The 60948-nt window shown below is 40.2% G+C and overlaps 1 protein-coding gene and 1 pseudogene across 3 annotated transcripts; one reads left to right on the top strand and one right to left on the bottom strand.

The window, feature by feature from the left end:
- Positions 1-899: 899 nt before the first annotated feature.
- Positions 900-43210, top strand: TM2D1 (TM2 domain containing 1). 3 transcript variants are annotated; one of them, XR_013520138.1, is made up of 8 exons: positions 900-1089; positions 2577-2646; positions 16083-16191; positions 24229-24320; positions 26043-26119; positions 30459-30532; positions 40454-40583; positions 42901-43210. XR_013520138.1 is itself a non-coding variant. In XM_054236328.2 (7 exons), exons 1-6 carry the CDS (start codon positions 922-924, stop codon positions 40562-40564), a joined length of 624 nt encoding a protein of 207 aa, XP_054092303.1. In that variant the 5' UTR covers positions 900-921; the 3' UTR covers positions 40565-40583; positions 42901-43210. The 3 variants fall into 3 exon arrangements, 2 of the variants coding, with proteins under 2 accessions (XP_054092303.1, XP_054092304.1); XM_054236328.2 differs by lacking the exon at positions 26043-26119; XM_054236329.2 differs by lacking the exons at positions 26043-26119; positions 40454-40583; positions 42901-43210 and adding an exon at positions 33253-33477.
- LOC118155218 (NADH dehydrogenase [ubiquinone] iron-sulfur protein 5 pseudogene) lies at positions 22513-22870 on the bottom strand (annotated as a pseudogene).
- Positions 43211-60948: the final 17738 nt, after the last annotated feature.

Here is a 60948-nt window from a genome sequence, read left to right as displayed (position 1 = left end):
TACTCAAAGTTTGAGAAACACCAAAGTTAGTGCTTAAGTATGGATGAAGAAGCACCACTCAAATTCAAATTTTCATATTGTTAGACAAAAAAGATTAAACTTAAAAATTTTTTCTCACTATTAAACTTCCCCATCACAGAACTTTTAGAATATATAGAAATTTAAAAACAACAACAGATGGAGGAAAAAATCTTAAACTTTCATTTAGTCATAGACTACTTGGTTTCCTCTCGTTACAGCCTCCACCCCCCAAATTATTCCCTACCGAAATTGTCAATTTTTTTTTTTAAGGTGTAATGTCTCTCAGAGTTTTTAAGTTCTGTTCGTGGCAGCTTTCCAAAATCCTTCTCTAAAGTATCAGGAGGACATATGTCAATTAGTAAGAGCACAAATCTGAAATCTGGCAAACATCAATTTCATTCCGACTCAGTCACTTAGTGACTAAGGTCAGTGTGTTTCAGCGTCTTTGAGCTTTGTTCCTTATCTGTAAACCCAAATCCTATCAGGGCTAACAGCGATTATGTCAGAAAAGCACTGATTCCAACGTCAGGCGCCGCGGGCACTTTGCGAGGACCGAGAAACCGCAGCAAAGAATGCGGGAATGAGTAGTGGGGTGAAGAAGATGAAGCACCTGATTGCCTAAACCAGTCGTTTCCCTCCTCCAGCACTCAAAAGATCAACCTTAGCTCCTTCCAAGGATTCGTGGGGAAAACTCGCCCCGAGGGACTGGGGACACGCATATTTTAAAAAGGTCTCCCAATGTGATTCCACGGGGTCATAGGGAAAAGAATACGTGAAGTGACGGAACTGGCCTCTATCCTTTGCGAGGTCCCTTTAAGAACCTCACTCTGTTGTCTTTCTCCCGCCCGCCCCTGGGCGGAGGCGGAAGCGGAAGTGGCGAAGGAAGTGCCTGTCTCCAAGATGGCGGCCGCCTGGCCCTCAGGTCCGTGTGCTCCGGAAGCCGTGATTATCAGACTCCTCGGTGTCCTGTGGTTCGTCTCAGTCACCACAGAACCCTGGGGGGCTGTTGCAACCTCTGCCGGGGGCGAGGAGTCGCTTAAGTGCGAGGACCTCAAAGTGGGACAATATCCTCTGTGGGGAACACCCCCACAGGAGGCGAGGTAGAGTTGGGGTCGCAGGTGGGTCGCTGCCCTCAGCACGGGTTAGGGCGGTAGTGAATGAAAACAATAACCTGCTCTGTGACTTCTGAAGACTGAGAGATCCCTGAAGGTGAACAGAGTTGTGGAGATGGAAGGGCCAGAGGCCAGCCTTTGTGATTTTTTATGATTTTGCTAGTCATTGGCGCTTCCTCTTCCGATCCAATTTTTTTTTTCTTTTTTACCGGTGTGCTTACTTGTTCAATAAAACATGTAGATCCTGAAGTATTCCAGGCCCCGTTCTAGACACAAGTAATACAAGGATTGATAGTTTCTACCTTGGAAATGTTTGCCAACTCTTCCCAGGGGGGAAGACAAGTAATTAATAATGATCTAGCCTATGTGTGTTACCCATTTATCGTTAACTTCATATATATTACCTCATGTCATCTTCAAACTTCATGAGATGCTGGACTGCCAGTGGACAGATTTCTGTTTTCTTTTTCCTTTTTTTTTTTTGAGACAGGGTCTCGCTCTGTCACCCACGCTGGGGTACAGTGCCGCCATCGCAGCTCGCTGCAACCTCTCTCTCCTGGGTTCAAGCAATTTTCCTGCCTCAGCCTCCTGAGTAGCTGGGACTACAGGCATGCGCCACCACACCTGGCTAATTTTTATGTTTTCTTTTCTTTTATTTTTATTTATTTTTTTGAGATGGCGTTTGCTCTTGTTGCCCAGCCTGGAGCCCAGTGCAGATCTTGGCTCACCGCAACCTCCCCCTCCCGGGTTCAAGTGCTTCTCCTATCTAAACCTCCCGGATAGCTGGGATTACAGGCATGAACCACCATGCCCGGCTAATTTTGTGTTTTTAGTAAAGATGGGGTTTCTTCATGTTGGTCAGGTTGGTCTTGAACTCCCGACCTCAGGTGATCCGCTGGCCTCAGCCTCCCAAAGTGCTGGAATTACAGGCATGAGCTGCTGTGCCCAGCTAGTTTTTGTATTTTTAGTAGAGACTGGGATTACGCCATGTTGGCCAGGCTGGTCTTGAACTCCTGGTCTCAAGTGATGTGCAACCCCCTTGGCATGAGCCACTGCTCTGGGCCTCAGTGGACAAATTAATATTGCGCTTTGTAACCTTTGGTGACTTATTTGAACTCTGTTTTCTCATGAGTGAAAACGTGGCAAATTATGGCACAAAGGTTTGTTGTAATGTTTATGTATTATATTATTTGTAGAGACAGACGTCTCATTATGTTGCCCAGGCTATTCTTCCCAAACTCCTGGGCTTCAATAATCCTCCTGCCTCAGGTATTATTTAGCAATACTGAAATGTATTTGTACATACGCTTATTGACTTGGACAACCTAGCAGCCTCTATGTACATGTGAATATCAATGTGAGTATATCATATGAATAGTAAAGGCATGATAATGTGTTGTGTTGGAATGTGGTCCATATTTCCTTAACTTTTTTTTTACATATATTTGTAAAGATCCAAAAATAAATGAAGCTACGCAAGAACCAGTTAACTGTACAAACTACACAGCTCATGGTAAGACTTCCAGAAACGTGTCTTTAAAAATAATTTTAAAAACGTTATTTCACAGGTCAATGTATGATCACTAAAGGCAATTAGTAAATGCATTTTTTTCTAAGTTATAACATTATTATTTAGTTTCCTGAGTAAGTTAAAAATGGAGAACCAGCTAGGGGGTGTCAGCATTTAATTAAAAAAAGAACCTTCTGAAATGGTGAAATTTCACCATATAAACAGTAATAGGGCTGGGGATGGATGTTCTCAGATTCAGTTAGACAAGTGTACTTATATTTTATATACTTTATTTTCCCCCAATGAATAAGCATATCATTTCCTCATATGAAAAGCCTTCCTTTTATTTTCCTTTAGCTCTCTACTTGCATCATCTGTGAATACTTACCTAATAGTTCTTGGCTAATACCATAATATCTTTATGCTTCCCAGCAACTTCATCACTTTCGTTTATATCACTTTGATAAATGTCATTTATGTTACTGTGCTTATATTACTTTGGTTTATATTTGTTTGATTTGGGGTGTGTGTTTGTGTGTGCATATTTAACATTCAGTTGGCACCAAAATGATTTTGTATATGTTTATAAACTTGTTATTAATAATTTTTAAGTAGATTCAACATTTTATTTCAGAAGAAACCTAACTGGAGGGCAGGAGGGCAGACTTCTTTTGGAGAAGAAATTCTTTTTAGTTGTATAATTTTCTTTAAAATCCCCATATCTACAAAAAACTTTCCAGCTAGAAAAATGCTTTTTTTTTTTTTTTTTTTGAGATGGCTGGCTACCTGCTTCCTATTTTGAAGTGAGATGCTTGAGTTATAATAGTATTGACAGATTTCTAGCATCTTTCATATGAATGATTGAAACAACTACTTGAGAACTCTTCTCTTTGTGTAAGTCTGTTCTCTGTGTTCTGAAAGCTGCAATATAAAAGACTTCAGAGTGTAAAACAGGCAAATCAAAGCATATTTATAAGTTAACTACAAAGGGAAGGATTACTTACAAAGCTCCTTTTAGTGGCTGGGCGCAGTGGCTTATGCCTGTAATCCCAGCACGTTGAGAGGTTGAGGCAGGTGGATCACAAGGTCAGGAGTTTGCACGTTGGGAGGTTGAGGCAGGTGAATCGCAAGGTCAGGAGTTTGGAGACCAGCCTGGCCAACATGGTGAAACCCTGTCTCTACTAAATAGACAAAAATTAGCCAGGCGCACGTGGGTGCCTGTGATCCCAGCTACTCAGGAGGCTGAGACAGGAGAATCACTTGAACCCAGGAGATAGAGGTTGCAGTGAGCTGAGATCATACCACTGCACTGCAGCCTGGGTGACAGAGCAAGACTTCATCCCTGTCTTGAGTGGGGGAAAAAAAATTTCTTTTAAATGTAATATATCTAAATAAAATAAAAGTGTGCATACTGAGCAATATCTCCTATATAAGGCCTATATTATCTTATTACTCTTCTTTCCAGGACAGGGTCTTATCATGTCACCCAGGCTGGAGAGCAGTGGCGCCATCTCAGCTTACTGCAACTTCTGCCTCCCAGGATCAAGTGATAATCCCACCTCAGCCTCTGGAGTAGCTGGGACTACAGGCATGCGCCACCATGCCCAGCTAATTTTCTTTCTTTCTTCTTCTTTTTTTTTTGTATTTTTGGTAGAGAAAAGGTTTCACCATATTGCCCAGGCTGGTCTCAAACTCCTGGGCTCAAGCAGTCTGCCTGCCTGGGCCTCCCAAAGTGCTGGGTTTATAGGGATGAGCCATCAGGACTGGCTCCCCAACCTTTTTTTGTTGTTGTTAATTGTAGAGATGAGGGTCTCCCTATATTGCCCATCCTGATCTTGAACTCCTTAGGTTCAGGCAGTCCTCTTGTTTGGTTTCCCAAAGTGGTGGGATGACAGGCATGAACCACTGTGCCCAGCTAATTAATTGCCTTTTTTAAAACACACAAAAGGTTGTGGGTTAGCTATGGTGAATCAATTCACCATAGCTATCAAATCAAGTCCTGATCAGAGAAAGATGTCAAAATAACTCTTGAAACACGCTTTTTGGTTCTAATACAGTTGTGAAAAGTGTGAGTTAAGTGATCTCTCTCTTTTTCCAGCCAAAATTATTTTTCCTTTTTTTTTTTTCACTGAGTATATGAAGAACTATTGCGAAATTCTCAAATTATGTTTCTTTTTCTTTTTTTTTTTTTTTTTTTGAGACAAGTCTCGCTCTGTTGCTCAGGCAGGAGTGCAGTGGTGTATTCTCAGCTCACTGCTACCTCTGCCTCCTGGGTTCAAGTGATTCTCCTGCCTCCGTCTCCCAAGTAGCTGGAATTACAGGCATGCACCACCACACCCAGCTAATTTTTGCAGTTTTATTAGAGACGGGATTTTGCCATGTTGGCCAGGCTGGTCTTGAAGTCCTGACCTCAGGTGATCCACCTGCCTCACCCTCCTAAAGTGCAGGTGTTAGCCACTGTGCCCAACCTAATTTTCTTTTTCTTTTTTTTTTGAGACAGGATCTTGCTTTGTCACCCAGGCTAGACTGCAGTGGCACCATCTTGGCTCACTGCAAACTCCACCTCCTGGGCTCAGGCGATCCTCCTACCTCAGTCTCCCGAGTAGCTCTGACTACAGGTACATGCCACTACGCCTGACTAATTTTTTGTATTTTCTTTTTGGGAGTGGGTAGAGGTGGTGTTACCCAGGCTGGTCTGGAACTTCTGGACTCAAGTGATCCACGTGCCTTGGCTTTCCAAAGTGCTGGGATTACAGGCATGAGCCACCACACCTGGCTGTTTAATTTTCATAAACTAATCTTTGGGTAGGGATGAATGTGAGCAGTGTTTTACAGAGGGGATTTTAGGGCTAGTGAGTAAAAATTGGGACAAAAGGCAATGGAAATTCAGCTATGACAATAAATTGATGTGATCTTAAAATGATTCCTGGTTAGCTCAATATCATTTAACAAGCACATTTGTTTGTTGAGAAAGTATTTATTTGTAATGAATAATTTAAAACTAAATTTACTTTAATTATTGAATTAAGACAATTTATATTACAAAATATTGTTTATTGATTGAGAATTTGTTCATTTATTTATATTTATTTATTAAGAAATTATTATGTGGCAAGCATCTGCTAGGTGTTGTAGGTGATATACAAAGGAAGACATAATCTCGGCCCTCAAGAAGTGTTCTGTCAGCCAGATGAGGTGGCTCAGGCATGTAATCCCAGCACTTTGGGAGACTGAGGCAGTTGGATCACCTGAGGTGGGGAGTTCAAGACCAGATTGGCCAACATGGTGAAATCCTGTCTCTACTAAAAATACAAAAATTAGGCAGGCATGGTGGCACACACCTGTAGTCCCAGCTACTCAGGAGGCTGAGTCAGGAGACTCACTTGAACCTGGGAGGCAGAGGTTGCAGTGAGCCAAGATTGCGCCACTTTCCTCCAGCCTGGGCAATAGAGCCAGACTCTATCTTAAAAAAAAAGAAGTGTTCTGTCTAGGTTATATACACATATATCAGCAAGTATTTTCAATTTTTCTATCACTGAAATGCAAAAAAATACTTAGATTTTACCTCCAGAAAATTTTGTTACGGTCCTTTGACAGAAGTCTTCTTTATTTTCTTAATTAGTATTAAAATATAGTATATTGGCTGGGCATGGTGGCTCACACCTATAATCCCAGCACTTTGGGAGGCTGAGGCGGGTGGATCACCTGAGGTCAGGAGTTGGAGACCAGCCTGACCAACATGCTGAAGCCCTGTTTCTAAAATTAAAAAAAAAATTATTATATTAAAAATATAGTATTTTTACAGAAAAGTGCTTGTAAGTATAATTCAAATGATCTTCACAAACAACACACCTGTAAATGCTTCCATATCGAGGAACAACATGATCAACATGCCAGAAGCCCTCTTCATAGTCTTTTATAGTCACTATTTTGCCTCAATGGGTAACCACTATTTATTCTAACTTCTGACTGTGAATTCGTGTTGCAAAGTATATATTTTTTATTTAAAAAAATTTTATTTTATTTTATTTATTTATTATTTATTATTTATTTATTTATTTTTTTTGAGACGGAGTTTCGCTCCTGTTACCCAGGCTAGAGTGCAGTGGCGCAATCTTGGCTCACCACAACCTCCGCCTCCTGGGTTCAGGCAATTCTCCTGCCTCAGCCTCCTGAGTGGCTGGGATTACAGGCACGCGCCACCATGCCCAGCTAATTTTTGTATTTTTAGTAGAGACGGGGTTTCACCATGTTGACCAGGATGGTCTCGATCTCCTGACCTCGTGATCCACCCGCCTCGGTCTCCCAAAGTGCTGGGATTACAGGCTTGAGCCACTGCGCCCGGCCAATTTTTTTATTTTTTATTTTTAAAGACAGGGTTTCACCATGTTGGCCAGGCTGGTCTTGAACTCCTGACCTCAGGTGATCTGCCCACCGCGGCCTCCCAAAGTGTTGAGATTACAGGCGTGAGCCACTGTGCCTGGCCAGCAAAGTGTATATTATTTTTTAACTTTTTATTTGGAGATAGTTTTAAACCTACAGAAAAGTTGAAGAATAAGAGTAGTACAAAGAACTCCTCCCATATACCTTTTACCCAGATTGACCAATTGTTAATATATTCTCTCTCTCAATTTGTTTGTGTATATACTTTTTTCTGCCCCTATGAATAATTTTGTGTTTTTCTTTCTTTTTTTTGACACGAAGTTTCACTCTTGTTGCCCAGGCTGGAGTGCAATGGTGCCATCTTGGCACACCGCAACCTCCACTTACCAGGATCCAGTGATTCTTCTGCCTCAGTCTCCTGAGTAGCAGGGATTACAGTCATGTGCCACCATACCGGCTAATTTTTTGTATTTTTAGTAGAGTCGGGGTTTCTCCATGTTGGTCAGGGTGGTGTCGAACTCCAACCTCAGGTGATCCACCTGCCTCAGCCTCCCAAAGTGCTGGGATTACTGGTGTGAGCCACTGTGCCTGGCTGGGACAGAGTCTTGCTCTGTCACCAGGCTGGAGTGCAGTGGTGATTTTAGCTCACTGCACCCTCCACCTCCCAGGTTCAAGCGATTCTCCTGCCTCAGCCTCCCGAGTAGCTGGGACTACAGGTGCGCACCACCGCACCCAACTAATTTTTATATTTTTAGTAAAGATGGGATTTCGCCATGTTGGCCAGGATGGTCTCGATTTCTTGACCTTGTGATCCACCTGCCTCAGCCTCCCAAAGTACTGGGATTATAGGCGTGAGCCACCGCACCCAGCTCACATTTAGTTTTATTGGTATATTTCCACAACTTTCTTTGTCTTTTATGGCATTGACTTACATGTTTGATGTGTTCCTCAGTGGGATTGTCTGATATTTCCTTATGATTAGACGTAGGATATACATACCACACTGGAAAATAACATAATTGGTGTAGTGTCCTTCCTGGCATCTCACATCTGGGGCACATGATAACTATCTCTTTCTCCTTGGTGATGTTAATTGTTGATCACTCAGCTTTTTCTACTGTATAGTTAGTAGTTTTTTCTTTGCAACTATAAATAATCTAAAGGGATACTCATTAAGGCCATGCAAATATCTCCCTACCACCCCCAGATTTGCATCCCATTAATGATTCTGGCCTGAACTATTCTTTTTTTATAGAATGGTCAACACTTTATTCCATAAAATGGAAAAATGTGTTCCCTGGAACTATTCTTTACTGTGATAGTTGCAAAATGATTATTTTCCAGCCGGGCGTGGTGGCTCAAGCCTGTAATCCCAGCACTTTGGGAGGCTGAGGCGGGTGGATCACGAGGTCAAGAGATCGAGACCATCCTGGTCAACATGGTGAAACCCCATCTCTACTAAAGATACAAAAATTAGCTGGGCATGGTGGCGTGTGCCTGCAGTCACAGCTACTCAGGAGGCTGAGGCAGGAGAATTGCCTGAACCCAGGAGGCAGAGGTTGCGGTGAGCCGAGATCGTGCCATTGCACTCCAGCCTGGGTAACGAGAGCTAAACTCCGTCTCAAAAAAAAAAAAAAAAAAAGATTATTTTCCAAATCTAGCACTCTCAGAGGAGAACTGTTTTAATGCTAAAAATATGGAGATTGAGTTGGCTCTTGCCAACTTTATTTTTCTCTCTCTCTGTTTCTCTCTTTCTCTTTTTTTTTTGGAGATAGGGTGTTACTCTGTCACGCATGCTGGAGTTCTGTTGCAGGATCTCTGCTCACTGTAACCTGTACCTCCCAGGCTTGAGTGATCCTCCCACCTCAGCCTCACCATGCCAGGCTAATTTTAGCGTTTTTTTTTTTGTAGAGATGGGGTTTTTCCATATTGCCCAGGCTGGTTTCTAACTCCTGAGCTCAAGCAGTCCACTTGCCTCGGCCTCCCAAACTGTTGGATTACAGTTGTGAGGCACTGCACTTGGCATTTTTTTGTTTTGTTTTTGGAGACAGTCTTGCTGCTCTGTAGCCCAGGCTACATGATGTGATCACGGCTCAGTGCAGCCTTCATCTTCGAGACTCAAGCAATCCCCTTGCCTTAGCCACCCAAGTTACTAGGATTACAGATGTAAACCACCAGTCCCAGATAAATATTTTTTGCAAAGTTGCCCAGGCTAGATTTAGTCCTTTGTTGTTATGAAACTTCATTGGTTACATTATTTCTGATTTACCTTTTGTTTTGTTTTGAGATGGTGTTGCTCTGTCACCCAGGCTAGAGTGCAGTGGTGTGATCTCAGCTCACTGCAACCTCCACCTCCCAGGTTCAAGTGATTCTCCTGCCTCAGCCTCCTGAATAGCTGGAATTACAGGTGCACACCACCATGCCCAGCTAATTTTTATATTTTTGGTAGAGACGGGGTTTCACCATGTTAGTCAGGCTGGTCTCAAACTCCTGACCTTGTGATTTGCCCGCCTTGGCCTTCCAAAGTGCTGAGATGACAGGCGTGAGCCACTGCGCCTAGCTGGTTTAGCATTTCTGTATTTAAAAAACATTGCTGCTTTCTACACCAGGTGGTGTGGTGGTGTGTGCCTGTAATCCTGGTCATTTGGTAGTCTGAGGCTGTAGGATGTCTTGAGCTCGAGTTGGAGGCTACAGTGAGCTATGATCATGCCACTTCACTACAGCCTGGGCAACAAAGTGAGATGCTATCTAAAAATCAACCAACCAAACAAAAAAAACCACATTGCTACTTTTTATAATGAATACTGTATGGTTATTGGTGTGAATTGATATTATCTAAATTCTAGATGTTGGTCAGAACCAAACCTATTTGCAAGAAAACTGCAAATTGAATGGTTTTCAGGCTTGTAGCATGTTGCTTAATTTTGTCTACTAGTTAACATTTATTGATAACTGGCTTATTTGATCTTGTCATGTTGATTTGTTTATTTTTGCTTATTGCTGAAATCAGTGTTTGCATGGGATAATTATGATATAATGGAAAGAGTATTGATTAAGAGTAATGAGTTTTAGTGTAGGATTTAGAGAGTATTACTTGCTCTTTAGTCAACTCATTTAATTTCTAGGAACCTCAGTTTTCCTGTTTGTGAAAGGAAAAAAAGGAAACATTATGAATTTGCTTACTTAACAAGTTCTATCTTACGAGGATGAAATGAAGTCATTGTAAGGTATGTCTAAACAAACTCTAAGGTTGTAGGCTTCTTTTGAATTGATTAATTTCATATCACAAACTCTTATATTAATTTTTTTTTTTGAGACGGCGTTTCGCTCTTGTTACCCAGGCCGGAGTGCAATGGCACAATCTCGGCTCACCGCAACCTCTGCCTCCTGGGTTCAAGCAATTCTGCTGCCTCAGCCTCCCGAGTAGCTGGGACTGCAGGCATGTACCACCATGCCCAGCTAAATTTTGTATTTTTAGTAGAGATGGGGTTTCACCGTGTTGACCAGGATGGTCTCCATCTCTTGACCTCGTGATCCACCTGCCTCGGCCTCCCAAAGTGCTGGGATTATAGGCGTGAGCCACCACGCCCGGCCCAATCTTATATTAATTTTATAGCCACTTACAATGTTCTGTTCATTTCTTTATTAGTCTTCTAAATATTGAAGTTCTCTGATTTCCTAGAGTGGGGAATCACACACATACACACACACACACATTTTGGAGTGTGAGGTGGGGTAGAGAGAGTCCCTGCTCTGTAGTCCAGGCTGTAGTGCAGAGGCAGGGTTATAGCTCACTGGAAGCCTGGATCTCGTAGGCTCAAGAAATCTTCCTGCCTCAGCCTCCCAAGTAGCTGGGACTACAAGCACATGCAACCATGCCTGGCGAATTTTTTTTTTTTCTTTAGAGACAGAGTGTCACTTTGTTGCTCAGGCTTGTCTTAAACTCCTGGGCTCACGAGATACTCCTGCCTCGGCCTCCCTAATTGCTGGGATGACAGGCAAGTCATTGCACCTGGCCCCTAAACACTTTTTGAATACTTTTTCTAACCAAACACCATGCTTTACACACCATGTGCTTTTTCTTTTTCTTTCTTTCTTTTTTTTTTTTTTTTTGAGACAGTCTTACTCTGTCACCCAACTTGAGCTCAGTGGTGCTATCTGGGCTCACTGTAACCACTGCCTCTCAGGGTCAAGCAATTCTTGTGACTCAGCCTCTCCAGTAGCTGGGACTACAGGTGTGGGTCATGACGCCTGGTTAATTTTTGTATTTTTAGAAGAGATGGGGTTTCACCATGTTGACCAGGCTGGTCTTGAATTCCTGGCATCAAGTGATCACCTGCCGTGGCCTTCCAAAGTACTGGGATTATAGACATGAGCCACCGTGCCTGGACTGTATGCTTTTTATATGTATATAACAGGAGTACAAAAGATATATCCCATGTCACAGATGGGAAACACGATTCAGAGGCGTTTTATTTTTCCTGAAGGAACATGCTAGTTAAGTGACAGAGTTAGGGCTTAAATCCAAATCTATCTAGTTCTAAAGTTCTGCTCTTTGGAGTTCTCTGTCATTTCAAACAAATCAGTCTGAGTTTCTCTCATTATTTTCTCATGTCTTCTGTCTATATATTTGGAGCAACATTGCATCTTTTTTTCATCAAGTATACATTTCATTCCTTGAAATAAGTAGCTCAAACGAATGTCAAAATTCTTGAATCATTGCTTCGTGGTTATCCCTTCACTGTGATACCTCTTTTTACTATAGTGTCTTTCCTGAGTATCTAATCCTGGAGTGTTGGGATTTTTTCTCTTTCATCTTTTTCATATTGTATACAAAGCAACTATTTGAAATGATTGAATATTGGAAACTAAAACTCTCAACATGTGGGATTTTAGACAATTTATGCTGTCTAGTTGAAAAATAGATGTGGTTGGTTGGGCATGGTGGCTCACAGCTTTGGGAGGCCAAAGTGGGTGGATTGCTTGAGCCCAGGAGTTCGAGACTGTGGCAAAAACCTGCCTCTACAAAAAATACAAAAATTAGCCAGGCTTGGTGGCACACACCTACTTGGGAGACTGAGGTGGGATGGTCTCTTAAGCCCAGGAGGTTGAGGCTGCAGTGAACTGTAATCATGCCACTAACCTGGGTGACGGTTGGACCTTGCCTCAAAAATAAAACAAAAGATAGGGCTTTTTCAGAGTTTTTTTGGGGGGGGGGACAGAGTCTTGATTTGTCACCCAGGCTGGCATGCAAGGGTATGATCTTAGCTCATTGCAACCTCCGCCTCCTGAGTTCATGATTCTCCTGCCTCAGCCTCCTTATTAGCTGGGATTACAGCACATGCCACCGTGCCCGGCCAATTTTTGTATTTTTAGTAGAGATGGAGTTTCACCGTGTTGGCCAGGTGAGTCTCAAACTCCTGACCTCGTGATCCACCTACCTTGGCCTCCCAAAGTGCTGGGATGAGCTACTGTGCCCGGTTAGGGCTCTTTAGTTTTTAATATTTTACAAGGCATTTTTGCAACTCACCTAGAAATATTTGGTTTTTAAAAGTTTTGCGCAGAAACCTGTCATCTCAAAAAAAATCAGTATATTTCTGTTAGGCAAGGTATATCGGAAAATAACTGCAACTGGAATCATAATTAGTATTTTGTATTGCAACTGTCTCTTTAAGACCTGATTTTAGATAATCTGCAGAAAGATCTCACAAGACTGTATGACAAGAAAATGACAGCTTCAGGCTGAGCAAGAGCAAGGTAATAAATACTTTTAGAGAAAAATGAACTGTAATCGTACACTTAATCTACTTAATGGCTTGAGGATATGAAATGATTTAAAGCTACTTTTTGGGGGAAAAAACCTGTGTTTACAGATATTCTTGAAGACTCCTCCTTTTTTTCTTCTTTTGAGATGGGGTTCTCGCTCTGCTACCCAGGCTGGAGTGCAGTGGCATAATTGTGGCTTATTGCAGCCCCTGTCTCCCAGGCTCAAGCAATTCTCCTGGCTCAGTCTCCTGAGTAGCTGGGACCACAGGCACACGTCACCACGCCTTGCTAATTTTTTGTATTTTTGGAAGAGATGAGTTTCACCATGTTGGCCAGACTGGTCTTAAACTCCTGGCCTCAAGCAGCCTGCCTGCTTGGGCCTCCCAAAGTGCTGGGATTACAGGCATGAGCCACCTGCACCCGGCCTAGACCCCACCCTGCCTAGATTCTCAACCTTTTTTTTTGAAATGGAGTCTCACTCTGTCACTGGGCTGTAGTGGAGTGGCACGATCTCCGCTCACTACAATCTCTGCCTCCCAGGTTCAAGTGATTCTCCTGCCTCAGCCTCCCAAATAGTTGGGATTACAGGTATGTGCCACCACATCCTGCTGATTTTTATATTTTTAGTAGAGATGGGGTTTTACCATGTTGGTCGGGCTAAGACCTCAAATGATCTGCCTGCCTTAGCCTCCTAAAGTGCTGTGATTACAGGTGTGACCCACCACGCCCAGCCAATTCTCAGCTTTTAAATGTGTACCCATTCCTAAAATTAATGTAAAATTGTTGAATTTTAGAGAAGAGTTCTTTCATATCTGTTCTCCAGTGGATCATGATGCCTGGCCAACAGGGTGAAATCCCGTCTCTACTGTCAAATTGCTGTGTTTTTAAATAGTTATAGCACTCTTTAGATTCCACTTTAAAGAGTGCTATAACATTTTAATTTTAATGACAGTATTAAATATACTGGAGGCCGGGTACAATGGCTCACACCTGTAATCCCAGCATTTTGGGAGACTGAGGTGGGTGAATTTCTTGAGGCCAGGAGTTCGAAACCAGCCTGGCCAACATGGTGAAACCCCTTCTCTACTAAAAATACAAAAATTAGTCGGGCATGGTGGCAGGTGCCTATAATCCCAGCTACTGCAGAGGCTGAGGCATGAGAATTGCTTGAACCTAGGAGACGGAGGTTGCAGGATTACATCCATGCAGTCCAGCCTATGTGATAGAGTGAGACTCAGTTTCAATAAATAAAGAAACAAACTGGAAATTACATGTTTTTGCAGCCATTTAAATTCATGATGAAAAATGTTAGGCCTGGTGAAGTGGCTCATGCCTGTAATCCTAGCACTTTGGGAGACTGAGGTGGGCAGATCCCAAGGTCAAGAGATCGAGATTATCCTGGCCAACAGGGTGAAATCCCGTCTCTACTAAAAATACAAGAATTAGCCCGGCATGGTGGTGAACACCTATAGTACCAGCTACCCAGGAGGCTGAGGCAGTAGAATCACTTGAACCTGGGGGGCGGAGGTTGCAATGAGGCACTGCACTTCAGCCTGGTGACAGAGCGAGACTCTGTCTCAAAAAAATAATTTTTTTTTTTAGATATCTGTTTAAATGTGTGAGGGCATATATAGCTTGTAAAAATTTAATTTATAGCAGGTGTGCAGAATGTTTTTGAAGATTACTGATCTAGAGCAGGGTTTCTCAGCCTCAGTGCTATTGCTGTTTTGTACTGGGTAATTCATTGTTGTGGGGAGGCTGTCTTGTGCACTGTAGGATGTTTTTGAGTATCCCTGGTCTCTACTCACTAGATGCCCTTAGCAGCTCCCCAGTGACAACCAAAAGTGTTTCCAGACCTTGCCAAATATCCTCTGGGGGGCAAAAAATGCCCCCAGTTTACTGATTTTACTGATTTAGGGCCAGTGACATCACAGTGCCTCACACGTAATCCCAGTACTTTGAGTGACTAAGGCAGGAAGATCACTTGAGGCCAGGAATTCCAGCCTGGCCAATATAGCAAACTCCCATGTCTTTAAAAAAAAAATTACTGATCTAAAACCATGTTGATCTCCTTTCAGTGACATAGAATTTATATCAGCATTTCAGACATTTGCTAACCTCAGTTTTGAGTGGTCTGCTATATAGCTAATCAAAAGCATGATCTAAGTTGGAAGATTTTCAAGAGATATAATCTAAGATATGTGATATTAATTCATTTGCGAAAGTCAAATTTTATCCCTGTGCCGAGGCAGGTAACCACATAGCTACATATCAATTGTCTGTTAAGTTCTGCAACATCTCTTTGTATTTTCCTTTTTTTTTTTTGAAATGGTCTCACTCTGTTGCCCAGGCTGGAGTGCAGTGGCATGATCATGGCTCACTGCAGCCTCAAGCTCCTGGGTCTGCCTCAGCCTTCTGATTACAGGTGAGCACTACCACACCCAACCAATTATTTTATTTTTTGTAAGGATGGAGTTTTGCCATGTTGCCCAGGCTGGTCTTGAATTCCTAATCTGCCCACCTCAGCCTCCCAAAGTGCTGGTATTACAGGCATGAGCCACTGCACTCGGCCCTTTAGTACTGTTTTTACCTATAAAGAATCCAAAATTCTGAAAGGAGCAATGTCCAGCTAGGTTGTTGTCATTCCAAAGGTCTTGTTCTTTATACTATGAGGCTATAAAGCTGTGAAGGCAGTGCTTGCCTGGGTCTGTAAGTGTTACTTCCTCTTATTATGTCATCTGGGTTATGAGGTAGGATCAAGATTGCTTAAGTTCTGAAATAATCTATATCAAACCCTAGAGGGAATCGAGAAACAAATACATTTAGAATCACTGAAAATAATTTGTGGCAGCAATTGTCTATAATAGTAGATATAAGCTAAAAATACAAACTCAGATTATGTTAAAATAATATAATAGATAAATTGCCCAATGAATTCCAACAAAAATTTGAGAGGCATTCTTAATTCTGGAGATGAAGTAAAGGTCAGTAACATTGTGCAGTTCTTCCCTTGTTACCTTTGTCAGAGGCAGGAGATTGAATTAGATTAGCCATGAATCTAATCCAGTGTGGCAATTCTTGTATTTTTGTGTTAAGAGACTACTATACCATTTTATATTTATCTTGCGTGTAAGTACATATGTAATGTCACTTTTCCTATCTAAAATTAAAATCTTGTGTTGTATTATCTTGGGATGTAGTTTGTTATAACATATATGCTAGTCCTAGAACAATTACATGCTGTTTCACAGAAAAAAAAATAACAGTTTCTTGACTTTTTCTGCCTTCAGTTTCGTGTTTTCCAGCACCCAACATAACTTGTAAGGATTCTAGTGGCAATGAAACACATTTTACTGGGAATGAAGTTGGTTTTTTCAAGCCCATATCTTGCCGAAATGTGTAAGTACATTACTGAAACTTAAATTTTCAGATTACTTGCCTGTATTGTATCTCGATTACATAGAGTAAAGAGATGAGATAATTTATGGGGAATATCCTGAAAATGTATCTTGTATCTTTTTGCTTGTGTCAGAAAACTTCTATTTTAAGTGTAGATATAAGCTAAAAATACAAACTCAGACCTTTTTGAGACAAGGTCTTGCTCAGTGACCCAGGTTGGAATGGAGTGGCATATCATGTCTCACTTCAACCTCAACCTCCCAGGCTCAAGCAACCCTTCCACTTCAGCCCCCCAAGTAGCCAGACTACAGGTTTGTGCCACCATGCCTGGCTAATTTTTAAATATTTTGTAGAGACGAAGTCTCCCTATGTTGCCCAGGACTGGTCTCAAACTCCTAGCCTCACGTGATCCTCCCACCTCGGCCTCCCAAAGTGCTGGGATTTACAGGCATGACCCACTACACCCAGCCAAATGTGTATTTTTTTTGAATAAATGCAGTTCACCAATCAAATTGACCCATGTAGTTAGTATGTGGGATAAATAAAGACTATCATTAGCCTCATGCCATGTTAATTCAGGTCAGTCAGTTTATGCCACTAATTGACTTATGAAAAAATTGTCTTCAAAATAGAGGATTTTTCTAGAGTACAAAATAGTGATGTGTACCTATTATATCAGAAAAATGCTAATTAATTATTTGCACATAAAGGGCATTTTAAACTTGGTTTTATTCTTTGTAATAAATGTGAATGATGAATGGTAATGTTAAACAGTTTGGCTAGCTGGGCACAATGATACATGCCTTTAGTCCTAGCTACTCAGCAAGCCGAGGCCAGAGGAGCCCGGAAGTTCAGCCTGAGCAATGTAGTAAGACACTGTCTTTTATAAAAACAACAATAAAAATGATCAGTTTGGAATAGTAAGACAGATGGCTTTCTTTTCTTAGGAATTTCTCTTTTTAAAGGACTTTTAGGCCTAGTGCAGTGGCTTACACTTGTAATCCCAGCACTTTGGAAGGCCAAGGCAGGAGAATCACTTGAGGCCAGGAGTTGGGGACCAGCCTGTGCAAAGTAGGGAAACCCTGTCTCTACAAAAAATACAAAAATTAGCCCAGTGATGTGGTGCTTGCCTGTGGTCCTTGCCACTGGGAGGCTGGGTGGGAGATTACTCCTTGAGCCCAGGAGTTGGAGGTTGTGGTGAGCTATGATTGCAGTAACAAAGTGAGGCCCTGTCTCTAAAAGCATTCAAATTGAAAATTTTTTAAAAAGAATTTTGCAGTTTGATATCTATTTCTGCTAAAGCTTATTATTCTTATATTTCATTGTACTAAAAACATGATTTAATTTTATATATTTTTAATTGTTGGCATTATATTTATTTTCGGCCTAAAACTATTTATTGTTACATTCGATTTGATGGCACTTAGTTTTGGTTGTTTCAAGAAATAAACCACTGTACAGGTGAATTGAACCTTAAAAAGGAAAAAGAAAAAAAAGAAACCACCATTAGACTGTTCCTACAAGTTGCTAGAATTCTTAGTGAGAACTCTTATCGTTCTTTCTTTCCTTTTGACCCTACCTTATTGAGTTAATAAGGGGCTTTTGATTCTATCTTGCTGTATAATCCTAAGCCTACCACTTAATCTTCTTGGGTTCCAAGATTTCACATTAGTAAAGTAAAAATTGTTAAAAAGGAATAGTTTCCAATGTAGTTAAATATGGTTTCATTTTTTTTCCATTACAGAGGTAAGTTAAATTTAGTTAATATTTAAATTTATAGATGTTTCTACATTAAACATTCCAAACAACTAAGGTATTAAATGCTGGTCCAAAACATAGATTATAGTACAACAAAGAAAATCATCTGTTGAAAACAGCCAGCCACTCAGATTGGAACTTATATGTTTATAAATTATCTGTAATGCTAACACCAGAATGTCTGTTACTTAATATCCAAGTTAATGCTGATTTTTCTTTCAGTGTCTCAAAATGGATTAGGCTGCATACAACTGAGCTACACTAATCATGCTCATAATTTTGTTTTGTATTTTTTTTTTTTTTTTTGAGACAGTCTCCTTCTGTAGCACAGGCTCAGAGTGCATTGGCACAATCATGGCTCATTGCAGCCTCAACTTCCAGGCTCAAGCCATCCTCTCATCTCAGCCTCCTAAGTAGCCGGGACTACAGGTACATGCCCCAAAGCTTGGCTGATTTTTGTATTTTTGGTAGCGATGGAGTTTCACCAAGTTGCCAAGGCTGGTCTCAAACTTCTGGGCTCAAGTGATCAGGCCGCCTCTGGCTCCCAAAGTGCTGGGATCACAGGCATGAGCCACGGCTCCTGGCTCTTATAAGATATTGATATCAATTATGGTAAGAAATATAACCATCAGGTTAACCAGATATTCCAAAACTACTGGCCAACTTACTTCCTTACAATAAAGTTTATAATTTCAAGACAGAATTTGAGGCTCGGCGTGGTGGCTCATGCCTGTAATTCCCGCACTTTGGGAGGCCAAGGCAGGCAGATTGCTTGAGCTCAGGAATTTGAGACCAGCTGGACAATATGGCGAAACCCCATCTCTACCAAAAAATACATGATTTACCTGGTGGTGCGTGTCTGTAGTACCAGCTACTTAAGAGGCTGAGGTGGGATGATCACTTACTTGAGCTCAGGAGACAGAGGTTGCAATGAGTCAAAGTCATGGCCACTGCACTCTAGCCTTGGTGACTGAACCAGATCCAGTCTCAAACAAATAAAAGAAGAAGAATGAATATTGCTCATTAGAGCAATAAGAGTTAGACAGGTGGATAATTTTAATGGTAAGAATGACAAAGCTAAGATAACCTGATAAATAATTTTGCTTTATTGGAATATTAGGTACTTGCCTACAAAAAGACCAGCTGCTGGTCAGCTACTGAATCAAAACTCAGTGATAAATTCTTATTCATTAGGTGTCCCTTTTTCAGTTTCATATCTTCTTTGTACTCCTGTTAGCATATTGTTTTTTTCAAACTGTATATAATAGTTTAATATTTGATTAAAACTTCATCTTAGTATTGCAAATATTTTATAATGTATTCTCCAGAAACTGAAGTCTGCTAACCATGCCTGATTGATTATCAAGCTACCCACCTGTTTACACTGACCATCTATATTAGTATTACTCATATCATAGTTTCATTTGGGTTAACTTGTAGGTCTGGGTGGTGTTGGTGGGGCCATAGTTGCTCATGAATGGGCCTTGCTTCTTTTGTCTTGTGGCTTTGCTTTCTGCAGTCTTTAGAGTCCTTTCCACTAAGCCAGCAGATGGGAAAGAGGAGAGGGAAACCTTTGTAGGAGTATTTTATGAGCCAGACCTTGGAAATGGCGTACACTCCCATCCTCATTCCACTGGGCAAAACTCAGTTATGGCTGCACTTAATGGCAGGGTGAGCTAGGAAATGTAGTTTAGCTGTATATTCATAACAAAAAGAGAAATGAGCTGGGTGTGATGGCTCACACCTGTAATCCTAGCACTTTGGGAGGCTGAGGTGGGCAGTTCATTTGAGGTCAGGAGTTCGAGACCAAGTTGGCCAATATGGTGAAACCCCATCTCTACTAAAAATACCAGAATTAGCTGGACATAGTGGTGTGCGCCTGTAATCCCAGCTACTCAGGAGGCTGAGGCATGAGAATTACTTGAACCTGGAAGGCAGAGGTTGCAGTGAACCCAGGGCAAGATTGTGCTACTGCACTCCAGCCTGGGCGACAGAGAAAGAGAAATGGCTCGGTGAATAACTAAAACTAAAAACTAAATTGTAGCACCAGTTTTCAGATAATTCTTTAGGGTGATTTACTTGAATAGATAATTGTTTTTTAAATTTCATTTTCCTTCCCAGCCAAGCTTTTTGAAAGTTGTTTTGGTAATACTTACCTGTTACAAGATTTTCTGTCTAATCCGGTATGGCTTTTGGCCGTGCTGAGATTCACCAGCAATCTTTGTTGATATGTCAAATGAATGTTTACAGTCCATATCTTAATCTTTCTACAGCATTTGGCTTTTCCCTTCTTTCTCTCTCTTTCTTTCTCTGTCTCTCTCTTTAATATAGAGATAGGGTGTCACTATGTTGACCAGGCTGGTCTGTCTCAAATTCATGGCCTCAAGTGATCCTCCCACCTCAGCCTCCTAAAGTGCTGGGATTACAGGTGTGAGTCACCATGCCCAGCCTGGCCATTTCCTTTCTTAAAATACTTTCTTGCCAGGTGCAGTGGCTCACGCCTATAATCCCAGCACTTTGGGAGGCCGACGTGGGTCGATCATCTGAGGTCGGGAGTTTGAGACCAATCAGGAGAATCACTTGACCCTGGGAGGCAGAAGTTGCAGTGAGCTGAGAATGCACCACTGCACTACAGCCTGGGTAACAGACCAAGCTGTAGTGCAGTGGCATGATCTTGGCTCACTGCAACCTCCGTTTCCTAGGTTCAAGCGATTCTCATACCTCAGCCTACCAAATAGCTGGGACTACAAGCATGCACCACCATGCCCAGCTAATTTTTGTATTTTTAGTAGAGGTGGGGTTTCACCATGTTGGCCAGGCTGGTCTCAAATTCCTGGCCTCATGTGATCCGCCTGCCTAAGCCTCCCAAAGTACTGGAATTACAACATGAGCCACCATGCCAGGCTTGGAGTCTTCTTTTGACTTCTCCTTTCTCCCATTCCCCACACGTAGCCCATTTGCTTCTGCTTTGTTAATATTTTCCAAATTTGTTTGCTTCTTTCTCCCACTGTTATTGCCCATTAGATTACAGCATGAGTTTTTGCATTGGATTCTGAGTTATTTCTCTGCTTTTCCTAACTCCCTACAAGTAGGCAGGGCAACACAGGGGAAAAAAAAAACAAACACAAAACCAAAACAGGATTATAAGCAGGGATCTTACATGATGAAATTTGACTTCAAAATGATAGTTATGGCTGTCTCCTTGGGAGGCCGAGGCGGGTGGATCACCTGAGGTCAAGAGTTTGAAACCAGCTTTCCAAAATAGTGAAACCCTGTCTCTATTAAAAATACAAGCGTTAATGGAGTGTGGTGGTGCACGCCTGTAGTCCAGCCACTGGGGAGGCTGAGGCAGGAGAATCACTTGAACCTGGGAGGCAGAGGTTGCACTGAGCCAAGTTGCCACTGTACTCCAGCTTGGGCAACAGAGTGAGATGCTGTCTCAAACCCAAAAAGTTATCTAATAAATTCTTTTTCTTCCATACTTTTATTTTTAATATATTATTATTTTTTATTAAAAATTTTTCAAAGACAGGGATCTTGATATGCTGCCCAGGAAACTGGACTGCAGTGGCCATTCGCAGACACTATCATAGCATACTGCAACCTTGAACTCTTGCCTCAAGCAATTCTCCCCTCTCAGCCTCCCAAGTAGCTGAGACTATAGGAACATGCTACTGTGCCCAGCTCTCCCATCGTTTCTTAAGCTCACTCTTTTCTGTCTTATGCCCTCGCTGTATCACCACAATTGCTCAGGCTAAGATCACTAGTGATCTCTTAGTTAAATTTATTAGTAAATTATCAGACATGGTATATGATCCACGAGGCAGATTTGGCACAGTTAACCACTCTTTTCTCCTAAATACACTATCTTCTCTTGACTTCCAGGATACCATACTCTTCTAGTTTTTCTTGTTTATTGTTAGAAACAGCTCCTTCTTTCTGATTTCTTCTCTTCTCCTTAGTCTCTTAATACTGGAGTACCTCTGGGTAAGCCTTTGGATCTCTCTTTTTTTCTATCTGTACTCATATGGCAACCTCATAACTTTAAATATTTTCCTTTTTTTTAAAAAAAAATAATAGAGATGGGGTCTTACTATGTTGCCCAGGCTTGTCTTGAACTCCTGGGCTCAAGTGATTCTCCTGCCTCTCATCAAGAAATCCAGTTGGCTGTACTTTAGAATATATCCAGAGTCGGATCACTTCTCATTATTTCCTTTGTTACTACTCTGGGTCAAGCCACTGTCAATTCTCACTTGGATCATTGCAGTAGCCTTCAAACCCTTTTTTCCTCGTGATAGTTTGAATTTGTTCAGCAAATAGTCATCTCTTTCAGTGCTTGTCAATTGGGCAGTCTATACTTCGCACTCCATTGGTTTTTTGGGCGTGATTGTGTGACTTAATTTGGCCTGTAAAATATTAGCAGGTGCAAAACAAGCAGATGTGTTTGTGGGATATAGCTTACTTTTTTTTTTTTTAGGATGGTGCAATACTTTATTTTTACACACTTTGACAAGGAGGTTTTCCATAAACAACCTTTCTAGTGGAGGACAGAGAACATGAAAATCAGCCTCCAGATGTCAGTAGCTGTGTCTGCTCAGGGCCGAGGCTCCCCTTGCCTATGTGGTGAGGTGGAGGGGGTGTACTTCACTTCCTTTATCAGTTTATCTCGTTGCTTACAGATGATATTCATACGTTTCATCGTTTTATACCAAAGTATACATACACTCTATGAAATCATCATATTCTATCTTACTCTCTTTCTCTGCCCAGATAGTACCGATTCCATGTGTACATTCTATCCATTCTTTTTCAAAAGCATGGCGTCGAGCCGGAAACTTGTAGGGCTGTTCAGCACTTTGGATTGTCCATCACCGATCTTGGTTAAGGCTGAAAGCCTTTTCTGCACATCCAAGAAAGGCATGGTGATCCGATGCTTATGCCCTTGTTTCTTCTCTCCCTTTTCTTTTTTTTTTTGAGTTGGTGTTTCGCTCCTGTTGCCCAGGCTGGAGTGCAATGGCGCGATCTCGGCTCACTGCAACCTCTGCCTCCCAGGTTCAAGCGATTCTCCTGCCTCAGCCTCCCAAGTAGCTGGAATTACAGGCATGCGCATCCACGTCCGGCTAATTTTTGTATTTTTTTTAGTACAGACAGGTTTCTCCATGTTGGTCAGGCTGGTCTCGAATTCCCGACTTCAGGTGTCCTGCCCACCTTGGCCTCCCAAAGTGCTGGGATTACAGGCGTCAGCCACCACACCCAGCCTTAGCTTTCCTTTCATACTAGATGATATGTCCTGAAACTATCTGCTATGTTGCCTCAACTAGCTGCTACATCTTAAGCTTAGTCTCTAGGAAAATTTAAGTAGAACTGACTTGAACTGAATTAACAGCCCTGATCCAAGCTCAGCCAAACCTCAGCCTGAAACAGAATCTTCTAGCTGAACCAGCCTAGGTCCATTGGACCACAGACAATCTGTAGTCTGTAAGTGTGAGAATAGTACCTTATTGAAAGCCACTGAGTTTTGGGGTAGTTTGTTATACAACTTAATTGTGGCAATAGTTGACAAATACTCCCTACAGTTTCTTTTCAGCACAGCAGCCAGAGTGATATTTTAAAAATCTGAATCAGATTATGTCACACCTTTACTTAAGATCCTTGAGTAGCTCCCCATTTTCCTTAGAATAAAAGAGTATTTACAGTAATATACAAAGCACCGTGTGATCTGCTTCCTCCACCCTCCATTATTTCTCTGACCTCATCTGCTCATGTTCTTTTCTTTCTCTCACTCTCCTGCTACACTGGTCTCAAACATTTTAGGTATGCTGCCTTTGCACCAAGCTGTTTCTTTTGCCTGTGACACAATCAGAAGCCTGTCATGGCCATCTCACTCATTTTCCTCAGATCTCTGCTTAAATATCACTGAGGCCAACTCTTACCACCCAGTTTAAATGGCTCCTGGCATTCTACACAGCCTGCTGTGCTTTTTTTCATAATATTTATGACTTTCTAACAAGGTATATGATTTACTTTTTAAATCTGTTTGTGTTTATTGCTTATCACTAGAGTGTAAGCTCCATGGGGATAGGGATCTTTGTTGCTTTTATTCATTAATATATTCCAGTACCCTAGAATAGTGCCTGACACACAGTAGGCATCCAAAAAACATTAATTGAATGAATGAATGAACCAATTAATAAATAAATAGTAGTTAATAATTTTGTTTTCTAAAATGTTCACATTGGAAATATATGAATACGACACTCAGGTTTTAATTTTTTGCAGAAACGGCTATTCATACAAAGTGGCAGTTGCATTGTCTCTTTTTCTTGGATGGTTGGGAGCAGATCGATTTTACCTTGGATACCCTGCCTTGGGTGAGTATGTTTCATTAAAAAGAAATCCTTATGAAACCTACATTCTTTTTTTTTTAAAGATGGGGTTTCAACCATGTTGGTCAGGCTGGTCTTGAACTCCCGACCTCAGGTGATCTGCCCGCCTTGGCCTCCAAAGTGCTTGGATTACAGGCGTGAGCCACCACGCCCAGCCATGAAATCTACATTCTAGTTCATTGTATGTGTTCTTACAGATTAAATCTTTGCATATTATAAGTACGATGTAATTGGAGTTGTAGTTAACATTCTTCAGTGACTATAGAGCTATCAATTAGCCCAGCAGTTCAGGTTAGGTAAGAAATATTGACTTTTCCTATGTTTTCACCTTTATGAAAACACACACAAGATAGTGTAGGCAATTACTTAAGATAGTACACTGGAACTGTCACTGCTGGTGCTGACCAGACACTGGATGCTTAGTAAATGTTTTATGAATAAATGTATATCCTCTACCCCTACAAAAAATATTTCCTTCTACCCAAATCTCTTTCACCATTGCCCTGGGATTAGAAACAATGCACTTCTTTCAGAACAAGTTGGGGTTGGAACTTTGGTTCCAACTTGAGCTGGGGTGGGAGCCTGACTTCTGTTGCCCTTAGCCTCCCTCTCTATATCCTCCTTCTGTAATCACATTTACCATAGTTACTAATGCTTATAAAAACAATTTACATTTTACCATAGCTTTTGTTTAAACAGTACTTTCACATGCCTGCCCTTATTGGAGCCTTACAACCCTCTAAGTTTATCATCCTCTTTAAATCCACTTTACCAGGTAGGGAAACTGTCACCAGAGAGGTTAAGGGATTTACTGAGTCTAGAGTCTTTTCTTTATTCTGTGACATATTTGTTGTTATCATCTTGTTTTATAGTTAGGAAAATTGTCACTAGATTAAGAGATTTACCCAAGGACACTCAGCTAGTGACCTCAATTTGAACCAAAATCTTCTGGTTCTGGAGATCATGTTTTATTTACTGTACTACTCTGCTTCTATATTAGCCCTTCACTGAGCAAATTTAAAGTTTTTGTATGCTCTGCCTTCTAGCTCACAAAGCTAACGTTATTTCTTCCATGTTGCTACCCACAAAAGATCAAAGAGAAGTGTTTACTGTGGGGTTGGTGGTAGGTGTATTTCTGACAGCTGTACTAAAACTCAGTGTTATAAGTCCATAAATAAAGCTTATAAAGTACTATATATACTTGTTTATTTAATTAAGCATATATTCAACATTTAAAAACTAAGTGACAGGGAAATAAGGACGGTCACAGTGTTAAAAATAAAATAAGTATATTAGTAGGCCAATTTATGATGCAGCACTGTAACAGAACCATAACACAGTGCTGTCAGAGTATAGAAAAGGGACTGATGCAGTTGACTGAAGGAAGTTCTTAGATGTAGTGACCTTTGAGCTAGGTTTTGAAGGATGAAGAGATTACAGAGGTTTAAGGCATTGCAGAGAACAGCATGTGTAACGGGTATGAAAGAGCACAGGTGTGCATTGAGAGACTGGGGGATAATTTCGCCGATAGTGTAGGAAGAACAATGCAGCAGGTGACACTGCCTAGAGATGTAGTCTATGAGTATAAAATGCTTTCAGTATCTTGCTATGGAGTTGGGTCCCTTTAGATATCAGAAGTTAACTGTTTTCGGTATCAGAAGCAATAACTTCTTTTCCTTTCTTTTTTCTTTTCTTCTTTTGTGACAGGGTCTCACTCTCTTGCCCAGGCTGCAGTGAAGTGGTATGATCATGGCTCACTGCAACCTTGACCTCCTGGGCTCAAGGTATGCTCTGTCCTCAGTCCTGCCCCAAGTAGCTGGGACTGCAGGCATGCACCCCTATGCCTGGCTTATTTTTGTATTTTTTGTAGAGATGGGATTTCTCTGTGTTACACAGGCTGGTCTCGAACTCCTGGACTCAAGCTGTCCTCCCACCTCAGCCTCCCAAAGTGCTGGGATTACAGGATGAGCCACAGTGCCTGTCCAATTTAAAATTTTTAAATATTTTAAATACAGTTTAGTTTTTATTAAGAATCCAAGGTTAAGGAATTTAGGCCTTTTTGTTTTAAATGATTGCTGCCTTAAAAAAAAAATTCTTAACTACATAATACAATGTTGACTGGAATGAAAGTAGTTATAGACAAAATCTAAAATCTCATTTTTTGCTGGGTGCAGTGATGTATGCCCATAGACTCAGCTGCTCAAGAGGCTGAGGTGGGGGGTCTGCGTGAGGCCAGGAGTTCGAGGCCAGCAGAGATAACATAGTAACATAGTGAGATCCCGTTAAGAAAAAAGAAAAAAAAAATCCTGTTTTAAAACTAATCTTATTTAATCTTTCTTTATAGTTATGAAAAGCAGTAGTCCTATTTATATATAGCTTTTCTTTCTTCATAGTGCTAATTATAAATCTGTTAGCCTCAGGGGTTTGTTTATTTATTCACTGTCTGTCTTCCTTTGGAATGTACATTTTTTTTTTTTTTTGAGGCGGAGTTTTGCTCTTGTTGCCCAGGCTGGAGCACAGTGGCGTGGCGTGATCTTGGCTTACCACAACCTCTGCCTCCTGGGTTCAAGTGATTCTCCTGCCTCAGCCTCCTGAGTAGCTGGGATTACAGGCATGCACCACCATACCTGGCTAATTTTATATTTTTAGTAGATACAGGGTTTCTCCATGTTGGACAGGTTGGTCTCAAACTCCCAGCCTCAGGTAATCCACCTGCCTTGGGCTCCTAAAGTGTTAGGATTACAGGTGTGAGCCACCTGCGCTTGGCCTGGAATGCACATTCTTAAAGGCAGAGGCCTTATCTGTATGCAAGTTGGTATCCTGAACAGAACTTGACAGACAGTAATACAGTGATAAATATTTGTCATATAAATATCAGAAAAACTAGAAATAAGCTAAATGTTCAATAGGGAGGAACTGTCTCAAAAAATTAAGAGACAGTGTGTAACACAATAGAATACTATGCAGCCATTTAAAACGATGATATAGAAGTATGTTTATTGGCAAAGTAATGTAATAATACCCATAACAGAGTAAGATGATAAATTCAAGAAAATCTAGATGTTATGCTACAGAACCCATTCTTAAGGATGCTTCACAAAAATGAACATGAGAAGTTTCTGCTGAGATAAAATATTAGATAAGGGAGTAATATCTGTATTTGGAACTCTGGTAAATACTACCTACTCCTGAAGTAATACGTTTAAGGAAACTAAGAGAACAGATCAGAGATGATATTTAAAAGTTTAGGGAACTGACAAACTAATTTATAGTGACAGAAAGCAGATAAGTGCTTGCTGGGGAAAGACGGGGCAAGGAGAGACAATAAACAAATTACAAAGGGGCATGAGGAAACTTTTGGGGGTGACAGAAATGGTCTTTTTTTATTATAGTGATTGATTCACAGGTTTTATACAAGTGTCAAATTTATCAAATTGTGCATTTTAAATATGTACAATGTATGTCATATGTCATTGTATGTCGTTTTAATGTATGTCATTTGTAGCACAATAAAGCTGTTTTAAAAAATCAAGAGGCTGGGTTTGGTGACTCACACCTATAATTTCAACATTTTGGGAGGCAGGGGGATCACTTGAGGCTAGAAGTTCAAGATCAACCTAGGCAACACAGTGAGACCCTTGGAAATAGTGAGACCCCTGCAAAGGAAAGAAGGAAGGGAAGGAAGAAAGAAGGAGAAAGAAAAAGAAAGAGGAAAAGAAGGATGGAAAGAAAAGAAGGAAAATCCTGGAGTAACACATTTAGACTTACCAGTTGACTATTAAAAAAAACTTGAAGGTTTAATCATTATAGTGACTTAGAGCATATCTTACTCCACATGTATAATGTTACCTATTCTGTGGTCCATCTGTTTCTACAAATTTAAGGCAAAAGATGATTTTAGTAATGAGGTTTCCAGTAACACCACCTTAAACTTGTTTTAAATTTTCAAATATAAAAATACTTTATGAACAAAGATAGGAATGGCAATCAGAACTAAATGAGATAAGATACATTTACTAAATGTTAGTCCAGCTACTACTGTTGTCACTGTTTCGCCTACTACAGTTATAATCAAAAACTTTACTCATCCCTGAGAGGTCTGAGAAAAACAAATAAAAAGAAAAAAGAAATTCAGGTCAGGTATGATAGCCTGTAATCCAAGCATTTTGGGAGGCCAAGGCAGGAGAATCACTTGGTCCCAGGAGTTCAAGACCAGCCTGGGCAGCATAGTGAGATCCTGTCTCTACAAAAAATTTAAAAACTAGCCGGGCGTAAGGGGTTATGGGGTGGGAATGTGGTGACATGCTGCTTTGGACAGGCGGGTTAGGGAAGACTTCTCTGAAGAAGTGGTCTAAAGGAAGAACATCCTTGGAAAATGGCACAAAAAAAGCAAAGGCCCTGATGTGATTACCTATTCTTCATGAACTAGCAGTTAAAAATAGAACTCTAGAGGGATCATACTTAATATTCTGTCTCTCTCTCTCTCTCTTTTTTTTTTTTTTTGAGACAAAGCCTCCATTTGTCACCCAGGTTGGAATGCAGTGGTACAATCTCGGCTTACTGCAACCTCCACCTCCTGGGTTCAAGTAATTCTGCTGCCTCACCCTCCGGAGTAACTGGGTTACAGGCACCCACCACCATGCCTAGCTAATTTTTGTAGTTTTAGTAGAGACGGGGTTTCACCAGGTTGGCCAGGCTGGTCTCGAACTCCTGACCTCAGGTGATCCACCTGCCTTGGCCTCCCAAAGTGCTGTGATTATAGGCATGAGCCATGAGTGGATAAAATGTTAGCAGACAATTTTCCTTGGGCTGCTATAGTACTATGCAGCTAATGAAAAAAACTAAGGGGTAATGGATGAAATGATGGGAGTGTTTGGGAAACAGAAATATGAGAAGATTTATCAATTTATTTAGCAAATATTGAGCATTTACCATATGCCAGGCAATGTTGTTGGCACTAAGGATACAGGAGTAAAGAAAACAGATAAAGGGCCCTGCCCTAATGGGGCTTCTGTGTGATAGATAGTAATCAAAGATAAAATGTTAGGTAAGTAATAAATGAGGAAACTAAAAGCAAAATTTTTAATTATCTCTGTATTTTAATAGTTATTAATTTATTGCCATATATTATTTCTGTACTTACAACATTATTCTGCTATACGTGGGGGGAAAAAATCATCTAATGTCTCTACATAGTTCAGTCTTATTTGTGTATTCCCAGATTGTGGGAGGCGATCTCATCCTCTCCTAGGATTTTTAGCTGGCATCTATTTGTAGTTGATATATGGAACTACATTTTCACCAAGAGTCTTGTCTTATACCATTTTTATATCTCATAGGAGATGTCTTGTAAGAAATTCAAGTTTAAAGTCATAAGAGATTAATCAGCCTACCCCCAGCCCACCCCCAATCTACATCTTACAATCATGTTTTTGAGTTATACGGTTGTAGATGTCCTATATTAGATACTCTGTTATCATCTGTTTTAGCATCTTAGCTCTTGGGTTGGGACCAAGGACAAAGCTGTATATAGTGCTCAGCACAGAATTGTTGATTTTGATTATAGAGCTAATAAACAAGAGATATGTAGGAAAAATAAATATATAGGATGAATTAAAGATAATTGGATTGGTAATAAAATTTTGCAATTTTGGAACAAGATCAGTGTTTTTTCCTGAATATTTTTTTGGCATGACAATTTATATATTTGAACTCTCCAAATGTATAGTAAATTTTGGGTCATATAACATATAAAGTCTAAATAAGTAATTAAGGATTTTAGGACTAAAAGATGTTTTGTAACTCTGGTGTGTTGAGATTTAAAGATTACTTCCTTAGGCCTTTTCTCTTAGAAATTTTGTTAGATTATATTGAGGTTTTTTTTTTCAGTTACTAATATTTATTTCTTAAGAGAATTAATAAATTATTTTTTGGCATTTCTATGTAGAGGGTTCCTTTAAACTTTTCTCATTTTCAGGTGAAGATTTGATTTTTTAAATTGTAACTTTTATGTTCTTGATATAAAAAGTTTGTGATATATATAATGGTTTATTGGAAAATGGAACAGTTTGTTAATATTTAGAAGACTTTCCAGCGTATAAATGACTTTACCTTCTTTTCTAGGTTTGTTAAAGTTTTGCACTGTTGGATTTTGTGGAATTGGGAGCCTGATTGATTTCATTCTTATTTCAATGCAGGTAAGTTTCTCAATCTAGAATGTTACTTTTACATTCAAAATTGAGTTCTGTGATCTCCTTTATATTTAAAATTTTTAGTATATGAGGAAGCAGATAGGAATGGTTGTTACCATTTTTCTTCATATGCTAGATCTAAGGAATCCTGGTCATGTGTCCAACTAGCATTTCTCAGACTGTGCTCTACTAGTTAGTTCTCAAAGACATAAGAAGTTCATTTAAAAAGATTCCATGCTCAAATATGATTTATAAATGTGAGTTCGACTGAGTTAAAGAAATTTCTTTACTGAATAACTTCTCAAAATCTTTTTAATTTATATTGTCTCTAAGAGGGATTGTGGTTATTTTTAAAACTTGTTTCTTTTCCTCATTATCATGGTCACCTTGTCAATTACCATAAAAGGACATTGGTACGATTCTGTTATACATATGGACATTGTGGAGGCAGAGATACTATTTTCTTTTGCACTGAACAGGCACTCCATACTAGTATTTGTTTGCAAATTACAGAAACTAAAATCCAGCTAGCTTAAGCTAAAATGAAGAAAAAAGAAGGATGGGGCATTCTTTAGAAAATCTGAGAATATAGACCAGATACGGATAAACAAATGATATACATATTTAGGGCTCTCCTGATAATCATCTTGCTTTTCTCCTTAGCCTCATTTTCTCCTGCTGCAGTGGGGCTAGGGGCAGGCATAGTTTGTGAAATGCTATCCTTATTAAAAGTGCCACCAGATGCCACCAGGTGTTTTCCATTAAATTATGTAGAACTGATTGTGGTTAACTTATGAGGATTCTTAAATTAGAGAAAGAGATGAATTTTTCACAACAAGTGTTGACAAACAGCATTTCAGCAAGCATTTATGGAGCACCTAATGTCTTCAGCAAGTGCATCAGTATGCATTTAGAGCATCATCTGTTTTGCTCTGCTTTCTCATATAATATTTCCACTCTTCAATTCTGTCTGCTTGATGTTACCATTATGCTTTAAAAGAAAGTCACAATCTAGGAGATTTGGATACCATACTGTGAGGAGGAGGCAGCATATGGACCAATAAGATACCAGAATTAAACAAGGAAAATATTTGGTTTTAAAGTTGGAATTTTTCTATCTGTACTTGTAAACATATGCCTAACCAAATATCCTGCCTTCTCTGACTGTGGGACAGGCAAGCAGGCATGAAGAGGCTAAGGTACTTGTGCACATATGCTTAGAAATGAGTTTCTCACTTTCAGTGAGGATCCAAGGAATTTAATGTATTATTGGGATTCTTTGAGTTAAGATATCCACAATTCAAAGTGTCTTTGAAACCTAACCATTTAGTTAATATTTTCATGCTAGGTTCTTTCTTTGGTGATGTTATTGCTGTAGCTTTATTTATATCAAATTATAGAGCTAATTTCTGGTTCATTTATACCTGAACTTTTTACAATAAACAGTTACTTTTTTTTTTGAGACAGGGTCTCACTCTGTTTCACAGACTGGAGTGCAGTGGTGTGATCTCAGATCACTGGCAACCTCTGCTTCCTGGGCATAAGCGATCCTCCCACTTCAGCCTCCCAAGTAGCTGGGACTACAGGTGTGCACCACCATACCCGGCTACTTTTTATATATTCTGAAGAGACAAGGTTTTGCCATGTTGCCCGGTCTGGTCTCTTGAGCTCAAGCAATCTGCCCACATCAGATTCCAAAGTGCTGTTATTATAGGCGTGAGCTACTGCACCTGGCCTCTAGTTATTTAACTTAAATTATCTTCTGGGATTAGGAGTCTATCACGTTAAGAAATTATTGAGGTATAGAATTAGAGTGTGTGAATTATTTGCAGTAAATTTCCCTAAATAAGACATTTTAACAGGCATGATCAGTTTAGACTGCTTTCAAATTGACTGAGATGATAATAAATCCATTTCAAACATAGCCAGATAAGATGTGTAGCCTTAGTCTTCATGTCGTTTAACATTAATGTTTAACGTTTGATGTTGACAACATCAGTTTTAGAGAATTCCTGGGTTCAAGTTATCCTCTCATCTCAGCCTCCCAAAGTGCTGGGATTACGTGCATGAGCCACTGTGCCTGGCCCTGACTCATCTTTTTGTTTATTTTTCTTTTCTTCCCCATTCTCTCCATGACTGATTATCTATCTATCTAACTTTCTTTTTTTTTTTTGACATTAAATATTATTTCCCAGTGAGTAGCAATGTGTTTCTGTTGGACTGTGATTCCGTAAACGTATCCAGCATGGATTCAAGACCTATAGAAACAAACTGTACTTTGTTTCACACTGTTTTTAACAAAAATCTAAGAGTCTAGTTATAGTTTGTCTTTGAACAGAAACACTACAAATATAATGCACATACTGCTAAAGTAAGTTTTACATATTGCTACATTTCCTGAAAATACTTTTATGAGTTTGTCTATTTGTTATTAAACTTGGAAAGTTTCTGTTTTTGTTCCTAAAGATATACAAATAATTTGAACGATGATGCATGGTATGAAATAATACATAGAATACAGTCAAGAAAATAGAAATCAGTGATACATGTATAGCATAACATCTTTCAGCTGTGGGTAACTATTGTGTGTAACTGCTCTCTTTTTTTTCTCTATATATAGTTGTTGATAAGGTATTTTTGAAAATTTTAAAACACTCATTCTTTTGTGCCATTTATTTATTTATTTATTTATTTATTTATTTATTTATTTATTTATTTATTTTGAGGTGGAGTTTTGCTCTTACTGCCCAGGCTGAAGTGTAATGGCACAATCTTGGCTTACCGCAACCTCTGCCTCCCGGGTTCAAGTTATTCTTCTGCCTCAGCCTCCCAAGTAGCTGGGATTACAGGCATGTGCACCACCATGCCACCATGCCCAGTTAATTTTGGATTTTTAGTGGAGATGGGATTTCTCCATGTTGGTCAGGCTGGTCTCGAACTCCCAACCTCAGGTGAGCCGCCCGCCTTAGCCTCTTAAAGTGCTGGGATTAAAGGTGTGAGGCACTGCGCCCCGCCGCCTTATATTTTTATATACATCATGAAGGATAGATTAGACAGTACAAGTTTCTTACCAGAAAAATGAGAATGTTTTGATTACATTTAAATCTCTTTCCTCATTCATGCAATCTGGGCTTTTTTTGAGATGGAGTTTCACTCTTGTCACCCAAGCTGGAGTGCAATGGTGCTATCTTGACTCACTGCAACCTCTGCCTCCTAGGTTCGAGCAATTCTCCTACCTCACCCTCCCAAGTAGGTGGGATTACAGGCGGGCACCACTACACCCAGCTAATTTGTATTTTTAGTACAGATGGGGTTTCACCATGTTGGTCAGACTGGTCTCAGACTCCTGACCTCAGGTGATCCACCCTCCTCGGCCTCCCAAAGTGCTGGGATTATAGGTGAGCCACCATGCCTGGCCTGGGCATTTTTAATTATACTGAAAACACTGATACATATTCTGCAAAACGAAAAGAAAATCTCTTATGTTAAGTGGAGCCAAACAGCCACAAATCAGAAAGACGAGGATATGTGGAGGAAATGGACATAAGTGTTACAATATAGAAAGTTATTGGAAGTATGCTGGGTTCTTTCTTTGTCACAATTTTTTTAAAAATTCTATTCATCATGGAAGAAATTGCTTTTATTTTCTTTCCTATTAATATTATAGAGTGGAATTCCTTAAAGGACTAATAACCATACAAGCAGCAGAAAGTTGAAAAAGCAGCATAAAGTCTGAAACATTTATGGATTTTATAAATACATTTAACAGATTTGTAAAGTATGTTTCATGACTTTGATATTTATTATATGCCACTCTTAACACTGGGTTATATGCTGCTTTGTATTAGTTTTTAAGTTTTAAACAATAGATTTGACTTTTCGTACATAAATTTTTTGAAGAAAAATGACTTTTATTAATCTTCTGTAGTACCAGTAGCATGTTAAACAGAGTATGCCCTCAAAATTTTTTGCTGATTTGGAACTCAATGCAGTATGCCTTATACAAATTGTGGCTTTGTGCCAAGTACAAGCAAGATGAGATGCTGAAAATGGTAGTTTTAAAAAAAAGTGATTATTTTCCTGTAGGACCTGTTTTAGTCCATTTGGGGCTATAACAAAATACTTTAGATGGATTATTTCTTTTTGTTGTTTCATGCTTTTTTTAGACTGAGTCTCACTCTATTGCCCAGGCTGGAGTGCAGTGGCACAATCTCCACTCACTGCAATCTCTGTCTCTCGGCTTCAAGCGATTCTCATGTCTCAGCTTCCTGAGTAGCTAGGATTACAGGCGTCTACCATCATACCCGGCTAATTTTTGTATTTTTAGTAGAGAGGGGGTTTCACCTTGTTGGCCAGGCTGGTCTTGAACTCCTGACCTCAGATGATCAGCCCACCTCAGCTCCCCCAAACTCTTGGGATTATAGGCATTAGCCACTGTATATAATCCAGCCTAGACTGGATTGTTTCCAAACAAATGGAAAATTACTTCTTATAGTTCTAGAGGCTGGAGAGTCCAGTATCAGTGTGCTAGTGTCTGGTAAGGGCTCTCTGCTTCATAAAGGGTGCCTTCTATATGTGCCCACATGGTGTAAGGCATGAAGTCATTAATCCCATTAATGGATGGTGGAGCTCTAATGACTTAATAACTTTCCAAAGGCCTTACCTCTTAATACCAACACATTTGGGGTTAGACTTCAACACAGGAATTCTGTAGGGACACAAACAGTCAAACCATACTAGGACTAAATTCCTGAATTTCATAGTTTCGTTTGAGAGTTAATGAATAAAAATGAAAGTTGATGTGATAAACTATCTGTGTTAATAATAGGTTTTAGGCCATCATTGGAAATGGGTTTAGTGAGCACCAACTTAGGTATAGTAACATGGGGTCCTTGCCCTAAAGGAACCTGTGATCTTTTCCAAGAATAGTCTGATAATAGATTCCACCTATTTTCAGAAACAAAATATTTCCAGCTGAGTGCCTATAATCTCAACACTTTGGGAGGCGTAGGTGGAAGGATCACTGGAGCCCAGGAGTTCAAGTCCAGCCTGGGCAACACAGTGAAACTCCTTCTCTACAAAAATTTTTTAAAAAAATTTTCCAGGTGTGGTGGTGTATGCCTGCAGTTCCAGCTACTCAGGAGGCTGAAGTTGGAGGATCACTTGAGCCTGAGAGATCAAGGCTGTAGAGTGAACTGTGATTGTAGTACTACACTGTAGCCTGAGCAACAGAGTGAGACTCTGTCTCAAAAAAATAATCATAAGAAAATATTTCCACTGGGACTGTAGGCCCAACCAACAGTTTTCTTGATTTTTATCTTGTTTAAATCTTTGCATTTTACAAACATTTTTAAAAGCCTAAGCTTTTCAGTTTAGACCAAAAGATAGCCAAGGCTATGGAGTCACATCTGTGTGAGCCAGTTTGTTTGATCAAAGACATATCCTATGCCTTTTTGATCAAAAGAACTAAAAGCATAATTGCCATAAATCCACTACCAATGCTGGAAAAGGTGATATACTTGATAGTTTGCTAGATGTAGGGCAACAACATATACAAACAGAGGACTATTTTTTTTGAGATGAAGTCTTGCTCTGTCACCTAGTCTGGAGTGCTGTGTCACAGTCTCGGCTCACCACAACCTCTGCTTCCTGGGTTCAAGCTATTCTCCTGCCTCAGCCTCCCTAAGTGCTGAGATTACAGACATAAGACACTGTGCCCAGCCAGCTTCAGGATATTTCTTAGCAGAAAAATAAACTCATAATTTTAGGTTTCACACTCTCTTGTCAGTGAACAAATGGACATGGATATATTTTCTGAGTAAAAAATTTCCCAGTGTTGGGATATTTTACTTTTATTTTTTTATAGACAGGGTCTTGCTCTGTTGCCCAGGCTGGAGTGCAGTGCATGATCGTAGCTCATTGCAGCCTCAAACTTCTGGGCTTAAACAATCCTCCTGCCTCAACATCCCATCCAGTATGGGATATTTTAAAAGATGCATAATTTTATAATTAATACAATAATAATGTAAGATGTTAGAATTGGCCCATTTATTACATTTGTTATATATGTGTATGTGGGTGCTTAAAATAGGTTTTATTATTTATTTATTTATTTTTTTGAGATAGAGCCTCACTCTGTTACCCAGGCTGGAGTGTAGTGGTACAATCTCAGCTCACTGTAACCTCTGCCTCCTGGGTTCAAGCAATTCTCATGGCTTAGCCTCCCTAGTAGTAGCTGGGATTATGGGCGTGCACCACCATGCCCAACTAATTTTTTTATTTTTAATTTTTTTAGAGAGCGGGTTTTGCCATGTTAACCAGACTGGTCTTAAACTCCTGGCCTCAGGAGATCCTCCCGCCTTGGCCTCCCAGAGTGCCAGGATTACAGGCATGAGCGACTGCACCCTGCCTTAGGTTTTTTTTAAATTTGGCAAAGGAATATGGATCTAAATAGTGGAAATCTTTATAGCTGATAGTTTTCTTTCTTTCCTTTTTTTTTTTTGAGATGGAGCTTCACTCTTGTTGTCCAGACTGGAGTGCAGTGGTGCGATCTTGGCTCACCGCAACCTCTGCCTCCTGGGTTCAAGGGATTTTCCTGCCTCAGCCTCCTGAGTAGCTGGCATTACAGGCATGCGTCACCACGCCTTGCATTTTTAGTAGAGATGGATTTCTCCATGTTGGTCAGGCTAGTCTCGAACTCCCAACCTCAGGTGATCCACCCCCCCTTGTCCTCCCAAAGTGCTGGAATTACAGGCATGAACCACTGCACCCAGCCAGCTGATTTTTTTTTTTTTAAAGTAAATAAAGCAGTTTCTTCGGTGATCAGATAGTTCATAGAAAAGTGTGTTGATGATACTTTGTAGTATCTTTTTTTTTTTTTCTTTGAGATGGAGTTTCGCTCTTGTTACCCAGGCTGGAGTGCAATGGCGCAATCTCGGCTCACCGCAACCTCCGCCTCCTGGGTTCAGGCAATTCTCCTCCCTCAGCCTCCCGAGTAGCTGGGATTACAGGCACGCGCCACCACGCCCAGCTAATTTTTTGTATCTTTAGTAGAGACGGGGTTTCACCATGTTGAACAGGTTGGTCTCGATCTCTTGACCTTGTGATCCACCCGCCATGGCCTCCCAAAGTGCTGGGATTACAGGCTTGAGCCACCGCGCCCGGCCTACTTTGTAGTATCTTAAGCTGAGGTGTTTGTATCTAAATCTTGGAGTCATGGAATACATTAAAACTTTAAAAATACTGTACAGATTAGCTTATTGTATTCTTCATTATAATCAGTAAGAAAAATTGAGATCCAGGAAGGATTAAATTTGATCCTACATTTAGTTTTAGAAAGAGACAGCTTTCTCTTCCAAGTTTTCCTTTCAGCCTAGTACTTTACCTTACTGACTTAATTTGGTTATTTAAATAGGGTTGTCGTCTGTCATCCAGGCTGGAACACAGTGGTGTGATCATAGTTCACTGTAGCCTTGAACTCTGGGCTCAAGCAATTCTCCTACCTCAGCCTCTCGAGTAGTACTACAGGTACATGCCACAGCACCTAGCTAATTTTTTGTTTTCATTTTTTTTTTGTAGAAGCAAAGTATTGCTTTTTTGCACACACTGGTCTCAAACTCCTGGCTTCGAGCAATCTTCTTGCCTTGGCCTCCCAAAGTGCTGGGATTACAGTTAATTTTTATGTAAATTCATAAGTGTCAAGCCAAATCAGTTTAATCTTTAGAAAGTACGTATGCATAACAGCACTTGACATGTATGGCACATATATGCTTTGTAAGCATTATTTGAATATTAACATGTGTAGTTCACTAGAATAAGTTCCCTCTTGGCAGAGATGGTATTTGATTCACTGTTGGTGTAAAATATCTAGCATAGAACCTGGAATATCATAGGAATTAAATATTTGTTGACTAGTTTTAAGATCAAATTCATTTTTAAAATGAAGAGTGCTTTATAGCAGTGTCCTTCAATTTCAAAAACAAAGTCCATACCCTCCACATATTTTTAAATTGACATTTAAGTTTTCTATCATAAGTTTAAATAGTTGCAAAGGATGTAACTTCTAGTTTGCAAATATTTACATATTTAAATAAAAGTGTTACATCAATTTTGAAATGTGTTCAACAGAATATAAATATCATAGGATTTTAAATATCACCCACTTTAAAAAGACATGCATGAACTCTTCACTAACCATTATAATTTTTAAATTGCTTCCTTCTTGAATTTTTATTTTTATTCCTCTACAGATTTTTATCCTGTTATATATATATATGTGTGTGTGTGTATATATATATATATGTGTGTGTGTGTGTGTGTGTGTATATATATATATATGTGTGTGTGCATATATATATATTTTGTTTTTGTTACTTTTTATATGTTTATGTTTAAAAACTTCCTACTAGGCTAGGCCCATTGGCTCACACCTGTAATCCCAGCACTTTGGGAGGTCGAGGGAGGAAGATCACTTGATAATCTTAACCATCATCCTAGTACTAGGAGTATGAGACCAGCCTGTTCAACGTAGTGAAATCCTGTCTCTACAAAAAAAAAATACAAAAACAAAATTAGCCAGGTGTGATGTCTCACGCCTGTGGTCACAGGTATTTAGATGGCTGAAGTGGGAGGATTGCTAGAGCCCAGGAGGTAGAGGTTGTAGTGAGCCAAGATCATGCCACTGCACCCCAACCTGGGTGACAGAGTGAGACCCTATCTAAAAAATAAATAAATAAAAGAAAGAAAGAAAACTTCCTACTAATCATCTTATTCATTAAAATTAAAATATTTAACATTTTTCTGTGATTTTTTTGATTGGGTTGTCGTAATGATACACAGTTGATCAAAACAGCATAAACGTTGCAAATTCAGCAAATTATTTTTAAGTAAAAAGATGTAAAATGTTACTGGAAATGCATTTTTGAAACAGATGTGGCAGAATGGACCTTTGAGTGAAAGAGATTTCCCTAAATCCAGTATTTTGAGTTATCTCTTTGTTTGGCACTTCAGAAGCTTTCACACCTCAGGGTAATATGTCATCATAAGACTCAGGGTATCCTGGATGGTAGGTATGCTTTACTGTTAAAAAGTGGGTGAAATGACAGTGAGGGGCAGTGGGAACGGAAACTGATGGGATGCTTCCACTGTAGCATGGTACCAGGCAGATTTGTTTTACAGAGAGTATTTGGGGAATTAATGTCTCAAGATTGATTTCTCTTCTGGGCCCGCATACACCTTGGTAAATTTTTGTCCACCTTTAAGGCTGTAGTTTGAAGACTGCTACCTTAGAGGATAATTTATAGAGATTATGTTAACTAGATTGTCACATATGCGATTAAGTAGACAAGATGGTTGTGGTGAACGTGTGTTGTCTTTTCTACCTCTTCTTTTCCATTCCAGGTGGTTCTGGCAGGACTGTCAATGATACTACCTCATCTCTCACAGGCAGTCTGGCCTGGCTAATCATATTAAATCTATTCCTTTGGATATAGTAGTTTGTCCACAGTAGGCATCAAAACCAAGCAGATCGATAAAAGTCTTTCCCTGGAATTGGTATATAAACGTTGGGGAAGAAAATTTTACTTTTTTTCTATTAGGAGCTGCTGAGCTGGGAATATGTGACTCTCGAGCTGTTGGCAATTAGTTGAGTGTGCTGCTCTGCAGAATGAAGACAAGCAGAGCTAACCAAAGAGGCAGGGAAGCAAAGGCCTCAGGGAGCACAGAATTCAATCCTTGGTTCCTGCAGCTTTCCTTTTGATCCTTTGAGCTATCCCAGTATTCTTTTCAGCTACAGGAGTCACTAAATTACCTGGTTTTGCTTAGGTTTTGCTTCTGAAATACTTTTATTAACAAATGAGAAAAGTAAACTCAAAGTTTTGTGAAATATCTTTTATAAAATGAATAATTTTGAAATTTTGTCTCTTCTAGATTGTGGGACCTTCAGATGGAAGTAGTTACATTATAGATTATTATGGAACCAGACTTACAAGACTGAGTATTACTAATGAAACATTTAGAAAAACACAATTATATCCATAAATATTTTAAAAAATAAACAGTAAGTAATATATACATATATATAGTATCTAATCTTATAGTATATTATTCATATAAAATTATGAGAATTTTAGTACCATAGAAAATTTTAAGAGACCATATAGACCTCTCATGTCACCCTATGCCTGAAACATCTTCAGTCCTTTAAAAAGGATTTTAGTCCACGCTCATGATTCCTGCGGTTCGCACTTCAGACTCTTTGCAGTATATATGGTTAAAGGACAAAGTTTACAAGAAAAAAGTGACATCAAAGCAAAAAGGCATTTCTTACATGGTGGTTATGATGAAAGCATGTGCCGTATATAGTTCAGCATAGCAGATATTTCTGCTGCCCATCCCTTTAAGGATCAGTATAATCTTTTACCTAAAACTGAAAATAGATAATGATAGGATCCAAAGCCTGAATTCCCTGTAAGTGCTTATTCTAACCTAAAGTTTGGCTCTGCCTATAAGAGTTATTCGTTGGCCTCAGCTTTATTTTATTGATTGATTGATTGAGACAGAGTCTTGCTCTGTTGTCCAGGCTGGAGTGCAGTGGCTTGATAACAGCTTATTGCAACTTCCGCCTCCCAGGTTCAAGCGATTCTTGTGCCTCAGCCTCCCCAGTAGCTGGGACTATAGGAACGCACCACCATGCCGAGCTAACTTTTGTATTTTTAGTAAGAGAGGGAGTTTCTCCATTTTAGTCAGGCTAGTTGGAAACTCTTGACTTCAGGTGATCCACCCACCTGGGCCTCCCAAAGTGCTGGGATTACAGGCATCAACCACTGCGCTTTGTTTGACTCTGAAACAAGCACCCAACCCGAAGCTTTGACCAGCCTCAGCTTTAAACAAGTGATAAACCTGCTGAAGTCAGAGATACCATTCTTCCTGGTTCAACTTTCTGGTTTTCTAGGACTCTGCTACTACAAGGTTTCTTATCTCAATTACCATACATTAGTCTATTCTGATAATCTTCCAATAATGCAAAGTTTTTCCCAGAAAGGATTTTGGTAGAATATCAGGAAAACCATTTCCTGGTATAATCATTCTCTGTAATAGAGAAATCCTATGTATCATGTAGGGTGAAGGGTAGTTCTTAAGTAGTAGTTCACTTTGAACTGTCTAGCAGCTTTCATAGACACAGACGGGCGGAGAGAAAGACGGGGTAGATGTCTTAACCATTATCCTAGTACTAGGGTTTGCAGTCAACTCTATCTCAAAGACTGCTTCTAGAGGCCAGCAAGAGAATAGACATGTGTTTTCTATCTTGTATAGTAGAAATAGGATACAAAGTATACTTTTGCCCTTTAGTTGGATTTTTTTTCTTTTCTAACAGTAAAATTATGCATATACCTTTTAGTTATTGAACAATGACACACTCTCAAGATGTAAGGAATTTACTCAACTGATTGTCCAAAAAGTTTTCAAATCTTATAAACTATAAGTCATTGAGCCTTAAAGTTGGAATAAAGCTTAGAAATCCATCTGCCTCTTCTTACCAGGAAAAAAATTGAGAGCTAAGGAAGTTGAGACTAAGACACAACTAAGTAGTGCAAAACTGAAACTAGAATCTAGGTCTTCCGTTTATTCTATTACATGGCTGTTAGCTTCCTTCCATCCTACCCTAGTTCCTGGCGACTGTATCGTTTTGTATTAGGCATTTTCATTTTGGAAATGGTTTCTTCTATTTTATGAGACAGGTTGTGTAGTTTCATGTAACTTTTATTATTCATACTGTAAATTGTGTCTCTTTCAAAAGTAGATTGTTTCTAAGCCATAGCAGGTAAAAATTAAACAAATACCTGGTGCTGTGGCTCACACTTGTAATACCAGTACTTTGGGAGGCCTGAGGTGGGCGGATCATGAGGGCAAGAGTTCAAGACCATCCTTGTCCAATATGGTGAAATCCCATTTCTACTAAAAAATACAAAAATTAGCTGGGCATTGTGGCATACACCTGTAGTCCCAGCTACTCAGGAGGCTGAGGCAGGAGAATTGCTTGAACCGGGAGGCAGAGGTTGTGGTGAGCCTAGATCATGCCACTGCACTCCAGTCTGGGTGACAGAGTGACATTCCGTCTAAAAAAAAGTTAAGCAAACGTAATTTTAAGAGTAATCTCATTCTTTGTTGCCTATTCTGTAAACATTTAATTAGGATTTCAGAGCCAATATCTGCATTATCATTCATGTAATCCCTGCATTATACAGAAGTGCTCCAAGAGTGAGAAAAAAAATGTATTGAGCAAGTAAATGAAATGTTAACATGTACATCTGTAATAACCTCACTGGACTCTTAAAAAATATTGTGTTTTAACATACTGCTTTTTTCTGTTTTAGGATTTTGAGCCTCATTGATTTTAATAGAGAACTTCTAATATGTGGATTTAAAGATTTCTCTTTTTCCTTCATCTGCCATTTTATGAGTTCTGTATGATTTTTGTGGTTTTTGTTTTGTTGACTTAGTTAAAAGTGTATTATTCTGAGATTTATTTAATAGAACTTTCTTTGAGAGCTGTGTAATAGTATTTCTTGGGCTTCTGTCTCTATGAAAGATAGCTTATTACCCTGATACTCTTTAATCTTTTACAAAGGCAAGTTGCCACTTGTCATTTTTGTTTCTGAAAAATAAAAGTATAACTTATTCACATTTTTGGTGCTTTGTTATTGAGAAAATCTTCTTAAATGTTGAATGTAACTGTCTTACCCATTTTGGTCCTTCAAAGCAGTTAATCCGTGGTGTGAACAAATACCATTTATATTGCCTGGGGTTCAGTCTTATGTATGACAACCCACCTGTTTTTCTGCAACTTTCAGATCTGTCTTTGCCTTGGTATCCAGGGAGCTAAAGATCACTGGGGAGTCTGTGAAACCTTGAGGCAACATATACCCTTCTGGCATTGATTCAGGCCTCTGAAGTGTGAACTTTTTCCTTTTTTTGCTTTGGGAGTGCTACACTAGCTTTTGGAAGACCAGATGCTGACTCGTTTAGCTCACTGCAGTTATATTTGAAGCTGGATGGACAAGGTGGGAGCACCAAACAGATGATTAATGTCTTCCATCTGTGAGCACCACCAGGCAGATGCTGGCACAGTTGCCTTAAGTGATGCCGCAGTGTGTGAAAAAAAGCAGCACCTGTATATTAGCACAGATTTTCCTTGCCATGTTTAGAGGGGTTTTCATGAAGATGGAAATACATGAAATGTTATATCCTCAGAATACTATCCCACTTTTTCTTTATTAGCAGGCATGATTTGTTCAAAGAGATGTTTGAACAAGTTTGATTGTCTGGCAAGTGGGAGGCTTGAGCTATATGGGAGGATGCAGCAGTGAACAAAACCCCCAAATTCCTGCCTTTTAGAACCTTATATTCCCTTGGGACTTACTTTTTCACTGTGATTATTTTTGGTCACAGTTAAACTAGTTGGTAGATAGATACCCATTTTCTAGTGTCCCTGAGTTCCTTTAGGTTGTAGACAGTGCTTTATAGTTTACTTCAGTATCATCTAAGCCCAGAATGTTAACTCATGTTTCCACCGAAAGGTTAGTTCAACTATATAAGAAATAACCTACTTGGGAGGCTAAGGCAGAAGAATCACTTGAACCTGGGAGGCAGAGGTTGCAGTGAGCCAACATCACACCACTGCACTCCAGCCTGGGCGACAGAGTGAGACTCTGTCTCAAAGAAAAAAAAAGAAAGGAGTTCCTGCAGTCAAATTTTGAAAAGTCATCTTGATCCTCGCATAATAGTTACAGTCAATAACTTGGCCAGGCAGTGAGTCTGTTTCAAAGCAGGTGATGCTAAAAAGTATTTATTCAAATAAGCTATACTCTTAAAAGAGTTGTTGAAGTATAGAAACAAAGTCCCTTCACAATACATTATTAGACCTTTAGACTTTATTTTCACTTTAGTTTCCTAAATTTACATGACAAGAACACTTCTAGTTTGCCTAATATGTAATTCTTTAACAGATTTTGTTAATAAACCCATGTGAATGCATTTAAATTCTACTTATCAGCTTTTTCTCTTTCACCAGGCACTATTACGACAATTTGTTAGTAGTATGTATGAATATGAGTTATATGTTAAGCCCTCTCTCTATCAAATGTTTTATATGTTAACCCTGCTTTTAGGTGAGTGACCAAAATTGAGACGGATTAGCTCAGTCATTCCTTATTACTCCTAAGCCTTTAAGGCAGAATGGAAAGGATTCTTTCAATCCTATAGAAACATTTAGTGCCTTGCAGCAGTCATGTACAAATGATACTACCTTTGCCTAAAGGATTAGTGTAATTTCCAGAAGTACCTATTTACCCAGAAAGATTTCTTACTTCAAATATTCTGTTATGTCTATGGCCAGTGTTTGTTCATGGAACTGCTAAGAGTATAAAAGAAATATTGATTTGGGGGTATCTTTTTTTTGAAACAGAGTTTCACTCTTGTTGCCCAGGCTGGAGTGCAGTGGCGCAATCTCAGCTCACTGCAACCTCCACCTTTTGGGTTCAAACGATTCTCCTGCCTCAGCCTCCCGAGTAGCTGGGATTACAGGCGCTTGCCACCACACCCGGCTAATTTTTGTATTTCTAGTAGAGACAGAATTTCACCATGTTGGCCAGGCTGGTCTTGAACTCCTGACCTCAGGTGATCTACCCATCATGGCCTCCCAAAATGCTAAGATTACAGGTGTGAGCCACCGTGCCCAGCCTATTTTTATTTTTCAATTAATTTTTGTAAAAGTAGCAACAGGGTCTCACTATGTTGCACAGGCTACCCCTGGCCTGAAGCAGTCCTTCCACCTTGACCTCCTAAAGTGTTGGACACCTGGCCTGAAGCAGTCCTCCCACCTTGGCCTCCTAAAGTGTTGGACTTACAGGCATGAGCCACCGCACCCTACCTGATATATACATTTAAAAGGAAGAGGTAGGATGCCATATTAGAGGGCTGGCATCCAAGCAGCATGGGATGATAAGAAAAGTATAGACTTTTCTGAGTCCTGAGTTTGCATTCTGTTTCTCATCACTTATTTTATGACTGAGCACATAACAGTCTTAATCCCTCCATCTTCATATAGAGGTAGTGATGTGTGCCAGGTAATGTTAAAAGATTAAATGGCAGATAATAATTGTGTCTTGAACACATTTTAAAAGAACGGTATAATGTCATCAAGTACTGGTGAGGTCTGTGGAATTTGTAAGGGGTTCTGCACACTGGGCTACAGCATGGTTATTTCTTGAATAAAATGCCAGTTGGCTCAAAAGTCTTACAAAAGGAGGGTAAGACACTTCATTTGGACATTGTTTACCTGTTTTTTTTTTTAATCTCCATTATCTTTATCCATATCTGCATTTACTCAATGAAATATGGACCAAAAATGTCTTTTTTATCAAGAATTAGTCTTGATAAAAGACTAAGACTATCCTTATGTAAGAAAGACTAAGACTCTCTTTATGTAAGAAAAAGCCAAAATGTTACAGATTTTGTTTTTGTTGCTTTTTCATGTAAAGTTCGCTGAAGATATTTAATAAGTTTTAAAATGTTGCTGTGAGGCAGCTGATCAGTCTACTTTCAGCCTAAATTATGGTTAATTGCAAGCAATCACTATGCATACAACAGAGTGTTGCTTTTAACCTGTCAGTGTTATCAGAATATGCCAAGCATGTGGCGATTAAAACTTGAAAAATGATTAAGGTTAGAGCTATTTGGGCTGCATATGCCAAAGAAAAATGTTGTTTTACCAGAATGCTCTAGAAAGTGTGGTGCTTGGAACTTTTATCATGTGAGCTAATTTTGTATTCAAGAGGGTATGATTATGAAGGCTCAAGATCCTATCTTTGATTTTTAGAAAAACCTCAAAATTTGACTAATTCTGTGAGTAGATGATGAAATTCATTTATTATTGCAGTATGAGAAACATTAAGGAGAATGGCGTGACTTCTCTGTGTGATTTGTCACTGACGCAAACTATTGGAGTGAAATGGTTTAAGACATAACAAAAATTGCTTTGAATAAGTATTTTGAAGCCAGGCGCAATGGTTCATGCCTGTAATCTCAGCACTTTGAGAGGCTGAGGATTTGGGATCACCTGAGGTTGGGAGTTCAAGACCAACCTGACCAAATGACACATTTTAAAAAGAATGGGATAATCGCATTATCCATGATAATGAGAAACATAGGGAAACCCCATCTCTACTAAAAATACAGAATTAGCTGGGCGTGGTGGCACATACCTGTAATCCCAGCTATTTGGGAGGCTGAGGCAGGATAATCACTTGAACCAGGAGCCAGAGGTTGCGGTGAGCCGAGATTGAGCTATTGCACTCCAGCCTTGGCAACAAGAGCGAAACTGTCTCAAAAAAAAGAAAAAGGTATTTTGAGCCTTTAAAAAAGTATTCAAAAGAAGCAAATGAACTGTTAATATATTAATTCTCAGCTATTTATTGACCTACTGTGCACCTCTTCTGCTCTTGTCCTCCTACGCTATATTGTCCACACAGCAGCCAAAGTGATAAAAATAAATGAGAACTGTCACTTTTCTGCCTATTCTCCAGCGGCTTCTGTCATGCTGGATTGATTCCTTTTTTTTCCATAGAGATAGGGCATCACTGTGTTGGCCAGGTTGGTCTTGAACTCTTGGCCTCAAGCATTACTTCTGCCTCAGCTTCCCAAAGTGCTGGGATTACAGGCATGAGCCACCACACAGCCCAATTTCTACCTCAAGTTTTTTTTTTTTTTTTTTTTTTTGAGACAGAGTTTTGCTCTGTTGCCCAGGCTGGAGTGCAGTGGCGCCATCTCTGCTCACTGCTACCTTCGCCTCCTGGGTTGGAGTGATTCTCCTGCCTCAGCCACCCAAGTAGCTGGGATTACAGACACATGCCACCACGCCTCATTTTTGTATTCTTAGTAGAGATGGGGTTTCACCATATTAGCCAGGCTGGTCTTGAACTCCTGACCTCTACTGATCCACCTGCCTCGGCCTCCCAAAGTGCTAGGCTTACAGGTGTGACCCACTGTGCCCGGTCTACCTCAAGATTTTTTGCTCTCTCTTTCGTTTGCCTGGAGTACTCTTTCCCACATTGTTACATGATTTGCTTCCTCAGTCAGAGCGCTGCCCAAATGTTTTATAAACATTGAAATTTTCTCTTTGAATGAATGGTTTCTAGAGGTGGTTCTTGAGAAAAAATCAGGGAATAAATTGTTAGAAATAATTGAAGGAAGGTACTAAGTTGCCTATTATTTGCTATGTACTCTCCTGACCCGATTATCTCATTTAATCCTTATAATCACCTCAGGAGACAGGATAATTAGTTTCCCTTCCAGTGATAAAGGGTCTTTTATGCTATAGATATTGTTGGCTAGGCCTTAATATGTTAACGGAAGCTTTAGTTAAATACTGTACCCCTCTGCAGAACTCAGGCTAGTTTCTGGTGCAGTTTTTGAATATCCACCTATCTATTCATCCAAGTATACCATAAAGGGTGATGCTTAAATTCATGAACCTTAGAATCAGACACACCTGCTACTTCTTACGGACAAGCTCTTTGGACCTTTGTTTCTTCATTCTTAAAATGGACATGTTAGTTTCTTTCTCATGCAGTTGTCATAGGGTTGAAGTAATATATTCCACAGTATGTGGCACATAGTATGTATTTGGTAACTGATTGTTAAGATTTTTGTATTTTTTTTATCTCATGTACTTCCAGTGCTCCTACAAGGTCAGTACAGCCATTTATATATCCATATTATATACATAATTAAAGTGAAGGTTAGAGAGATCAAGTATCTTGACTAAGATTACACAGCGAGCAAATGATGCTTAAAACCAGGTTTGTGACTCCTAAGCCCATCCTCCTAATCACTATACTGTGTCACCTCCCTTTTATGCCCTCTCTGGGTGGACTACTGGCTATATATCTGTCTCACATTTTAATAATTTCCCCACTGGAGTTTTTCATCAAAAAGGAAAGACAATCTTACAAAGGCCTAATGGCTTCATTTTAAGAAGAATATTATGGGCGCAGTGGCTCATGCCTGTAATCCCAGCACTTTGGGAGGCTGAGGCGGATGGATCACCTGATGTCAGGAGTTGGAGACCAACCTGACCAACATGTTGAAACCCCAGTCTCTGCTAAAACTACAAAATTAGCCGGGCATGGTGGTGCATGCCTGTAATCCCAGATACTTGGGAGACTGAGGCAAGAGAATCACTTGAATCCAGGAGGCAGAGTTTGCACTGAGCTGAGATCACACCACTGCACTCCATCCTGGGAGACAGAGTGAGTGAGACTCTGCCTCAAATGAAAATACTTTCTTCAACTACCAAGTAAGATGTAAGAAACATATGAAGGGAAGTTAGTCTGCTATGTTTATTTAATATTTACCCATTCTGTTCTTCTTTTAATTTCCGAAGTTCCCAATCTTATTCTGTTATTTTCTTTCTGTTTGGACAGTTTACTTTAGCTATTCTTTAAGGCTGAATTTAATGACAACTAATTTTCTTAGTTTTCCTTCGTCTGAGAATATCTTTATTCCCCTTCCATTTCTGAAGGATAGTATCACCAGATATAGGATGCATAATTGAAAGTTATTTTCTTTCAACACTTGAAAAGTGTTGTGTCATTTCCTCCTGCCCTTCATGAGTTTAGATTAAAAAATCCATCCTCAGCCGGGTACGGTGGCTTACATCTGTAATCCCAGCACTTTGGGAGGCTGAGGTGGGTGGATCACGAGGTCAGGAGTTCAAGACCAGCCTGGCCAAGATGTTGAAACTCCATCTCTACTAAAAATACAAAAATTAGCCAGATGCAGTGGCAGGCGCCTGTAATACCAGCTACTCGGGAGACTGAGGCAGGAGAATCACTTGAACCCAAGGGGTGGAGGTTGCAGTGAGCTGAGATCACACCACTGCACTCCAGCCTGGGCAACAGAGTGAGACTGTCTCAAAAAAATCCTTCCTCTTACAAATTGGTGTTCCTCTATAGGTAATGCATCGTTTCTCTCTGGCTTTTTAAAAGTTTTTGTTTTTCTTTGGTTTTGAGAAGTTTAATTATGGTGTACCTTGGTCAGAAGAGGAAATGTAACAGTTGACACAGGGGTCACAGATGTGATACTGCTTTGAAGGTAGAAGGAGGCCATGAGCCAAGGAATGCAGATGGCCTCTAGAAGACAGCTCCTTTCATTTTGTAAAACGCATTTAAGTTTTTTGTGTGTCTTTTCATGGCTTGACAGCTCAGTTCTTTTTCGTGCTGAATAGTACTCCATTGACTGGATGTACCACAGTTTATTTTCCATTCACCTACTGAAGGACACCTTGGCAATTGTGAATAAAGTTTTGGCAATTGCAAATAAAGCTGCCATAGATGTCTATGTGCAGGTTTTTTTGTGGACATAAGTTTTCAACTCCTTTGAGTAAATACTAAGGAACATGATTGCTGAATCATATGCTAAGAACAAGTTTAGTTTTGTAAGAAACTGCCAAGCTGTCTCAGAAAGGCAAGGGAACGGATTCTTCTCTAGAGCCTCCAGAAGGACCAGCCTTATAATAGTTTCAGTTGAGCTCAGTGAGACTCATTTTGATATTCTGTACTTCCAGAACTATAAGAAAATAAGTGTGTTGTTTTAAGTCACTAAACTTCTGGTAATCTGGAGCAGCAACAATGGGAAACCAATATCGGCCTCAAAACCTCCTTTCACATATGGCCTCTTTTGTGGACAAGGGAGTCAAACTTCCTTGGTTCAGATTCTACCCTCTGCCTCTTAGTGTCCTGTGTGACCTTGGACAAGATACTTCATCTCTCTGAGCCTGTTTCCTCATCTATGAATCGGGAATGAAGTAATAATACCAAACTACTCATTAACACATATCTGTTTCTATTGTATGTAACATTTTCAAAAGTGTTCTCGTCTGTTTTTTTTTCCCCCTCTTCAATACTAGACTATTATTTAGAGCAGTTTTAGGTTCACAGCAAAATTTAGTAGAAAGTACAAAGTTGCTGCAGAGGACATGATTTTATTCTTTTTTTTCTTTTTTTTTTTTTTTTTAAGACAGGGCTTCACCATGTTGGTCAGGCTGGTCTTGAACTCCTGACCTCATGTGATCTACCTGCCTTGGCCTCCAAAGTGCTTGGATTACAGGAGTGAGCCACCACGCCCGGCCTGATTTCATTCTTTTTTATGGCTGTGTCCAGTTCCTCTTTAAATTGAGTTAGCTGCCCCTCCAGTCCTTTGCTAGTATCCTGTGCTTCCCTCTAGCACGGCACCAGTTAGATATTATGATAATCTCTTTTAAAAGCAATAGCTGCATTTTTTTTTTTTAAGACGGAGTCTTGCTCTGTCTCCCAGGCTAGAGTGCAGTGGTGCAATCTCAGCTCACTGCAGCCTCCAACTCTCTGGTTCAAGCGATTTTCCCACCTCAGCCTCCTGAGAAGCTGAGACTATGTGTACACACCCTCACGCCTGGCTAATTTTTGTATTTTTACTAGAGATGAGGTTTCACCATGTTGGCCAGGCTGGCCTTGAACTCCTGCCCTCAGGTGATCTGCCTGCCTTAGTCTCCCAAAGTGCTGGGATTACAGGTGTGAGCCACTGCGCCCGGCCCCAAAAGCAATATCACTTATTAAATTACTTGATTTTACCTTATTATGGTACATTACAAACAAGCTAAAATAAAGCGGTATATTGTAACAGACACCTGTCTACTCAGCACTAAGATTAAATATATGTTAGTAATTTGCCATATTCGTTTCAGATTTCTCTTATTTCTCTGAAGAAATAAAAGCTTATAAGTAAAGCTTCGCTCCTCCCAATCCTTTTTCCACCTTCCCTCCCTAGCAGTAAACACTTCTCTGAAGCGGGTGTGGAAGTCTTTTTACTCATTTGTCTCCCTCACTAAACGTTGGTGCCTTAGGTGTCCTTTTGCTGTGATTTCTCTATTCCGGGTGCTTAGTGCAGGGATTGTCAGTAAATGCTCGTTGAACAGCTGACTGGTTGAATGAAATTGAGCCTCAGCTTGATTGCTGTTAACTTGCCACCTTCTGAAGCAGCTCTTTCCATTTTTTTTCCAGATAGCTCTGCCTGTCATTCTTACTTTAATGGAAACATGCTCCTTCTCAGAGAAGGGCTGAAATCATTATGGGGGCAAAAAGAAACGAAGGACAGAACATGAATTTTAGAATCAAGCTGACTGTGTATGTGCCTGGCAGCAATTTCTTAATCTCTCTGGATGCTTAATTTCCTCTTTTGTAAAGAGCGAAGCTTAATAATACTTATTTAGCAGGGGTTTGTGAGCATTAAATTAAATAACGAATGTAAATCTACCCTTTAGGTGGAATAGGTACTCCACAAATGTTACCATTCCCATAAAAATTATTATTTTATCTTCTTTTTATTTTTTGGTTTTTTTTTAAGTTATTTATTTGTTTATTTTTCCTTTTTTTGTTTTGTTGAGATGCAGTCTCCCTCTGTGGCCCAGGCTGGAGCGCAGTGGCACAGTCTCGGCTCACTGCAACTTCCACCTCCCGGGTTCAAGTTATTCTCCTGTCTCAGCCTCCTGACTAGCTAGGATTACAAGTGCACACCATCATGCCCAGCTAATTTTTTGTGTTTTTAGTAGAAATGAGGTTTCACCATGTTGGCCAGGCTGGTCTCAAACTCCTGACCACCCACCTCAGCTTCCCAAACTGCAGGGATTGCAGGTGTCAGCCACCCCAAAGTGCTGGGATTACAGGCGTGAGCCACTGTACCCGACCTTTTTGTTTTTCTTTATCAGACTTTTTCCCCTGGCAGGCTTTGTGGATTATTTTCTTTCTCCATTTTCTTGTTCATTTGCACTAAATATTTCTTCACTCATTCCTTTCCCTAGCCTGTAAAGGGACCTCCACTGTGCACTGCCTGTCCATAACCCAACTGCCCTTCCAAGGTCCAGCTCCCTAGATTCCTGAGTATTCCAGCTCTCTTGTCCTCTTTTCCTCATTAACTGCACGGTGTAGATCATTTAGGATCTGTGTTATACTCTGTAATCTGACGTTTATGTTAGAGTGGTCTTTTCCATTCTGTTTGTTCTTTGAGGGCCAGGACTGATTTATAATTCAAGACAATTTTTCACACCTTTCAGCACTAACATGGTAGATAGTATGACATGGAGCCAGATTGCCTGGGTTTAGATTCTTGTTTTGCCACTGCTGTGATCTTGATTAACTTAGCTTTACTAAACCATGGTTTCCTTAGCTGTAAATTGAGAGTAATAATAATACTTGCCTTTTTTTCTTTTTTTGAGACAGGGTCTGGTTCCATCACCCAGGCTATAGTGCAGTGGTATGATCTCAGCTCACTGTACTTCTTCCACCTCCTGGGCTTAAGTCATCCTCCAACCTTAGCCTCCCAAGTAGCTGAGACTACAGGCATGGGCCATCACACCCAGCTAAGTTTTGTATTTTTAGTAGAGATGAAGTTGTGCCTTATTGTCCAGGTTAGTCTCGAACTCCTGAGCTCAAGCAATCTGTCTGCCTCAGCCTCCCAAAGTGCTGGGATTATAGGCATGAGCCACCACACCTGGCCAATACCTGTCTTATGTCTCGTTTAGAGAATTAGAATAAGGCATGTCTATAAAGCATCTTGTAGTGTACTTCTCCGTAAGTGCTCAGTAAGTGCTGGCTATCATTTGGTTATTGTCCATTACAAATGACTTATTATATGGCCTCTTGATGTTCGTGCTAATTATACTCATTTCCTATTGCTGTTGTAACAAATTACTACAAACTTCCCTGGCTTCAAACAATCAAAATTTATTATTTTACAGGTCTGGAGGCCAGAACTCTAGATTGGGTCTCACTGAGCATGAAAGTTCCTGCAGGGCCATGCCCTTCTGGAAGCGCTAGGGGAGAATTGGTTTCCTTGTCTTTTCCAGCTTCAATAGGCCGCTCACATTCCTTGGTTCATGGCCACATCTCACTGTGATCTCTGCTTCCATTGTCATATCTCTTTGACTGATTCTGACACTCCTACAGAATCATATGCTAGCCTGAGTGACAGTGCAAGACCGTCTCAAAAAGGAAGAACTATGCTACATTCATTTTCTGCCTTGTGGCTGGGTGCGGTGGCTCACGCATGTAATCCCAGCATTTTGGGAGGCTGAGGCAGGCGGATCACCTGAGGTCAAGAGTTCAAGAGCAGCCTGGCCAACATGGTAAAACCTCATCTCTACTAAAAATACCAAAAAAATTAACTGGGCGTTGGTTACTGGTGGTGCGTACCTGTAATCTTAGCTACTCAGGGAGGCTGAGGCAGGAAAATCGCTTGAACCCAGGAGGCAGAGGTTGCAGTGAGCCAAGTTAGTGCCACTGCACTCCAACCTCGGTGACAGAGGGAGACTCCATCTCAAAAACAAACAAACAAACAAACAAAAACCCTTGTGATTACCTTGAACCCACTCAGATAATCCAGGATAATCATCTCAAAATTCTTTTGCCAGGCAAGATAAGATACTAATGAAAAGCTATATTCAGATGCCCTGGGAATTAGGACGTCTACAGCTTGGGAGGGGGCCTTTATTCTGCCTGCCATACTAAAAGATTAAACTCAGTCATTTTATTCAACGTGTACTTATCACCTACTTTGTGTCAGGCCTTGCTTTAGTCCCTTGGGTTGCAAACACCAAAATAATATCTGGCCCTAATGCTGCTTTCATTCTAATAGAGAAACTGTTGGCTGTGGATCTGTCTTATGATAATGTTTCCAAAATGTGGAGGGGAAATAAGAATATCTCATGTAACAGTTAACCAGGACTTAGGGCTCTTTTGACTGATGGAGAAGCAGGAAATGAATGTGGCATAGTTCTGCCTTTCGGAGACAGGGTCTTGCACTGTCACTCAGGCTAGAGTGCAGTGGCATGATCATGGCTCACTGCAGCCTTGATCTCCCAAGCTCAAGTGAATACCTGGAACTGTAGGCATGTGCCACCACACCTGACTAATTTTTAAATTTTTTTGTAGAGACAGGGTCTCACTGTGTTTCTCAGGCTAGTCTCAAACTCCTGGGCCCAAGTGATGCTCCCACCTCAGCCTCCCAAAGTGCTGGGATTACAGGTGTGAGCCACCACACCCAACCCTAGCATAGCTCTTGTTAGCTTGTGCACATCCCAGAGTTCAGTGTGTGAATACATGTCAATTGATTTGAGATATTCTTAAAATATCTCTCCCAGTGAGAAACCAACAGAAACCAGACACACAATTTTCAAGTGAGAAAGAGAACAGGAAAGAACAGCATTGCTTTTTATTTCTTTTTAGCATGGAGGTTGTATGTGAGTAATTGCAAGGATTAGGGAGAATGATTTACTTTGGACATCATCTACCCAACAGAGTAACCTTTTAAATGTACTTTCTACCCCTTGGAATAAAGACACAGATTTTTTTCTTTATTTTTCTACTGTCCATGCTTTCAATGATCAGTTTCCAAGATTCTAAGAGGCATCATCTGATTTTGTTTGCAGAAATAGGAAAGAAGAGAATGAACACAGGAATGGGAAGTACCTGGCAGGATTCTTAGAGATATGGACCTTGGTTGATAAGGCAAAATTAAGGAAAAGAGAGAAAACCAAAAATAATATTTACAAGTGTCAAATCAATCATGTATTTATTTGGGTTCCCTTTTCAGAAATGAACAAAAAGTATCCTTCTCTAGACCCTGTATTTCCTGTCTGATTCTACCTGACTCCTTTGAACCCAAACTTTCCCTCCAAACTTCTTTTTTCCTCCACAGTCTTCCTCGTATGTGACTGCCAAGAAGTGGGCTAATAACAGTGGAAGGACAAAAGCTAGAAAGGTTTTCCCTCTTTCCAAATACCTGACAACATGTCATTGTTGTTGTTACTTGGGGCATGGATGTGTTTGTATTTTGCCTTCTTTAGGTTGGAAAGGACTGTTAAGGACTGGAGTGGGCTTCTTACAATGCAAGAGGCTCACTCTAACTGGCCTTTTGCTTATTCATTATTTTAAAAGGTGGGACTGGGGGCTGGGTGCAGTGGCTCATGCCAGTAAATCCAGCACTTTGGGAGGCTGAGGTGGGTGGATCACTGAGGCCAGGAGTTCGAGACCAGCCTGGCCAACATAGCAAAGCCCCATTTCTACTAAAAATACAAAAATTAGCCAGGCGTGGTGGCTAGTGCCTGTAGTCCCAGCTACTCAGGAGGCTGAGGCAGGAGACTCGCTTGAACCTGGGAGGTGGAGGTTGCAGTGAGCCAAGATCAGGCCACCACACTCCAGCCTGGGTGACAGAGCAAGACTCTGTCCCACCCTCCTCCCCAAAAAAGATGGGAACTTCGTTGAGTTACTTTGGTTTGTAGAGACTACACAGCTTATTTTGTGAAGGTTACATTCTCTCATTCAACAAATACTTATTGGAAATCTACTATGTGAAAAATAGGGGCAGTCGGGTGGGAAGTAGCATCTGAGCTTCAATCTGTACAAACACTATGACCTTTGATATTATTTGTCTAAAAGTTTAATTAATACTCAGACTTATGGAAACTGTATGAAAAACTGGTTTCTTCATCCATGCCCGTTCCAACTGCCTATCTGTAGTACTGTGTGGAAAAGGATTGTAAGGCTTAGCTCAAGCATCATGGGAATAAGAGGTGGGATCAATAAATAATGTTTGCTATAAGTGTGAGAGGGGGGAAAGGTGACACATAGGGTGTGTGTAAATTTTTATTTGTTCATTAAACTCTTCTGAAATACCAACCATACACTGAGAACCATGAAGGCTCTGTCGATATAAATGCAGTACAAGCTAATATATGACTGATGCCAGTGGAGGACTACAGACACATTTGCTAGAGCTGAAATGTTGAGCTACAGCTTAAATGTCTGGCAAAGACGCATAGAGAAATTGCTCCGGGATAGTCAGAGAAGGCATTAAGGAATAGCAGTTACATGAACTGAGCCTTGTGTATCAGGTCAAGGTTTAATCAGGTAAACAGAACCACTATGAGTATTATGGAATGAAGAATTGATTATAGCAATTAGATATTACATAATTGTGGCAGCATCTGGCAAAACAAGGTCCAGAAAGGAAAGCTGGAAGATCAGAAATAAAATTGCTACCTAACCCCCCTGAAACACTGCCATATGTGGATGAGTGGGAGCTTGCAAGGGAAATCTGGGAAGCCACAGGTATCTAGCTCTGGGGTGGGACTACCACAAAGAACTGACGGAAAAGCCCATCGAAGGTTGTTTACTCTGTATCTGATGATGCACTGGGAGAGTTTGTGGTCATCAGGGCCAGTAGTTGGGAAGGAGAACTGCTCTCAGAACATTGGGGTGCGAGGACCAGTTTGAACTTGTTGGCCCCTCTGTTAACGTCTTTCACCACATCTAATCAGGATATTCTTTCCAGAACTCTTGCACATTTCTCTTTTGATCAACTTAAACCTGGAATCATACAGGAAAAGATATCCTGAAAAATGTGGTTCCAGATTAACCAAGTTGACACAGTTCAAAACCATCACACCTTGAAAAGTTGGACTGGACGGGCATGGTGTCTCACGCCTGTAATCCCAACACTTTGGGAGGCTGAGGGAGGCAAATCAGTTGAGGTCAGGAGTTTGAGACCAGCCTGGCCAACGTGGTGAAATCCCATCTCTACTAAAAATACAAAAATTAGCCAGGCGTGGTGGTAGTCCCAGCTACTCAGGAAGCTGAGGCAGGAGGATTACTTGAGCCTGGGAGGCAGAGTTTGTGGTGAGCTGAGAGTATACCACTGCACTCCAACCTGGGCGGTGGGAGAGAAACCCTATCTCAAAAAAAAAAAACCAGAAAAAGAAAAGTGGGTCAAATTTGCATAAAGGAAGAGTGAACATAGCATGTGGGAAGTCTTGCGAGCAAAGACTTGCAGATAGGAATGAGTAAGTTAGTGTTTAGGAAACCATGAGTGGAGGTCTCATGCTGGAACATAGTGGAAGATAAGATTGGAAACAAAGGTTGGAGTCAATATTTTATTCACCTGGTCAACAATTATTCACTGACCACATTACCTACAGGGCACCGTGGTGGCTTCTAGGGGCATTGTGATGCATAAAAGAGCCAGAGTTTGGAAGGTTTTGAATGTTAGAGTAAAATTTATGTTCAGCTTTTGGTCCACTTGTTGAGAAATAATAGACTGTTCCATTTGGAACAACTGGTCAGTTGAATTTCAGTCCTTAGTTCAAGTCAACCAGCATTTAATTAAACTCAACCAACATTTAAGCCTCCTTGCAGGCACACAATCATTGCCCTTCCAGTGGTGAAATATGGCTGCACCTGAAAATATTTGTTAGAACAGAAATACTGAGTCACTTCTTTTCTTGCCAAGTTTCTAGAATGATTTGTGCCCACATTTTGTTTCATTTCATTTTGTTTTATTATCCTCTTTCCAAAGTAAAAGTCCTTTCTTAGGCACTCGAGCCAAAACAACATGCAAATTAAATGGTTTAAAATCACAAATTTTGGCTGGCGAGGTGGCTCATGCTTGTAATCCTAGCACTATGGGAGGGCGAGATGGGCAAATCACTTGAGCTCAAGAGTTCAAGACTAGCTTGGGCAACATAGCCAGATCTCATCACTACTAAAAATTAAAAAAAAAAAAAAAGATCAGCAAGCATGGTGGCACATGCCTGTTGTCTTAGCTACTTGAGAGGCTGAGGTGGAAGGATTGCTTGAGCCCAGGAGGTTGAAGCGGCAGTGAGCAGTGAGCTGCCCAGCCTGGGCAATAGAGCAAGAGTGTCTCAAAAACAAAACAAAGCAAACAAACAAAAAAACCCCCAACCCCCTCCCAAAACAAATTTTCGTTGAAACAAACATTGTCTCAGTATTCTGTAAAAATGTTGATGCATCATTCATGTTAGTCCATCTTGGATAATAGGTGAATTCTGTGCTAGCAAATTGTAGCACAGCTTAGCATTCTGCCTCATGTTATGCATATGAGAGCTCATCGAACCCTTGCAAAAGCCCTAGAAGGTAGATAGTATTATTGACCCCATTTTATAGGAAAAGGAAAGCCAGATGCAATGAGATTAAGTAACTTTCCCAGGATTATGTAACAGGTTAGAGGCTGAACTAGGAATCACTTCTTCACCATTCCACAGCCAATAAATGAGCAGTCAACTACTCTATAGTTTGGCAACTAGTGACTTAGATACTCCTCCAGGTGATTCAGGAATAAGAATATTATACATGCAGGAAAGGTGACTACAAAATATCACTCTTAGTCTTAATAGATACAAGTTGAGAATAAAGCACCTGTAGGAGGACATCTGCAAAGAGCAGTGAGAAACTGAAGTTTTTAAGCGTGCAAATTGGCATATGAGTGTTTCCTCTGTATTCCAAGATATAGGCATCTGCATGTCAAACTCCTCCTTGGGACATTTGGATAGTTTTGAGTGTTGTGTGGTGGGTACTGTTTTCTTTGAAACTAGCTCCTAAACTTATTGCTGGAGAATGTGGATATGCTGCCATTTCTGCTAACTAAGCAACATAATGAGGATCCCACTGCAGGACACGTGTGCATGTGTGTATGAGAAAAAGCACTGAATCTTTACATGAGAACAGAAACACAACCAAGGACAATATCTAAACTTTGAAGGGTTTGCCACGGGGTCCATAGCATTTCTTTCATTTCTATTTTACCACTTTCTACGGCCCACGTCTTTACTGAAGTGTTTCTATCAGCTTGGTGGACTCTATATTCCTTGATACAATGCACATTATCCTCACTCTGCTGCATCTAGTGATAGATTTCTACATTAATTTGTAGGTTACTAAGCAATGCTACATGTAACCCTCATAACAGCTTAGTGTGGTAGACAAAACCAAGGCCTAGAGAGATGAAAAGACTTGCTGATATGCTTTGGCTGTGTCCCCACCCAAATCTCATCTTGAATTGTAGCTCCCATAATCCCCACGCCTTGTGGGAGGGACCCTGTGGGAGGTAATTGAATCATGGAGGCAGGATTTCCGTGCTGTTCTCGTGATAGTGAATAAGTCTCATGAGATCTGATGGTTTTACAAAGGGCATTTCTCCCACACAAGCTCCCTTGCCTGCTGCCATATAAGACATGACTTCCTTCCTCTTTTGCCTTCCACCTGGTTTATGAGGCCTCCCCAGCTATGTGGAACTGTGAGTCAATTAATCCTCTTTCTTTTGTAAATTAATCGAGTCTTGGGTGTGTCTTTCTTAGCAGTGTGAGAACAGACTAATACATTTGCTCAGCTAGTTTATGGTAGAACCAACTAGCTGGTGCTTTTTTTGGTCTGCCTTATCAGTAATGTCAGTCCTGGGAAGGGGAGCACCATGGTTAGGAGTCAGTTTTTACTTTTTAATCACACTTTCCTATGCTGACATCCTGTTTTCTTTTGGACTCATTTTCATTAGTTGTGGGATGGGGGCTGCAGGCCATGATGGTAGGTGTGGAGGAGAGGGTATACAGGAATCCAGGGCCCAAGGTCCATGCCAATGGGTTGCCTTCTTCACAGCACAGACGATCCGAACCAAATGTGACAAATGGGCAGAATCTCATATGTATTCCGGCTCTTCACTTCCCTAGTTTGATTACATTGTCCTGGACGGCATTTGGAACTCAGTTCAGGGTGCATATAGTTGAATTATGCAATTTGCTGATATGCAATTAGCTGGAGTAGCAACACATTCAATCTAATGGGGCCAGAGACTGCATAATTCTTCCGAGCACAAGCTGATTATGCAGTTAAGTGATATGCACTTAAGAGAAGTGTACCACATCTATCTGATCCCATTTCTTCCAAGAGATTCCTCATGGCACTTTACCCTAGCCTTTCTGCTTTTATGGTCAAACATATTCTAACCTGTATCCACTTGAAATGAGAACCTTACAGTTCGTGTGTAGATTTGGGATTCATTTCTTTAAAAAAATCAATCTTTAAAATCTTAACTCTTGGATATACAAATGGGTAGGCAAATGAGAAAAGCAAGGGGCAAATCTGGGATTCAACATGTCTTGGTCTTAGGGATAGGGAACACCAGAATTGTACAATTTAGGATGCTTTGTTTTTAGTTTCTTTTCTTTCTTTCTTTGGTTAGGAGGTTGTTTCAAATGCAAACGTGAGGTGCATGAAAATATTTCTTTTTAAAAGCGAAGGACTTTGCACTCAGTATTTTTTTTAACTTGAAAATGGATATTGTAGAAAGGCAGCCCTTTTATGAGAAACTTCAATTAAATGACAGTTCATTGAGGAGAGCCAGTTTTAAGTTACTCTCATGATGATGGATTGTTAATTTAATTTGGCAGGTTTTACTGTTTCACTGTATGCTTGCTGCAATCCCCTGGATTGACCTAAATTCTTTGGGGGACCCCAAGAAATATAAAATATGGCTGCTTATCATCA

This window comes from Callithrix jacchus, chromosome 7, assembly GCF_049354715.1.
Source record: "Callithrix jacchus isolate 240 chromosome 7, calJac240_pri, whole genome shotgun sequence".
Lineage (NCBI taxonomy): Eukaryota > Metazoa > Chordata > Mammalia > Primates > Cebidae > Callithrix > Callithrix jacchus.
The sequence above is the reverse complement of the archived record's forward strand: the minus strand, read 5'-3'. Positions and strand labels throughout refer to the sequence as shown.

What these genes read in the sequence shown, in the direction of transcription:
- TM2D1 (XM_054236328.2), top strand. Translation starts at nt 922, where the DNA reads ATGGCGGCCGCCTGGCCCTCAGGTCCGTGTGCTCCGGAAGCCGTGATT. An exon ending in ACCTCAAAGTGGGACAATAT is followed by an intron (nt 1,090 to 2,576) that starts CCTCTGTGGGGA and finishes TTTTTTACATAT; the next exon opens with ATTTGTAAAGATCCAAAAAT. An exon ending in CCTTGGATACCCTGCCTTGG is followed by an intron (nt 24,321 to 30,458) that starts GTGAGTATGTTT and finishes CTTCTTTTCTAG; the next exon opens with GTTTGTTAAAGTTTTGCACT.